Raw genomic sequence first — 72089 nt, forward strand, 5'->3', positions numbered from 1 at the left:
CATAGATGCGAAATCAACGGTTGAGATGAAGTCAACAGGGCTTGGCCGGCAAAGGTCGGTGATGATTGGCCTACAGTGCCGGTGGGGGCCGGCAGGCCGTGGTTCGAGGCCGCAGCGTGCCGCTGGTCGCGTCTTCACTGGAAGGCCGGCAGTCGGGGCAGTGGCCGCAGTGCCGGGGTGAGCAGGCCGGCCGGGCTTGAGGCCCAGCGGTGCCGGGTGAGCAGCCGGCAGTGCCGGTGCCCGGAGGCCGGCAGGCCGGCCCGAGGGCGTCCTTCGGCGGCCACTCTTCTCCTCCTCCTTCCTTGTCCATCTTCGGGTCTGCTGCGACGTCCTTCTCTCGAGGTTCATATCTGATAACACAAAGCATATCGGCCTGAGGTAGCAGTCCATCCAATGGGGTATCAAGATCAAGGGTAGTGAGGAGTGAGTTCACCTTATCATGTAGCGCTTTGACTCGGGCTCGCGTCATCGGTCCACTTGGGGGACTTGTTGGTCTTGGTGTAGCGACGTCGGTGACCGGGGCTACATCAAGGACCCCAGCATCCCAGTATATGGCAAACATTATTTGCCGTATTTGTGCAGCTCAAGGACATTACTCGAAGGATTGTCGTAGGCCAAAGCTGATTTGCTTTGGTTGTCGCCAGGAAGGGCATATGCTGAAAGATTGCCCTAACAGAAACAATGGAGGAGCAAAGTCAGGAGGAGGAGGGAGTCATAGTGGGAATTCCGGAGGAAACTGAAAGAACAAGAAGCCCTTCGGAAAATTGAATTGTACCAGCCTGGAGGAGGTGATAAACTCAGACAAGGTGGTCATAGGTACGCTTCAAATACTCACTCATCCTGGCAAAGTACTTTTTGATACTGCTGCAACCAGATCATTCATTTCTCAGCAATTCATCATCAAACATGGGATAAATTGCACTAAGTTAGAAACACGCTCGCCACCACTGCTAGGTCACCGTCGGGATGCACCCTCAATCCCGTCCCCTCATTCGATTACTGACACACCAAAGATACCGCCGAGGCCAATGCCGAATGTACATGTTGATGCCAATACCGAACATGCATGTCGCTCTGGGCACGGCCACGCCACCCCGCTATGTTGGATGCCACAAACCACCGCGAGGTCTTTCCCTTCGCCACCACACTCCCCTAGCACCCATCTATACACGCCAGAAAGGAGAGACACTAGTTTTCTCTACATTGCTCGCGTTCGTGTCCGACACCGTCAGTCAAAGTGTTGAGGTAGTCGTCGATGTCCTCGACCATTTCTTATCTTCTTTCAATGGTTAAACGCGTCTAGATCATATTAATATAATGCGTCTGGTCTCGCCTCATGCAGTTCTTTGTGGACGTCGATCTCATCTCGGCACCCCGCAGGCCACCTCCTCTGTTCCATCGTTGTAGAGCTCCGTTTAAAAATCTAATCCTACCCGTGTATTGCCCCTTGTATCAACGTCATGGCCCCACTTGTCATTCGATATACCGAAGCCCCACTCGTCCGTGTTTTGGTTAGGGATACGGTGATGCTTACGTTCAAACAAAGATGGATGGTCTAACATGTCTTTGCGGGCTCTACGTGGCCCCACTAGTCAGCAGATAACGGTCAAAGTTCTTGACCCGTCAGGCAACCGGTCGTTCCAGCACTTGTGAGGGTTTCAAACAAGGGCTTGGGCAAAACTGAGGAAAAAATAAGCGGCTGGGGAGAACTGAGCACAACTAAGGACCCGAGGGCACGGAAATAGAAATCCCTAAATATTATGTAGTGGGCTTAGCACCAAACTATTAATGGGTCGCCCATGAACATACTAGACCTTCCAATAACCATAAATGGGCCTACCCTAAGAAACAACTGTACATTAAGATATTTATGGACCGACCCATCTACTAAACGGACCGTCCAATTCAATGTGTTGACCGAATGAGAAGATTAGGTTGGGCCGGCCCATTAACTAAAATGGGCGTCCAAGTTTGTGAGTTGACTAGTCAAACAAAGAAATTTGGCCTGACCCACCACCTAAGTGGGCTGGCCTACTTATCATGTTGACCGGCCAAACAAAGACATTCAGTCTGACCCACGTGCTTAGTGGGTCGGCTCGTCAAGATGATGGGACGGACAAACCAACTCCGATGGGCTGGCCCACGAGCTGAATTGGCTGGCCCATTTAGGGTTTAGGGTTTGACCAGTCAAACTAAGAAATTAGGCCCGTCCCACGTACCTAATGGACCAGCCCATTTATATAGTTGACTGGTCAAACCAAGTCAGATGTCCCGTAAAATCTTAAAGCGCCTTACAGGTCGGCTTGTTCACATAGCAAATCGCAGATGGTATGGCCCAGTAAACCACAATGGGACTCACGGTTCTAGCACGAAACTATAAGGGGCCTTTAGATATTATGTAGTGGCCTTAGCACGAAACTATTAATGGGCTGGCATGTGGAGCCCCGGACTTACCAGTCCAAGACTCCTGTTATGTATACAATTTCACGATCACAAGATCAATCCATCGTGAACACATAAGCGAACTGATACCAGATTACATCATCCATTACAGTACGGAATTAAAAGTATTACGGAAGTCTTACATCTTAGGCCATCAAGGCCGTAGTTCAACAAACAACAGTGGAAACAACTTGACTCCAAAAGCGGTGGAACCCAAGTCAGGCCTTTACCCTACATGTGACTGACTGGGAGAGCGACCTAATTCGCGTCTTCGGCGTCGTACTCCTCTCCGTAGTAGTACTGCTCCTCATAGTCTGACCAAGTAAATAGCCAGGACAACAATGCCAATGAGTAAGTCTGAATGTACTAGCAAACCACCTTAGAGAGAAATAAAAGATATGCAGTATGGCACTAGCAAGGAACAGGCACTAACTAGGGCGACAAGGAGCGAGAGGTAATTCCTCTCGAGAATATGACATATCTATATCTTTGTTGAAAAACTTTTTGTAAACAGTTTTCTTTTCAACACTAATAGGTAAGGGTGACCCATTTTTCCTTTTCGGCCATCAGAATGGCGAAAACAACCTTTCCAACAATTGACCGTACCTCCCAGGTACATTTCCTCCAGTCCCACTGGTATTTTCCCGTACCTCCCAGGTACATTTCCAAAAATCTTTTTGGAGAAACACATTTGAAAAACAAAACTCTTTAGCGTAGGTATCATGCCTTCCCAACCGTCCATGACTGCGGACACGACTATTCGAATAGTTTTCACTCTGCAGAGGTTGTACACTTTCACCACAAGATCCGGTAAATCTGCCGGGATCATCCCTGGTTCACCAAGCGTCACAACGCGAGGCTCGAATAACCGATCACAGTTTTTCATTTGCTCGCCATAGCCTAAGACATGCCGCCTGTTGTACCTCCCAACACCAGAGTACAAGGGTTCGTTTACATAGGAGTAGCAAATTCCCCGACCAGCTCGATCCTCCGGAATGCCGCAACCAACGGCAGGGAATTATTCAATGGGAGCTCGTAGGTTGTGCCCCTTCCATCGGTACGAGATGGAAAGGCGTTCCTAGTTCATCGGGAAGGCCACGGTCGATAGGTGTCCATGCTCGGATTACCCCTTACACTTGCAGGGCCCAAACTAAGGTGATACAAACTACTACGCTACGCCTCGTGCCCACTTTGGAGTAATATGGTTGCACTGTCTAATTGGTTAGGTTAAGTACCTAAGGCACCGAAGTTTTTGAAAACATTTTATCTCCATTTTCTTCCAGCAAATCTCTTTTTTTCAAAACACTTTTTATTTAAAAACCTCCCACTTGGCAGGGTTACCCCATTCCAAGGTTTTCGAAAAACTTCTTTCTCGGAAACATTTTCCCAAAACTTTTCCGAAAGGGCTCCCAACCTATAGTCCATCTTTTCTTGAAACGTGGCGACAAGGATGATAAGGTTGTAAGCACCATATCACTATTAGGATTTTGATCCGTAGGTACCAACGAGGGCTGCACCCTAAGGGTGGAATAATAAAATTTTGGGTGGCAATAACCATCCACATAAATAAATAAACCATGCAATTTTTATAAAACAACTAATAAATGCAAGAGCAAGATAATGTAGGATGATATATGCATCAAGAGGTGTCTTGCCTTGATCAGCTAAGTGTCCCTGGTCTTCCTCTTCAAATCCCCCGAAGTCACCTCCTCCTTCGTTTCCGGCGGCGTTCGAATCTAGCTTCGCAAAAAGAAAAGAAACAAGCAACACACCAAATCAACAAACCATACGAGAATAGTTCACACAAAAAATTGGTAAAATCATAGTGTACAAAGATTCACAATAACAAGCTACTGAAAGTGGATTCACTAATTTAGGGTTTTTAAAACAAATGTTGTGATTTTTATAAAACTAGCAATGACTTAGGGACCATTTAAATGGCATGCAGCATACCTACTGGAAGATATCAACACGTACAACACACTTGCACTGGAATCATCCACAGATAAATTTTTAAAACATACCAATGGATAGTTGTTACTAAACAGTACGAAAATTTTTAAAACATACCAATGGATACATTTTTAGAACACACTTGCACTGAAATTAAAACAGTACAGAAACTAGACCACACCAAATACTAAACACATAAGCATCAGAGTGGAATCAACCAGATCCAAGCATACCAATGGATAGATGTTACTAAATGTGATCTAACAACACTGGTTTGGCATTTTTCTGACTTGTAAAAGAATTTACAAAAATCAGATACTGAAAAGGTACCCTATTTCAGTAGAAAATCCTCAGAACTAAACTACCACTCCTAAAATTATTTCCTTTGGCACAAAAGTACCCTATCCGATATCTACAAATAGCACTTGGTTTTGGTCCACAAACATTTGTAGTACTCAAACTAAAATTCAAAGAAGAGCTCTCTGGACAATATTTGATTTGCAAACCAAACAATATCCAGGAAGCTACTGCATATGGGACCAGTGCCAAAAGATGGGGATTTACATCTACCGCACAGCAAAATTTACCTCATGCAGATAGGATCAACACAACTCTCACACTAAATAAAATAGCTATACTGTAACATTCTAGACTTTGGTTTATCTACACAGATCTACAACAATACATCACATGATAACATTTTTGTGGTTAAGATTTTTTTATGAGCGTCTAGAAATTCAAATCATCAAATTTGGGCGCTCGAGGAATAAATGGAATTTCAAAACCTACAGCAGATTTTACTGGCAGATTTAAACAAGAAAATAGAGGGAAGAGAGACGGGCCAGGATTCTGGGTCTGGCCAGATCCGGCCCAGCGGCACAGCGGTCGCGTGGGAGAGCCCGGGATTTGAATCCCGTGGCGGTCCCAGCGACAGGGAAGGGCGGTCCATGGGCGCATGCGGCAGTTCGATCAAGTGAGGATCGACGGCCGCTGTGCGTCGTCCTCCCCGCGCCATGCATTCTACGCGCGGAAATCCTAGGCACTGGCGGGAGGTGGTGTGCTCACCCTCATGTGCAGAAAACAGCGAGACGTGGCGTGTTGGATGCGGTGGAGTCGGCGCTGTCGAACGGTGGTCGCGGCGGCGAAAACATCATCCCTTTTCTGGCAGACGTTGACGGCGGTGGAAACGTTGTTCGCGATGGCGGCGTCTGCGAGCACACCTGGGAGGCAAAAGCATGCACGTTCGAGATAGGGAACAAGGGGGCTTCCAGAGAACCACGGGAGAGAGGAAATGGTGAAGCCTCCTGACGGTAACCTTCACCGGAAGTATGTGGGTGTCAAGCTCGCGCACGAGCAGTGGGAAGGAGAGGAGCTCCTCTCCTTTCAGGAGATGGGCTTGTGGTGGAGGGGGAGTTGTGTTGTGAAGGGGTTGGAAAGGAGGAGGTTTAAAGGGCACCACCAGTGCACGGTGCACCGGGTCCGTGGCGAGGGAGAAGGGCGGGCGGCAGCATGGGATTGGTCAGCCTGGGTGACGTCGCTGCGTGCCTGAGAGGCGGTGCCACGGCTTGGACGCATGCGCGCGTCGGTCAGAAACGAGAGGAGGGGAGACAAGACGGTGGCGTGGCTGCCAGCAGCCTATTCGACGAAACGAATGGGCAAGCTAGGGCGTCAGTGTGCAACGTTGGAGGCTAGGGCGTGGACCCTGGGCATGTCCACGAGGCGAGGACGTGTCGTTTGTGCCGAGAGGGAAAGGCTAGAGCTACCATAGAGGGAATGTGGGGTGGGTGACATGGTCCTGGCCATGCAGGCATGCACGGTGGCCATTGGGGGTCATCTGGGTGCTGTTAGTGGAAGGGAAGGGGTGAAGTGGCGCCAGGGAGTGAGAGGAAGAGAGAGTGGGCAGTGGAGCTTGTCCAAGACAACCAGACCGTGCCAAAACTGGAGGGAGAGGGAGATATCCACAATCAGACCTTGTGCATGTTCCCGAGGTGGTGTCCAAGAGAGAGGAGGGGAGAGTGGTCGAGTTGGGTTCAGGGCAGTGTGCAAGGGAGCTAGAGGTGGCTTGCCAACAGTTGGCATGCTGGTGTGGAGGGAGGAGTGAGGGAAGGTGGCAAGAAAAAGTGGTGGTGAGATGGCCGGCATGGCCATTCTCCCATTTTCCATTTTTGGAATTTTTGCAACCACTCCATAAGTTGATCCAGGGCAAGGCTAGGGAAAACCTATGATGAGCTAGGGAGATACTTGCTTGGAAAATTTTCAGAAAGTTGGTTTGGAGAAAAATAGGAAAAGAAATGGGGGAGGGAAAATAGGAGTAGACATGATCTTGGAAGATCATGATCACATGCAAGAGATCAATATGCTCTAGGGTTTTGCAAGTCTTACTTAAAGGAAAGCAAAAATAAAACGAGGGTCCAATGCTAATAGGGTTTTAGGTTTGCACCTAGGTGGAGATACAAGAAGCTAACCTACTGTAACGACCCGGAAAAAAAAACCTAATATTAGTTTTTCTCCGCCTTATTTTTCCGTGCCGTTCCAAAGTCATCATCATGTATACATCATAAAAATGAATTTTTACAAAATGAAATTTATTTGCAAATAAAAGTATTTAGTAGTTTCTTCTCATATGGTTCTAGAAAACCCTCCTCTCTCATTTTTCTTATTTTAGTTAAAACCAAAACAAATATTTTGGAACTTTGCAAAGTTATTCTAAAACCAAAATCTAGTTTTTCAAATCTGTCAAAATCCTCCTCTAGTCCTTTTGTTTGGCTGGAAGTTTTCAGCAAGAAGAGAAGAGAGGAAGTAGCAACCAGGGACCCAACTACCTGACCGACTTTTTCTCCAACGAAGCAACCCACCTAAGGCTCAGTACCTTTTCTACACGAGGAAGTTCATGTGGCTTTATTCTCCATCTCACGCGAGGAGCATGAGCCTCCGCTCGCTATCATCCTCCACCACCACAACCACTCCTCCTTTTCCCCATCCCTTTAAATCCATCAGAGGCCCCAAGCAAACCCTAGCCTCTCCCCTCGCGCCGCCATCTTCTTTTTCCTTCTAATTCATCTCTGTGTACACCACCGAGCGCCACCACCACAAGCTCGCCGTCGCGCCACCGTTCTATACAACCCCGCGTCCAACCAACGCCACCAGGAGCTGCGTCTCGTCGCCAAGATCTTCCTCGCCCAAGGAATCATCCGGGGGCGCCTCGTACCGACAGCAAATCGCGGATTCTTCTTCGACTCCGGCGAGGAAATCAACGTTTTTCGTCGCCACTGCTTCGTCCCCGTCTCCATCGAGCGCTCCGCTGTTTTCCTGGTTAGCTGGCGCGCCTTATCCCCCACTTCCCCGAGCTGGTTGATCACTTCATGTCGTCCCTTATTTTTGTCGAAACCTAACGGCTCTCCTTGTGCCCGAGGTCGCCACCATGTCCGTCGTCTCCGTCCGCGGTGACCCTCCAACCCGTGCGTGTTCCTGGCGTCTGCGTCTCCGACTCGTATGACTACAGCAGCAACCTCCCGGTGAGCACTCTCGCCGGTTCCATCTCTCCGTCAGTTTCCTGTGCCAATCCATGTCGTTCGCCTCCGTCCGCTTCTGGTTCGTGTCGCCTGAATCGTTTCCTGTTTAGCGAGTCGTCAGCTCAGGCCGCGCGTTTGCGCCAGCTCGTGCCCTCCTAGGCTTGCTCTATCACGGCGCCCCTTCTCAATACATGAATCAACTATAGTCAGCACGTCTGCTCCCTCGTCCGTTGTATTGTTGATCAGGTGATCAAATCGCCAATGCTACGTTTTGTATGTCTTTTATCTGTGCAATTTCATGTCATGTGCTTGGTTCAGTACACGAGAGTAGCACAGTTTGATCTCACCTCGTTCTCTACTCAGAATACCTCAGTATCAAATACACGTTGCAAATCTGTGTCCTTTTGGTTCGATTCCTGTGTCCAGCTCCATCCCATCTCTCTAATTCTATTTTCTTTTGCAAATCTTATCTATTTAATATCTTTTAAACTGTATCTCCAAATAAACTGTTTTATATATGAAACATGATCCGAAAAATGCAATGAATCTGAATATGCCATTCATATGCATCTTTTGATTTTGCATCATGTCGTGCTCATATAGTTTGCATCACACCTAATAATTAAATGCGGCGTATATCGGAATTACTGGATAAGAATTCTCCGCTCCGTTTAATATTAAATTAGCTCATCCATGCCATGTCTTTCCTATGGTAATCAATATTTAATATTGCCGGTAGAAAAATAACTCGAACCTAATAATTATTTATCGGAATTCCGATTCCGCTTAATTGGATAAGTGCATCGCATCATACCTTGCCATGTCATGCATATCATATCATGATCATGCCGATTCTTCTTTCGTAGTAGTAAATGGTGCATCCGTTGTTTGTTATAGTGCTTTGCTTCTTCACGGGTAGGATCACGAAGTGTTGATGTGAGATACGACGAGTTCTCCGACAAGTTCTTCTGCAGCATTTCACAGACGAGCCCTCTCTCTTCACCTATTATACACTCTCCCTCGCATTGCTATCCTTATGTTGCGCTTCTTTATCGAGTCACGTGTCCTATTCCACTTGTTTACCATAATAATCCTATATGTATCATTCCTTACCCATAGCCGTTGCTTGATGTGTGAGCCTTGCGAGTCGTAGGCGTGTTTAGGCTCTGTTGTTTATCTCGATCTGTTATCGGGATATGTTGGGTTGTTGGGAGGTTATCACATGCTATATCAGTTGTTGGAGATACACATGCTTTACTTAACTGTTAACAACTAAAATTGTAAGCAGAGGCATCTGTGAGCCCCTTTGCGAAAGCATCGGAACTTTGACTTGCTAATGTCCCCTAGGACCCGAGTTTTTGTTATCTGTTCCGAGATTGAGCGCTCTACCCGTACGTGGGGGAATGGGACCCCCATCACCCACTACCTTTTCTCGATTCTGTTTACTGGGAGCTACAACCTTGGTTTTATTTGCTCATATGCACGATGCACGATTTACTTCCTGTTGCCTTCGGGTGTTTATATTCTGTACTGTACTCATATTGCGTGCCGACTTATCCTTGGCCGGTCGTTAGTGCCCGCCTTGGACGCCATCGCAACCTCTGGGTCCGTATCGGAGTACGGCCGAACTTCGTCACGGGAAGCTTAGTTGGGTGGCTCCCATTAAACTTTCTCTTGCATTGGGAACGGTCTTGTTGTGAGACTCCACCTGTAGCAAGTGGGTTCGAGCATGCGTATGGTTACATTTGGGCAACCCCTGCAGGATGTACATCTTATCGATAAGCCGTGTCCGCGGTTATGGACGACTTGGAATTGTATAGCTTGATCATAGAACAACTTACACCTTTATGTTGTTGATAATAATTTGCTAATAACTTGATTAGTAATATAGCATTACTACAACCGATACCTAATAAAACTTGTCCACCGTTGAGTGCCTTTTACATTGCCTCTTCGCAATTGTTGGAGGGGATATGTGTAATCGGCTGGGTTATGTTTGTGTGGTATTTATCTGTTACCTTGTGCGCTCTCTTATCTTATCTGATTAGACGGATGTTGTAGCGTGTCTCTATTGGTTATAGTTTTGCTGCCGCTAAACCTACCATATAGCCCCCGGCGATATATATATTATACTCGCCCGGCGAGCATAGCCATTTCTAGTCTCGCTAAGTACGTGCCGGAGTTCGTTCCTTGGTACTTACTCTCGCCTTTTCCCCTTTCTCTTTTGCTTCCTCCCTCTTGTCGGCAACCGATGGCCCGACTTTGACAGGTACAAGATGACGACGTTAGCAAGGTTACCCTTCCGGTTTGGCCTGGGCAGGGTTATGGACGCCACTGGTTATCTTCAGGACTCTTAGTCCAATTTGTATCTTGTCCGTACTCGGACGTATTCGATCATCTGTATGATTTGGATCTTTGTATTGTATATTTGTATCTTGACTCGTTGGAGTCGTTGTTGTAATATATGTATCTTGTGGGCTCTATTGTAATCCTGTTGTAATGTTACCGCTCGTGTTAATTCCTCTGGCATCACGTGTGTGATTCGTCGCGCACGTCGTGTCGGAGGGCGTCTCAGAATCGATATCGTGCGGATTTCGGCGGGATCACTGGAATCCTCAGGATACCGGTTTCGGGGCGTCACAAGTTGGTATCAGAGCTCAGGTTGACGGTACCCCAATAGTCCAGCCTGTAGGATAACCTTGCCAACGGACGTTGTGTCTAGTGTCAAAACTATTTTTCTGAAAAGTCGTTGGATATATCTGATTAGCTCTGAATTTTTCTCCTTACCTAAATTCTTTCTCCTCTTATCTTTGCGAGTTTTGAGTCTTCTCTCTTATCTGCTTCTCCGAGTCTTAGGTTCCGACGTGGGTTGGACGATCTATTCCTTCACCTATTAGGACCGATCTCTGAATATTTCTGATAGAAGAACATCACCGACGGCTAACCTTCGTCTTCTCCATTGATGTCATCCATGCCTCTTTGATCTCTCTACAATTCTTTGTTCTTTGGCTCCGTCGAATCTTCGCTGACAACGCTTGTCGATATCGTCAATCAGAATTCTGGGAGCTGTTACACGACTCTCCTATTCATGTGCAGAGTAATACTTTGAGTGCGGGATGGGCTGATCACCATACCGACTACTCTTATTATTCGCTCTTGTTACGATGAATTGGTGGATCCGTGCGACTGTTACGCCTTTCTTTGTTTCTCCGGAGTTATCATCATCATCGGAACAACGACTTCTTGTTGGTGGTGTCGACCGTTCTACATGGAGCAAGAACTCTTGTTAGTGGTGTCGAGGAGATCGACACGTCGCCAAAAGATCCGATATTTCACCTCTCTCCCCCGTACCTTGAGGTGGAACCTCGGGGCGAGGTTCCTTGTTAGTGGTGTCGATTGTAACGACCCGGAAAAAAAACCTAATATTAGTTTTTCTCCGCCTTATTTTTCCGTGCCGTTCCAAAGTCATCATCATGCATACATCATAAAAAATGAATTTTTACAAAATGAAATTTATTTGCAAATAAAAGTATTTAGTAGTTTCTTCTCATATGGTTCTAGAAAACCCTCCTCTCTCATATTTCTTATTTTAGTTAAAACCAAAACAAATATTTTGGAACTTTGCAAAGTTATTCTAAAACCAAAATCTAGTTTTTCAAATCTGTCAAAATCCTCCTCTAGTCCTTTTGTTTGGCTGGAAGTTTTCAGCAAGAAAAGAAGAGAAGAAGTAGCAACCAGCGACCCAACTACCTGACCGACTTTTTCTCCAACGAAGCAACCCACCTAAGGCTCAGTACCTTTTCTACACGAGGAAGTTCCTGTGGCTTTATTCTCCATCTCACGCGAGGAGCATGAGCCTCCGCTCGCTATCATCCTCCACCACCACAACCACTCCTCCTTTTCCCTATCCCTTTAAATCCATCAGAGGCCCCAAGCAAACCCTAGCCTCTCCCCTCGCGCCGCCATCTTCTTTTTCCTTCCAATTCATCTCTGTGTACACCACCGAGCGCCACCACCACAAGCTCGCCGTCGCGCCACCGTTCTATACAACCCCGCGTCCAACCAACGCCACCAGGAGCTGCGTCTCGTCGCCAAGATCTTCCTCGCCCAAGGAATCATCCGGGGGCGCCTCGTACCGACAGCAAATCGCGGATTCTTCTTCGACTCCGGCGAGGAAATCAACGTTTTTCGTCGCCACTGCTTCGTCCCCGTCTCCATCGAGCGCTCCGCTGTTTTCCTGGTTAGCTGGCGCGCCTTATCCCCCACTTCCCCGAGCTGGTTGATCACTTCATGTCGTCCCTTATTTTTGTCGAAACCTAACGGCTCTCCTTGTGCCCGAGGTCGCCACCATGTCCGTCGTCTCCGTCCGCGGTGACCCTCCAACCCGTGCGTGTTCCTGGCGTCTGCGTCTCCGACTCGTATGACTACAGCAGCAACCTCCCGGTGAGCACTCTCGCCGGTTCCATCTCTCCGTCAGTTTCCTGTGCCAATCCATGTCGTTCGCCTCCGTCCGCTTCTGGTTCGTGTCGCCTGAATCGTTTCCTGTTTAGCGAGTCGTCAGCTCAGGCCGCGCGTTTGCGCCAGCTCGTGCCCTCCTAGGCTTGCTCTATCACGGCGCCCCTTCTCAATACATGAATCAACTATAGTCAGCACGTCTGCTCCCTCGTCCGTTGTATTGTTGATCAGGTGATCAAATCGCCAATGCTACGTTTTGTATGTCTTTTATCTGTGCAATTTCATGTCATGTGCTTGGTTCAGTACACGAGAGTAGCACAGTTTGATCTCACCTCGTTCTCTACTCAGAATACCTCAGTATCAAATACACGTTGCAAATCTGTGTCCTTTTGGTTCGATTCCTGTGTCCAGCTCCATCCCATCTCTCTAATTCTATTTTCTTTTGCAAATCTTTTCTATTTAATATCTTTTAAACTGTATCTCCAAATAAACTGTTTTATATATGAAACATGATCCGAAAAATGCAATGAATCTGAATATGCCATTCATATGCATCTTTTGATTTTGCATCATGTCGTGCTCATATAGTTTGCATCACACCTAATAATTAAATGCGGCGTATTTCGGAATTACTGGATAAGAATTCTCCGCTCCGTTTAATATTAAATTAGCTCATCCATGCCATGTCTTTCCTATGGTAATCAATATTTAATATTGCCGGTAGAAAAATAACTCGAACCTAATAATTATTTATCGGAATTCCGATTCCGCTTAATTGGATAAGTGCATCGCATCATACCTTGCCATGTCATGCATATCATATCATGATCATGCCGATTCTTCTTTCGTAGTAGTAATGGTGCATCCGTCGTTTGTTACAGTGCTTTGCTTCTTCACGGGTAGGATCACGAAGTGTTGATGTGAGATACGACGAGTTCTCCGACAAGTTCTTCTGCAGCATTTCACAGGCGAGCCCTCTCTCTTCACCTATTATACACTCTCCCTCGCATTGCTATCCTTATGTTGCGCTTCTTTATCGAGTCACGTGTCCTATTCCACTTGTTTACCATAATAATCCTATATGTCTCATTCCTTACCCATAGCCGTTGCTTGATGTGTGAGCCTTGCGAGTCGTAGGCGTGTTTAGGCTCTGTTGTTTATCTCGATCTGTTATCGGGATATGTTGGGTTGTTGGGAGGTTATCACATGCTATATCAGTTGTTGGAGATACACATGCTTTACTTAACTGTTAACAACTAAAATTGTAAGCGGAGGCATCTGTGAGCCCCTTTGCGAAAGCATCGGAACTTTGACTTGCTAATGTCCTGATGTAGCCCCGCTCACCGACGTGCTACACCAAGACCAACTGATGCGGGGTGGCTTTCGGACACCTCCGCCTCAAGACCGTCAAGTGCAACCCCGTCTATCGTCGATGCTACACCATGGCCAAAGAGTCCCCCAAGTGGACCTTCAACCCTAAACCACGCTACACGCGACAAGGTGAACTCCTTCCTCTCGATACTCGACCTCGTCAATACCTTGAATGGAATGCTACCTCATATCGGTGTGCTACATATCATTAGGTACAAGAATCATCGAGGAACCGGAGAGGAGGAACACCCATGGTGCAAGGAAGCGAGGGAAGGGAAGAGGAGCCATTCATCATGGTGCAAGGAAGAAGGAAGAAGGAAGAAGAAGAAGAGAAGAAGGAAGAGGGAGGAGGAGGCCCAGCCGCCCGTAGTCCGGTCCGACCGGGCCCTGCATCGACCTGCCCGGTTGGCGACCGGTCGACTGCTCCACAACCGGACCGCCGGTGCTGTGCCCGGTCCGACCGGCCCTGCACCGGATCCGACGGGAACTACCCACCAAACTGCCTAAGTTACCCACTTATGTACCTTTTTGCCATGTGTTGTCTTGTAGGCCTATATATAGACCCAAGACACCCCCCTTACCTCTTTAGACTTGTTTTGAACTCAAACCTAAATTTGAGCTTAGTCTCCCTTGGGTATCATCCCTCTGTAATCAAGGCACCTTGGTTGTTGATTTGGAACTTGTTGAGTGAGATTCTAGTACAAGATACTCTCTCTCCCTCACCAAGCTCTTCTTCTCCAATCCCAATCTCTCACCGGGAATTCCCGCGTGCCTCTTCCGGTGATTCTATTGGCGTGGTCCATCGAGCCACGGAGGTAAGCATCGGGTGTATCGGGGTGTGTGTGTGCGTGAGTCTCGGAGTTCCTCGTGTTCATCGCCGTGTTCTTCGTGTTCCTCGCGTTTTTCCCATCTTCCCCCTTGGTTTCGAAGTCAATCCGCGAGATCGGGCCACACACGGGTCTCAGACCTCATCATATGGTATCAGCAGCTCTTGGTTACCGCGGATTTGACCTCCCACCCACCCGATTTCGTCCCTAGAAAATTTTCCAAAAAAAAAATCCCCAAAAATAGCCCTAAATTGCCTCTTGACCGATCTGTGATTTGGTTGCGTTTTGAGTGGTTTTGGTCCGTGGATCTGGTGTTGTTGTGCTTGATCTACTATTTCCCCAACTTTTAGCCTCCAATTCCATCGTTTCCCCTCGATTTGGTCGATTTGGTTTGGTTTTCGTGAAGAACAGGAGAGAGAAACCTTCATCCCGCGAAATCCGGTTTCGAGCCCGGTCAATCACAGAGCCAGACCGACGGCCCAGACGTAACCCGGTCGATCGGCGGAAACCGGACAGGCCGGTCCAGGCGCGCCGGTCCAACCGGGCCCTGCATCGGCGCATCCTCGCGCCCTCCTTCGACCTCGACGTCCGGCGATCTCCACCACCACCACCACCACCACCACCATCGCAGGTATAACTTGCAGCTTTCACCTTGTAACCCCTCTTCCTTTTGCGATCTATCCTACGAGCATTGCTTATCGAGTGTTGCGAGACATTGCACGTGGCCCCGATTGTGAGGTGTGTGTGTCGTGTGGAGTAAAGCTTCTAAGCAAAACTCGTGTGGCAAGATAGCAAAAGCGAGCTAACGCTAACATAGTGCGAGAAAAAGCCGCCAAACTACAAAAAGAGCACAAGTGTGCATAGTGCCATCATACATACCAAAGTGTACAAAGCGCCACCATAGATACAAAAGAGTGCAAGTGCCACCAAATACAAAAGAGGGAAAAGCTTTTAAGCAAAAGAGAGAAAAAGAGAAGAGAGGCCGCGTGTAAATCTTGTTGTCTCTTCGTTGCAACCAAAGCTTTGATCTCTTCTTGTGTTAGTGTGACACCGAGCACCCTTGATTAAGGGCTTCATACACTTTTCCGCTCATTCCTTGGTCGCACTAACCCCGTTCATCTCGTGTGTGTGTTCCATATCTTTTCCGTGTTTCTAGTGATCATCGCTTTGACATTTGATTTCGTTGGACTTCACCCACTCTTAACAACAAACTTGATTTCGGATTTCGTCTTTTGGCTTTCCACAACACTCGCCTAACACCATATTTGCTAGCTTTTGCGTGTGGTTTTGCGTGTGTTCCCGATACACTTGATCTTGCTTTCGGTTTGGTGGATTGCCTCAATACTATCTTACCTTGGTAAGAGTGCGAGGTAGTCTCCTTCCACTAACATACACCATATAGATCTTGTCATGCTAACATGTATAGCGACGAAGAAGATACGGAGGAGTACACGGAGCACTTCGAGGAGGATACCTCTTCAAGCACCGCGGATGTGGAGGAACATGTGGAGCTCGACACCGACTATGGCTCCGCGAGCATCGCCAACATGACCGACATCGAGGAGCTCTACACCGACTTTGGCTCCGCGAGCATCAACGACATGACCGACATCGAGGAGCTCTACATCGACAATGGCTCCTCAAGCATGGACGACATGGTGGAGCAACGCCACGACTACGGCATCGACGACTTGGTGGAGCAACGCCACGTCTACAACATCGACACCATGGCGGAACCTCACCTAGTCTCCACAAGGAGCAACGACGATGCTCCCAAGTACCACCACTTGGCCATTGGAGCTACATATGAAGATGGAGGACCGCCACGATGGCACCATCATATGGATCATCAAGAGCGTCCCCACCATGATCTCCATCGACACACTTCTTCGAGCTCCACGAGGCGCCACCATGAGAGTGCTTATGCACAAGATCGTCGACCTCACGTACATCATATGGAGCAACAAGAGCGCCCCCAACATGATCGTCATCGACACTCTTCTCCAAGCTCCACAAGGCGCCGCAAGCAACATGCCAAGTCGCACGAGCCATCATCTAGGCATGGCAAGGACTGTCATCGACATACGTCACCACATGAGCTTCGCCGCCACAAGCCACTTCATGATCGCCATCGACCAACATCTTCCACGAGTCTTCGACGACACCACTCAAGCCATGGTGATGATGCCCGAAGACGAGAGCCTCGACATGAAGGCGACAAACACCATGATAGGGTGTCCACCACTACAAGGACGGCAAGTGCACATCGCGCATACCTTCCTCATGAGGCGACTTCTACCTCTTGCGCCACCACCACAATGGCCCCTACCTCGTCACATGCCTATGGACTCCGATGCTACAAGTGCAAGCAACAAGACCACCCTCCACGGGAATGTCCCAATCTCCTATGTGAGGTGTGCAAGGCCAAGGGTCACGTGGCATGGCAATGCACAACGCCAAGCGCCAAGAAGCTCTACTTCGACGAGCTCAATGCACAAGTCTCCAAGATGCCTATCGCGCCCACACTTCAAGATGAAGATCGCCAAGGTCAACTCAAGGTTGATGTGGATCCGAGCCTAGCTCTCTACTACACCACGACGCCACCGCTTGCGGATGACTTGGGAGGCGATGGAGTTGAGCATGGTGAGCATGGGATTCTCCCTTCACCTACGGAGGCGCATGGAGTTGAGATGGTTGAGCATGGGAATTTCCCTTCAACCAAGGAGGCGCATGGAGATGAGAAAGTCGAGCCTACTCCCCTATGCTTCATTGATGAGTTGGTAGCAATCCCATGTGAGAATGAGAGCCACTTAGCCCACTTGAGTGAGAGTGATAGTGAGTTGAGCGACTTCCACCCCATATGTGAGTTTGAGTGCTTCCGTTTGGAGGACATGAGTGATACACAAAGTGAGTTGAGAGAGGTAGATGATAGGTCCATGGAGGACATCGCATTTGCTAACACATTAACCTCTCCCTCGTTGGTGTCTTCTTATGTTGCCCTACGTTCCACGGAGGACGAGTTCCCGCTCATGGAGACGATGTACATGGTGCATGACGATGATGATATCTCACCATGCTTGCTCCAAGATGGATATATCGACCACATGGATCCTCCTACTTCCACAACACCTACTTCAAATGAGTCGGCCTACAAAGGTAACAACATAGGTGTTGATGATGCCATGATCCCACTAGTGGACATGATGAGTTATGAGTGCATGCATGATATCGATGATCCATTTGCTACTTCACATGCTACTTTCACTTTCCCATGTGATACTTTGCTTGATAACATTGTTGATCATGTGAAATTGAGTGCTTGTGATACCATGACCATGCCATGCTATGAGAGCTTCAATTTTCCTACCATTGCTTGCAATATGTTACCTACTTGCTCTTTCACATGTATTGCTTGCAATGACAATGATGATATTAGCTTCCGCATGCTTTGCCCAAAATGTTTGCACTACTCCATGATCGTTGCATCCAAGATTGTGAACAATTCCCCTTTCTTATGCTTGGTATGCAAACATGCTTATTTCATTGTCCACGAGATGGCCCCCATAGCCTTCTCCATTTTTGATGATCATGAGTACCCACATACCACACATGCACTTTCATGCCATTTGCACTATCGCCATGCATTTCATACTATCTTGCTTGACACTAATGGTGATGTGCACAAGTCTTGGAACACCATGATGGATGATGTGTTCCTCTACCATGCACATACGCTCTTTGTTTTGCTCATTCCATGTGTAGGTACACGACCATCGACTTCCACCGCTACGGAGCATGAGCTCACGAAACGCGCAATTGAGAGTTACCCCAACAAGGAACTAACCCGCGGGAATCACACCAAAGGGTATGTTCCCACAAGCCTTCGCCCTCAGGAGTTTCCGGCTTGCCTTGTCGAGTTTCCGGTTTGGTCCAACTCCTCGTCGCCCCTTTTGCCTCTTATGCAACTTATCTTGAAATATCTTGTTGGCGCAATGATTGTTGTATGCCTTGATGTTATCATCATACACTCCGAGAATCTCAAGGACCATGTCATACATGTGAGAGACACCTTATGCATCTTGTGCCGCATGTCACACAAAAAGTTGCTCTTCTTTGGATTTCTCATTTCATCTTTGGCATTTACAATGGATTCTTTCACACTTGAGGACACCCATACTCGGCTCAAGCCAACCATACTCTCCCAAGTTCGAAGTCTCCATCGCTTTGCCATTGCACATAACAATTTTGCCCCAAATTTTGCCGCCGACACTTGCCTTTTGTTTGTTCCACTTGTTTGGGACAATGCTACACCACACATTTTTGACACCATACAACTCTTACATGCACAAATTTTTGCCTTTCCACATGTTGGATACACCCACACTCTTTTGGTTCCCATTTTTGCCAAATGCCTCTTGGAGCTTTCCCTTCGCAAATGGTTTTTCTCCAAGTTCTTCTTCGACCGCGACTACCCGACTCTACATGGGACAACCGTCATGGACTACCTCTTCGATGAGGAGAAACAAGAGTCGAGGACGACTCTTCCCCAAGGGGGGGGAGATGATGCGGGGTGGCTTTCGGACACCTCCGCCTCAAGACCGTCAAGTGCAACCCCGTCTATCGTCGATGCTACACCATGGCCAAAGAGTCCCCCAAGTGGACCTTCAACCCTAAACCACGCTACACGCGACAAGGTGAACTCCTTCCTCTCGATACTCGACCTCGTCAATACCTTGAATGGAATGCTACCTCATATCGGTGTGCTACATATCATTAGGTACAAGAATCATCGAGGAACCGGAGAGGAGGAACACCCATGGTGCAAGGAAGCGAGGGAAGGGAAGAGGAGCCATTCATCATGGTGCAAGGAAGAAGGAAGAAGGAAGAAGAAGAAGAGAAGAAGGAAGAGGGAGGAGGAGGCCCAGCCGGCCCAGAGTCCGGTCCGACCGGGCCCTGCACCGACCTGCCCGGTTGGCGACCGGTCGACCGGCTCCACAACCGGACCGCCCGGTGCCAGGCCCGGCCCGACCGGCCCTGCATCGGATCCGACGGAACTACCCACCAAACTGCCTAAGTTACCCACTTATGTACCTTTTTGCCATGTGTTGTCTTGTAGGCCTATATATAGACCCAAGACACCCCCCTTACCTCTTTAGACTTGTTTTGAACTCAAACCTAAATTTGAGCTTAGTCTCCCTTGGGTATCATCCCTCTGTAATCAAGGCACCTTGGTTGTTGATTTGGAACTTGTTGAGTGAGATTCTAGTACAAGATACTCTCTCTCCCTCACCAAGCTCTTCTTCTCCAATCCCAATCTCTCACCGGGAATTCTGCCGCGTGCCTCTTCCGGGTGATTCTATTGGCGTGGTCCATCGAGCCACGGAGGTAAGCATCGGGTGTATCGGGGTGTGTGTGTGCGTGAGTCTCGGAGTTCCTCGTGTTCATCGCCGTGTTCTTCGTGTTCCTCGCGTTTTTCCCATCTTCCCCCTTGGTTTCGAAGTCAATCCGCGAGATCGGGCCACACACGGGTCTCAGACCTCATCACCAACAAGTCCCCCAAGTGGACCGATGACACGAGCCCTAGTCAAAGCTCTACATGATGAGGTGAACTCGCTCCTCACCACCCTTGATCTTGGTACCCCTTTGGAAGGATTGCTACCTCATGCCGACATGCTATGTGTCATTAGGTACAAGGCGCACCAAGACCCCGGAGAGGAGGAGACGCCAAGGTCAAGGGAAGGAGAGAAGCAGCTGGACATGGAGAAGATCATGAAGCCAAAGCCGACGTCGCTCGAAGCGCTCCAAGGAAGAGACGGACGCTGGCCGGTCCAGGACCCGGTCAGACCGGACCTACAACCGGACGTCCCGGTCACAGTTGGCCAACCGGCGCAAACCGGCCCAGCCTCCTCGCACGGGACGACGACCGGACCCGGACCGGATTCTTCGCAGATTTCCGGCCTTGCGCCGGTCGACCGGACCCATGACCGGACAGCCCGGTCACAGGCCCGGTCAGACCGGACCCAAACCGGATCTGACGGGAATGCCCCACCAAACTGCCTTAACTTATCCATTCGCGTACCTGTTCGCCCTTGCTGGCCATGTGTGCCTATATAAGTAGCTGGGACCCCTCCTTTACCCTTTAGACTTGTTTTGAACTCAAACCTACCTTTGAGCTTAGTCTCCCTTGGGTATCATCCCTCTGTAATCAAGGCACCTTGGTTGTTGACTTTGATCTTGTTGAGTGAGATTCTAGTACAAGTTACTCTCTCTCCCTCACCAAGCTCTTCCTCTCCAACCCCAATCTCTCTCCGGGAATTCTGCCACGCGCCTCTTCCTCGGAGATTCTATTGGCATGGTCCATCGAGCCACGGAGGTAAGCACCGGGTGTATCGGGTTGGTGTGCGTGCGTGAGTCTCGGAGTTCCTCGTGTTCGTCGTGTTCTTCGTGTTCCTCGCGTTTTCCCATCTCTCCCCTTGGTTTCGAAGTCAATCCGCGAGATCGGGCCACACACGGGGTCTTAGACCTCATCATATGGTATCAGCAGCTCTTGGTTACCGCGGATTTGACCCTCCACCCACCCGATTTCGTTTCTAAAATTTTTTCCAAAAAATCCCCAAAAATAGCCCCAAATTGCCTCTTGACCGATCTGTGATTTGGTTGCGTTTTGAGTGGTTTTGGTCCGTGGATCTGGTGTTGTTGTGCTTGATCTACTATTTCCCCAACTTTGAGCCTCCAATTCCATCGTTTCCCGTCGATTTGCTCTTTTGGATTTGGTTTGGGGAAGAACAGGAGAGAGAAAGCTCCAGCTCGCGAAATCCGGTTTCGAACCCGGTCAACCGGGCCCACGATCGGACGAGCCAGCCCAGAACCCGGTCGACCGGGCGGCAACCGGACAGGCCGGTCCAGGATCCGGTCCAACCGGGCCTGCACCGGCGCATCTTCGCGCCCCCTTCGACCTCGTTTTCCGGCGATCACCACCACCACCACCACCACCATCATCGCAGGTATAACTTGCAGCTTTCACCTTGTAACCCCTCTTCCTTTTGCGATCTATCCCATCGAGCATTGCTTGTCTAGTGTTGCGAGACATTGCACGTGGCCCCGCATTGTGAGGTGTGTGTGTCGCGTTGAGTAAGGCATCCAAGAAAACACTCGTGTGGCAAGATAGCAAAAGCGAGGCTAACGCTAACATAGTACGTGAAAAAGCCCCAAAAACACAAAAAGAGTGCGAGTAGCACCATACATCCATACATCCATACATCCATACGACCATACATACAAAAGTGTCCACGTGCCACCAAAGATACAAACGAGTGCAAGTGCCACCATATACAAAAGAGAACAAGCTTTTAAGCAAAGAGAGATAGGAGAAGAGAGGCCGCGTGTGAATCGTGTTGTCTCTTCCTTTGCAACCGAAGCTTTGGCTCTCCTTGTGTTAGTGTGACACCGAGCACTTATACATACACTTTTCCGCTCACTTTTGGTTGCACTAACCCCGCTTATCTCGTGTGTGTGTTCCACAACTTTTTCCGTGTTTATAGTGATCTTCACATTGACATTTGGATTTTTGGACCTCACCCACTTTTAACAACATACTCGATCTTGGATTTGTCTTTTGGCTTTCCACAACACTCGCCTAACACCATATTTGCTAGCTTTTGCGTGTGGTTTTGCGTGTGTTCCCGATACACTTGATCTTGCTTTCGGCTTGGTGGATTGCCTCAATACTATCTTACCTTGGTAAGAGTGCGAGGTAGTCTCCTTCAACTAACATACACAACATAGTTCTTGTCTTTCCATCATGGATAGGAACGGAGATACCACAAGGGATGAAGAGATCCTCCGCAACACCGAGAGGTTGGCTACTCAACACAACCTATGGATGCAACGACAAGAGTTCAAGGAGCAACTCACCCTCTTCGAGACGCGCATCGATGAGCAATACGATGAGGTGGCTCACAACTTCTCCGCCGTGAACCAAGACTTGGCTCTTCTTCGTGAAGCTACGGACAACTTGAATGGCCAAATGGCGGCCAATGATGCCAACATGGAGCGGCGCATGGATAGCCTCGACCGCGCCATCACCAACTTGGGTCGTCATCGTCGACACCGCTCTACTTCCTCTTCATCAAGCTCGCCACAAGATTACTATTCTCATGGTGGCCTTTCGTCCTCAAGCTCGTCCTCATGGCATGAAGACCATCATCGGCCTCATCGCCCACAAGCTCGTCATGAAGACTCTCGCTCCAACTCTAGGCGCGGAGAAATCCATCGCCATGCTCGCCCACATGAGCGTCCTCCACAAGACCAAGTCCTTCAACAAGATCGTCACCAAGCGGATCGCCATGCCCACCATGGGCGTGACGACCAACCCCAAGACCAAGGTCCTCAAGATCAACCTCGGCGAGATCTCCGCCGCCACCCTCGCCATGACCAACGTGGACGAGGAGAGCCACACCATGATCAAGATGAGAGACCCAACCTTGAGCATCGTCATCAACCACGACAAGATCTTCAACCACATCCTCACCGTGAACCAAGTGAAGCAAGTGTGCACCTCCAACGCCAACCCAATGCTATGGTTGGCCGTAGAAGACCTCCTATTCCTCCTCTAGCCGCAAGAGATGAAGGCGCCCCTCCTCGTAGAAGAAACTTGGAGGATGAAGAAAACATGTTTGGAAGACTCAAGTTCACCATGCCCAAGTTCAAAGGTGAAGAAGATGCCGAGGCATATCTCTCATGGGCACTCAAGGTTGACAAGATATTCCGCATCCACAACTACTCCGGTGCCAAGAAGGTGGATATGGCATCACTTGAGTTTGAGGATTACGCCAACACTTGGTGGGAGCAAGTCCTCACTCTTCGAGAAGAGAAGGGTGAACCTCCAATTGACACTTGGGAAGAAATGAAGAAAGAGATGCATGCTCGCTTTGTCCCCACGCACTACATGACCGACCTCTTCAACAAGCTCCAAAAGTTGAAGCAAGGCACCAAGACCGTTGAGGAGTTCTACAAGGAGATGGAGCTCACTATGATGTGAGCCAACATCCAAGAGTCCGAGGAACAAACCATTGCTCGTTTCTTCAATGGCCTCACGTACCCCATCAAGAGGATCGTCGAGTTCCAACCCTACTCCAACATGGTTGAGTTGGTCCACCAAGCATCGAAGGCCGAGCGCCAAGTGATTGAGGACATCAAGTACTCCAAGGCCAAGACCTATTTCTCCTCCAAGCTCGCTACATCAACTCCTCCTACTACATCAACTCCTCATGCTACAAGTGCCAAGGCCGACGTGTCATCTACACCATCCAAGAAACCGACTATCCAAAGTCGCATGAAGCAAACGGTCTCCTCCACCGCCTCTTCTAAGGCATCCACGGGACCCTCTAGTGTCACTTGCTTCAAGTGTGGCACCCAAGGTCACAAATCGTTCGAGTGCAAGAACACCAAGGTTATGATCACTATGGAGAATGGTGACATCGAGACACTAGATGAAGAAGAATACGAGGCCCTTGTGCAAGCCGCCGTGGAAAGTGAAGAAGCTTATGAGCAAGAATGTGGAGAAGATCCTCTCTTATGTGAGCATGACCCAAGTCCCTCACTTGTGGTCACAAGGGTGCTAACCACACAACCTCATGCTATGGAAGAACAACGGTGTAACATCTTCCAAACCCGTGCCGGAATTGGTGGCAAGTCGATCAAGGTCATCATAGATGGTGGAAGTTGCCATAACCTTGTGAGCACCGAGTTGTGTGAGAAGCTCAACCTCACTCTCCGCAAGCATCCTCACCCTTACCATATCCAATGGTTGAGTGACAAGGGCAACGTCAAGATACAACATACCGTCACCGTCACTTTCAAGATTGGACCTTATGAGGACACTATCGAGTGTGACGTGGTACCCATGACGGTGTGCCACATGTTGCTTGGCCGCCCTTGGCAATATGACAAGAAGGCTATACATGATGGACTCTCCAACACATACACCTTCAAGGTCAACGACAAGAAGTTCGAGTTGCGTCCGATGACTCCTAGCCAAATCATCGCGGATAATGCGAAGGCTTTAGCGAGGGCACAACTCCGCACCCACCATAGTGAGATGAGAGGAGAGGGAGCGACCCACCACAAAGATAGTGAGCGCCACAAGCCATACATGAGTGAGTCCAAGAGTGTCCTTCTAGCCACCAAGAGTGAGTGGAGAGAGCTCCAAGAGAACCCATCCAACATATTGCACTATGTGCTCATATGCAAGGGACCCTCGTCGGCGACTAATGACCTAACCAACATTCCTCCGTCTTTGTTGTCTCTTTTGCAGGAATTTCAAGACGTCTTCCCCGACGAGCTCCCTCATGGACTACCACCACTCCGAGGCATAGAACACCGATCGACCTCATACCCGGCGCTCCGCTCCCAAACCGTGCCGCCTACCGCACCAACCCCGAAGAAACAAAGGAGATACAATGCCAAATACAAGATCTCCTCGCCAAAGGGTACGTCCGCGAAAGCCTTAGCCCTTGTGCGGTTCCCGTGATTCTTGTGTCTAAACCGAATGAGACGCAACGGATGTGTATGGATTGTCGCCCCATCAATGCCATTACCGTCCGTTACCGCCATCCCATTCCACGTTTAGATGACATGCTTGATGAACTTAGTGGTGCCACGATTTTCTCTAAAGTCGATTTGCGTAGTGGTTACCATCAAATCCGCATGGCCATTGGTGATGAATGGAAAACGGCATTCAAGACCAAACTCGGTCTCTATGAATGGCTCGTTATGCCTTTCGGTCTTTCCAATGCTCCATCTACTTTCATGCGCCTCATGAATCACATCTTGCGTCCTCTCATTGGCAAGAGCGTGGTTGTCTACTTCGATGATATTCTCATTTATAGCAAAAACCTCGAGGACCATGTGCAACATGTGAGAGAGGTCTTGTGCATCTTGCGACATGAAAAGCTTTATGCTAACCTCCCTAAATGCACATTTGCTCAAAACAAATTGGTTTTCCTTGGCTTTGTGGTTTCCGCTATTGGGATTGAAGTTGATTCTTCCAAGGTGGAGGCCATCCATAATTGGCCTACCCCTACAAATGTTGGCCAAGTCCGAAGTTTTCATGGACTTGCCGGGTTTTACCGCCGCTTTGTGAAATATTTTAGCACCATTGCTTGCCCTTTGAATGAGCTTACCAAGAAGAATGTTCCGTTTGTTTGGGGCAAGGCCCAACAAAATGCTTTTGATGAGTTGAAGAAACGCCTTACCGAAGCTCCCCTTCTTGTTCTTCCAAATTTTGCAAAAACTTTTGAGATTGAGTGTGATGCAAGTGGGCTTGGTATTGGTGGTGTTCTTATGCAAGAGGGCAAACCCGTGGCATACTATAGTGAGAAGTTAGATGGCGCACGCCTCAACTATCCTATATATGACAAGGAGCTCTACGCTTTGGTTCGTGTTCTTGAAGTTTGGCAACACTATCTTTGGCCAAAAGAGTTTATCATTCATTCCGACCATGAGTCCTTGAAATATTTGAAAAGCCAACACAACTTTAACAAACGACATGCAAAATGGGTTGAGTTCATTGAGTCCTTCCCATATGTGATCAAATACAAGAAGGGCAAGGACAATGTTGTGGCGGATGCTCTTTCCCGCAAAAACACCCTTTTGCTTACTCGTTTGGATGTCCATGTATTGGGACTTGAAGAGATCAAAGAACTCTATCCTTCCGATTCTTTCTTTGCTCCAATTTTTGAGAAGTGCTCCGTTGAACGAGGAGTGGATGATTTCTATTTGCATGATGGCTACTTGTTTAAAGCTAACAAGATTTGCATTCCCAAGTCCTCGCTTCGAAAATTGCTTTTGCAAGAGTCACATGGAGGTGGTCTTATGGGTCACTTTGGACGTGACAAGACATATGCCATGCTCTCAACCCACTACTATTGGCCAAAGATGAAGCGAGATGTGGAACGCCTTTGCCGCCGGTGCACCACTTGCTTACAAGCTAAGTCTACCTCCAACCCTTATGGTCTTTACACCCCATTGCCTATTCCTTATGCACCATGGACCGATATTAGCATGGATTTCGTTCTAGGCTTGCCTCGCACTAAGCATGGTCATGATTCTATATTCGTGGTAGTGGATAGATTCTCTAAGATGGCTCATTTCATACCTTGCCATAAGAGCGACGATGCTTCACACATTGCTTCATTGTTTTTCAGGGAAATTGTTCGCCTACATGGAGTACCGCAAAGCATTGTGTCAGATCGAGACATCAAGTTCATGAGTTATCTTTGGAAGTCGCTCATGGCAAAGTTTGGAGTGAAGCTCTTATTCTCATCATCCTCGCACCCGCAAACGGACGGCCAAACGGAAGTGGTCAATCGAAGCCTCTCCACCCTCCTACGCATCCTCGTGAAGAAGAACTTGAGGTCTAAGACCCCGTGTGTGGCCCGATCTTGCGGTTGACCCGAAATCCAAAGGAGGGAGAGAGGGAGAACGCGAAGAACACGATGAACACGAAGAACACGATGAACTCACGCACGCACACCAACCCGATACAACCGATACTTACCCCGTGGCTCGATGGACCACGCCAATAGAATCAACCCGGAAGAGACACGCGGTAGAATTCCGAGCGGAGAGATTGGTGAGGGAGATGAATCTAGGAGTGGGAGAGAGAGTGGGTAACACTAGAATCTCACACACCAAATCCAATCATCCAACATGGGTTGCCTTGATACAAAGGGGATGAAACCCTAGGGAGACAAAGCTCATCTTCATGTTTAAGCTATCATCTTGTCTAAGGGGTAAAGGAGGGGTCCTAGGTGCTTATATAGAGGTACAAGCCAGCTTGGGCCGAAAAGGTACGCAAGTGGATAACTTAGGCAGCTTGGGGAGTCATTCCCGTCGGATCCGGTTTGGGGCCGGTCAGACCGGGCTCTGGACCGGTGGTCCGGTCCCGGGGCCGGCCGACCGGGCGGCAACCGGACAGTCCGGTCGTGGGGCCGGTCCAACCGGGTTCGGTCGGCCAGCCTTCTTCTCCTCTTTCCTCCTTCTTCTTCTTCTTCTTCTCTTCTTCTTCTTCTCTTCCTTGCACCATGATGAATGGCTCCTCTTCCCTTCCCTCGCTTACGTGCACCATGGGTGTTCCTCCTCTCCGGTCCTCGATGACTCTTGTACCTAATGACATATAACATGTCGACATGAGGTAGCATTCCATTCAAGGTATCTACGAGGTCGAGTATCGAGAGGAAGGAGTTCACCTTGTCGCGTGTAGCGTGGGTGAGGGTTGAAGGTCCACTTGGGGGACTCTTTGGCCATGGTGTAGCGTCGACGATAGGCGGGGTTGCACTTGATGGTCTTGGTGTAGCGACGTCGGTGACCGGCTACATCATCTCCCCCTTGGGGAAGAGTCGTCCTCGACTCTTGTTTCTCCTCGTCGAAGAGGTAGTCCATGACGGATGTCCCATGTAGAGTTGGGTAGTCGCGGTCGAAGAAGAACTTGGAGAAAAACCACTTGCGAAGGAAAGCTCCAAGAGGCATTTGGCAAAAATGGGAACCAAAAGAGTGTGGGTGTATCCAACATGTGGAAGGGCAAAAATTTGTGCATGTAAGAGTTGTATGGTGTCAAAAATGTGTGGTGTAGCATTGTCCCAAACAAGTGGAACAAACAAAAGGCAAGTGTCGGCGGCAAAATTTGGGGCAAAATTGTTATGTGCAATGGCCAAGCGATGGAGACTTCGAACTTGGGAGAGTATGGTTGGCTTGAGCCGAGTATGAGTGTCCTCAAGTGTGAAAGAATCCATTGCAATTGCCAAAGATGAAATGAGAAATCCAAAGAAGAGCAACTTTTTGTGTGACATGTGGCACAAGATGCATAAGGTGTCTCTCACATGTATGACATGGTCCTTGAGATTCTTGGAGTGTATGATGATAACATCAAGACATACAACAACCATTGTGCCAACAAGATGTGTCAAGATATGTTGCATAAGAAGCAAAAGAGGTGACGAGGAGTTGGACCAAACCGGAAACTCGACAAGGCAAGTCGGAAACACATGAGGGCGAAGGCTTGTGGGAACATACCCTTTGGTGTGATTCCCGCGGGTTGGGTCCTTGTTGGGGTAGCTCTCAATTGCGCGTTTCATGAGCTCATGCTCCGTAGCGGTGGAAGTTGTCATTCGGGTACCTATACACACAAAAGAGAAAACAAAAAGCGTGTGTGCATGGTAGAGGAACACATCATCCATCATGATGTTCCATGTCTTGTGCACATCACCATTAGTGTCAATCAAGATATTATGAAATGCATGGCGATAGTGCAAATGGCAAGAAGGTGCATTCATGGCATGTGGTAACTCATGATCATCAAAAAGTGAGAAGGCTATGGGGGCCATCTCGTGGACAATGAAATAAGCATTCTTGCATACCAAGCATAAGAAAGAGCAATTGTTCCTAATCTTGGATGCAAGGATCATGGAAGAGTGTAAACATTTTGGGCACATCATGCGGAAGCTAGTGTCATCATTATCATTGCAAGCAATACATGGCAAAGAGCAAGTTGTCGACATATTGCAAGCAATGGTGGAAAAATTAAAGCTCTCATAGCATGGCATGGTCATGGTATCACAAGCACTCAATTCCACATGGTCAACAATGTTGTCAAGCAAAGTATCACATGGGAACATGAAAGTAGCATATGATGTAGCAAATGTGTCATCAAGATCATGCATGCACTCATAAGTCGTCATGTCCACTAGTGGGATCATGGCATCACCAACACCTATGTTGTTACCTTTGTCGGCCGACTCATTTGAAGTAGGTGTGGTGGAAGTAGGAGGATCCATGTGGTCGACTTGTCCATCTTGGAGCAAGCATGGTGAGATATCTTCATCTTCATGCACCATGTACATCGTCTCCATGATCGGGAACTCATCCTCCTCGGAACCTAATGCAACATAAGAAGACACCAAAGAGGGAGAGGTTAATGTGTTAGCAAAATCGATGTCCTCCATGGACCTATCATCTACCTCTCGCAACTCACTCGGTGTATCACTCATGTCCTCCAATTGGAAGCACTCAAACTCACATGTGGAGTGGTAGTCACTCAACTCACTATCACTCTCGCTCAAGTGGGCTAGGTGGCTCTCATGCTCACATGGGCTTGGTACCAACTCATCAATCAAGCATATGGGAGTAGGCTCGACTTTCTCATCTCCATGCGCCTCCTTGGTTGAAGGGAGATTCCCATGCTCAACCATCTCAACTCCATGCGCCTCCATAGGTGAAGGGAGAATCCCATACTCACCATGCTCAACTCCATGCGCCTCCATAGGTGAAGGGAAGATCCCATGCTCACCATGCTCAACTCCATCTCCTCCCAAGTCATCCTCCATCGGTGGCGCCGTAGTGTCGTGGAGAGCTATGCTCGGATCCACATCATCCTTGTGTTGGCCTTGTCGATCTTCATCTTGAAGTGTGGGCGTCGAAGGCTTCTTGGTGGCTTGAGCTTGGAGCTTGTCGAAGAAGAGTGTCTTGGCGCTTGGCTTTGTGCATTGCCATGCCTCATGACCCTTGTCCTTGCACACCTCACATAGGAGATTGGGACATTCCCGTGGAGGGTGGCCTTGTTGCTTGCACTTGTAGCATCGGAGTCCATAGGCACGTGACGAGGTAGAGGCCATTGTGGTGGTGGCACTAGAGGTGGAAGTCGCCGTATGAGGAAGGTATGCGCGATGTGCACTTGCCATCCTCGGAGTGGTAGACACCGGATGATGGTGTTTGTCGTCTTCATGTCGAGGATCTCGTCTTCGGGCATCATCACCATGGCTTGAGGAGTGTCGTCGATGATCCGTGGAAGATGTGTGTCGATGGCGCTCATGGAGTATCTTGTGTCGGCGGTGATCATGTGGTGACGTATGTCGATGGGCTCCATGAGGTGGTGATGGTCGACGACGATCATGAGATGGTGTATGTCGATGACGATCATGAGATGGTGTATGTCGATGACGATCCTCGACATGCCTAGATGATGTCTCATGTGGCGTGGCATGTCGCTTGTGGCGCCTTGTGGAGCTTGGAGAAGAGTGTCGATGACGATCATGTCGGGGACGCTCTTGATGCTCCATATGATGTACTTGAGGTCGACGATCTTGTGCATAAGCACGCTCATGGTGGCGCCTTGTGGAGCTCGAAGAAGTGTGTCGATGACGCTCATGTTGAGGACGCTCTTGGTGGTCCAAATGATGGTGCCATCGTGGATGTCCTCCATCTTCATATGTAGCTCCCTTGGCCAAGTATGGATGCGAGGGCGCATCGTCTTTGCTCCATGTGGAGACTAGGTGAGGCTCCGCCATGGTGTCGATGTCGGAGTCGTGGCGTTGCTCCACCATGTCGCCCATGAGTGGTGAGCTAGTGTCGATGTAGAGCTCGTCGATGTCGTCCTCGAGGTGGTGCTCCACCATGTCGTCCATGTCGTCCTCGAGGTGGTGCTCCACCATGTCGTCCATGTCGTGCTCGAGGTGGTGCTCCACCATGTCGTCCATGTCGTGCTCGAGGTGGTGCTCCACCATGTCGTCCATGCATGAGGAGCCATGGTCGTTGTCGAGCTCCTCGATGTCGGACATGCTGATGATGCTTGTGGAGCTAGAGTCGGTGTCGAGCTCCACATGTTCCTCCACATCCGCGGTGCTTGAGGAGGTGTCCTCCTCGAAGTACTCCATGTACTCCTCCGTGTCGTCTCCGTCGCTATACATGTTAGCACGATGGTATCTATATGGTGTATGTTAGTGGAAGAAGACTACCTCGCAATCTTACCGTGGTATGATAAGATCGGGGCGATCCAAAAAGCCGAGGTCAAAATCAATTGTATCGGGTACTCACACAAAGACACACGCAAAAGCTAGCAAATATGGTGGTAGGTGAGTGTGGTGGAAAGCCAAAAGACGAAATCCGAAATCAAGTTTGTTGTTAAGAGTGGGTAAAATCCAAAAATCCAAATGTCAATGTGAAGATCACTATAAACACAGAAAAAGATGTGGAACACACACACGAGATAAACGGGGTTAGTGCAACCAAAAGTGAGCGGAAAAGTGTATGTATAAGTGCTCGGTGTCACACTAACACAAGGAGAGCCAAAGCTTTGGTTGCAAAGGAAGAGACAACAAGATTCACACGTGGCCTCTCTTCTCCTATCTCTCTTTGCTTAAAAGCTTTTTCTCTTTTGTATATGGCGGCACTTGCACTCGTTTGTATCTTTGGTGGCACGTGGACACTTTGTATGTATGGGCGTATGGATGTATGGATGTATGGATGTATGGTGCTACTCGCACTCTTTTTGTGTTTTTGGGGCTTTTTGACGCACTATGTTAGCGTTAGCCTCGCTTTTGCTATCTTGCCACACGAGTGTTTGCTTGGGTGCCTTACTCAACGCGACACACACACCTCACAATCGGGGCCACGTGCAATGTCTCGCAACACTAGATAAGCAATGCTCGATAGGATAGATCGCAAAAGAAGAGGGTTACAAGGGGAATGCAAGTTATACCTAGATGATGGTGGTGGTGGTGGTGGTGGTGGAGATCGCCGGATGTCGAGGTCGAAGGAGGGGGCGTTGCTGCGCCCGGTCTGGGGTCCGGTTGGACCGGCTCCTGGACCGGCCTGTCCGGTTGCCGCCCGGTCGACCGGGTTCTGTGCTGGGCCGTCCGGTCTGTGGCCCGGTTGACCGGGCTCGAAACCGGATTTCGCGGGATGAAGGTTTCTCTCTCCTGTTCTTCACGAAAACCAAGCCAAATCGACCAAATCGAAGGGAAACGATGGAATTGGAGGCTAAAAGTTGGGGAAATAGTAGATCAAGCACAACAACACCAGATCCACGGACCAAAACCACTCAAAACGCAACCAAATCACAGATCGGTCAAGAGGCAATTTAGGGCTATTTTTGGGGATTTTTTGAAAAATTTTCTAGGAACGAAATCGGGTGGGTGGGAGGTCAAATCCGCGGTAACCAAGAGCTGCTGATACCATATGATGAGGTCTAAGACCCCGTGTGTGGCCCGATCTTGCGGTTGACCCGAAATCCAAAGGAGGGAGAGAGGGAGAACGCGAAGAACACGATGAACACGAAGAACACGATGAACTCACGCACGCACACCAACCCGATACAACCGATACTTACCCCGTGGCTCGATGGACCACGCCAATAGAATCAACCCGGAAGAGACACGCGGTAGAATTCCGAGCGGAGAGATTGGTGAGGGAGATGAATCTAGGAGTGGGAGAGAGAGTGGGTAACACTAGAATCTCACACACCAAATCCAATCATCCAACATGGGTTGCCTTGATACAAAGGGGATGAAACCCTAGGGAGACAAAGCTCATCTTCATGTTTAAGCTATCATCTTGTCTAAGGGGTAAAGGAGGGGTCCTAGGTGCTTATATAGAGGTACAAGCCAGCTTGGGCCGAAAAGGTACGCAAGTGGATAACTTAGGCAGCTTGGGGAGTCATTCCCGTCGGATCCGGTTTGGGGCCGGTCAGACCGGGCCTGGGACCGGGTGGTCCGGTCCTGGGGCCGGTCGACCGGGCGGCAACCGGACAGTCCGGTCGTGGGGCCGGTCCAACCGGGTTCTGGGCCGGCCAGCCTTCTTCTCCTCTTTCCTCCTTCTTCTTCTTCTTCTTCTCTTCTTCTTCTCTCTTCCTTGCACCATGATGAATGGCTCCTCTTCCCTTCCCTCGCTTACGTGCACCATGGGTGTTCCTCCTCTCCGGTCCTCGATGACTCTTGTACCTAATGACATATAACATGTCGACATGAGGTAGCATTCCATTCAAGGTATCTACGGGGTCGAGTATCGAGAGGAAGGAGTTCACCTTGTCGCGTGTAGCGTGGGTGAGGGTTGAAGGTCCACTTGGGGGACTCTTTGGCCATGGTGTAGCGTCGACGATAGGCGGGGTTGCACTTGATGGTCTTGGTGTAGCGACGTCGGTGACCGGGGCTACATCATCGCTCATGGCAAAGTTTGGAGTGAAGCTCTTATTCTCATCATCCTCGCACCCGCAAACGGACGGCCAAACGGAAGTGGTCAATCGAAGCCTCTCCACCCTCCTACGCATCCTCGTGAAGAAGAACTTGAAGTCATGGGAGGAGTGCCTTCCCCACGCGGAGTTCACCTACAACCGCGCCAAGCACAAGACTACATCAAGGAGCCCCTTCATGGTCGTCTATGGCTTCGAACCTTACACGGCACTAGACATACTTCTGCTACCCCTCCACGAGCGCATCAACATGGACTTCGACAAGCGCACCGCCGCCGTCAAGAAACTACATGAAGAAACAAGAGCGACCATACAAGAACATGTGCTTCGTCAAGCAAACCGCATCAACGCCAAGAAGAAGGAAAGGATATTTCAAGAAGGAGACCTCGTTTGGATCCACCTCCGGAAGGAAAGGTTCCCTCATGAGCGCAACTCCAAGCTCAAGCCAAGAGGAGATGGCCCCTTCAAAGTCCTCAAACGCATCAACAACAACTCTTACGTCATCGACATACCGACGTCAAAGTACTTGGTGAGCAACACGTTCAACGTCTCGGACTTGTCGCCCTATCATGGAAATGAAGAGGTGCAAGAGTCGAGGACGACTCTTTCCCAAGGGGGGGAGATGATGTAGCCCCGCTCACCGACGTCGCTACACCAAGACCAACAAGTCCCCCAAGTGGACCGATGACACGAGCCCGAGTCAAAGCTCTACATGATGAGGTGAACTCGCTCCTCACCACCCTTGATCTTGGTACCCCTTTGGATGGATTGCTACCTCATGCCGACGTGCTATGTGTCATTAGGTACAAGGCGCACCAAGACCCCGGAGAGGAGGAGACGCCAAGGTCAAGGGAAGGAGAGAAGCAGCTGGACATGAAGAAGATCATGAAGCCGAAGCCGACGTCGCTCGAAGCGCTCCAAGGAAGAGACGGACGCTGGACGGTCCAGGACCCGGTCAGACCGGACCTACAACCGGACGTCCCGGTCACAGGCCCGGTCAACTGGGCGCAAACCGGCCCAGCTCCCTCGTACCGGACGACGACCGGACCCGGGACCGGATTCTTCGCAGATTTCCGGTTTGCGCCCGGTCGACCGGACCCATGACCGGACAGCCCGGTCACAGGCCCGGTCAGACCGGACCCATGACCGGACAGCCCGGTCACAGGCCCGGTCAGACCGGACCCAAACCGGATCTGACGGGAATGCCCCACCAAACTGCCTTAACTTATCCATTCGCGTACCTGTTCGCCTTTGCTGGCCATGTGTGCCTATATAAGTAGCTGGGACCCCTCCTTTACCCTTTAGACTTGTTTTGAACTCAAACCTACCTTTGAGCTTAGTCTCCCTTGGGTATCATCCCTCTATAATCAAGGCACCTTGGTTGTTGACTTTGATCTTGTTGAGTGAGATTCTAGTACAAGTTACTCTCTCTCCCTCACCAAGCTCTTCCTCTCCAACCCCAATCTCTCTCCGGGAATTCTGCCACGCGCCTCTTCCTCGGAGATTCTATTGGTGTGGTCCATCGAGCCATGGAGGTAAGCATCGGGTGTATCGGGTTTGTGTGCGTGCGTGAGTCTCGGAGTTCCTCGTGTTCGTCGTGTTCTTCGTGTTCCTCGCGTTCTCCCATCTCTCCCCTTGGTTTCGAAGTCAATCCGCGAGATCGGGCCACACACTGGGTCTTAGACCTCATCATGTCCCCTAGGACCCGAGTTTTTGTTATCTGTTCCGAGATTGAGCGCTCTACCCGTACATGGGGGAATGGGACCCCCATCACCCACTACCTTTCCTCGAGTCTGTTTACTGGGAGCTACAACCTTGGTTTTATTTGCTCATATGCACGATGCACGATTTACTTCCTGTTGCCTTCGGGTGTTTATATTCTGTACTGTACTCATATTGCGTGCCGACTTATCCTTGGCCGGTCGTTAGTGCCCGCCTTGGACGCCATCGCAACCTCTGGGTCCGTATCGGAGTACGGCCGAACTTCGTCACGGGTAGCTTAGTTGGGTGGCTCCCATTAAACTTTCTCTTGCATTGGGAACGGTCTTGTTGTGAGACTCCACCTGTAGCAAGTGGGTTCGAGCATGCGTATGGTTACATTTGGGCAACCCCTGCAGGGTGTACATCTTATCGATAAGCCGTGTCCGCGGTTATGGACGACTTGGAATTGTATAGCTTGATCATAGAACAACTTACACCTTTATGTTGTTGATAATAATTTGCTAATAACTTGATTAGTAATATAGCATTACTACAACCGATACCTAGTAAAACTTGTCCACCGTTGAGTGCCTTTTACATTGCCTCTTCGCAATTGTTGGAGGGGATATGTGTAATCGGCTGCGTTATGTTTGTGTAGTATTTATCTGTTACCTTGTGCGCTCTCTTATCTTATCTGATTAGACGGATGGTGTAGCGTGTCTCTATTGGTTATAGTTTTGCTGCCGCTAAACCTACCATATAGCCCCCGGCGATATATATATTATACTCGCCCGGCGAGCATAGCCATTTCTAGTCTCGCTAAGTACGTGCCGGAGTTCGTTCCTTGGTACTTACTCTCGCCTTTTCCCCTTTCTCTTTTGCTTCCTCCCTCTTGTCGGCAACCGATGGCCCCACTTTGACAGGTACAAGATGACGACGTTAGCAAGGTTACCCTTCCGGTTTGGCCTGGGCAGGGTTATGGACGCCACTGGTTATCTTCAGGACTCTTAGTCCAATTTGTATCTTGTCCGTACTCGGACGTATTCGATCATCTGTATGATTTGGATCTTTGTATTGTATATTTGTATCTTGACTCGTTGGAGTCGTTGTTGTAATATATGTATCTTGTGGGCTCTATTGTAATCTTGTTGTAATGTTACCGCTCGTGTTAATTCCTCTGGCATCACGTGTGTGATTCGTCGCGCACGTCGTGTCGGAGGGCGTCTCAGAATCGATATCGTGCGGATTTCGGCGGGATCACTGGAATCCTCAGGATACCGGTTTCGGGGCGTCACACCTACACACCCTGAACAATCAAGAGCAATATCAAACATGCATGCAAGAATTAAAGACATAAAAAGTTTTTGTTGGCCCTAAATTTCGCATTCCAAAAATTTAAACCTAAGTTCAAAAGTTGGGTTGCTACACGGCCCATGAACATACTACACCTTCCAATAACCATAAATGGGCCAGCCCGATGAAACAACTGTACATTAAGATAGTTATGGGCCTACCCATCTACCAAACGGACCGTCCCATTCAACGTGTTGATGGAACAAGAATATTAGGGAACCATTAACTAAAATGGGCGTCCAAGTTTGTCAGTTGACTAGTCAAACAAAGAAATTTGGCCCAACCCACCACCTAAGTGGGCTGGCCTACTTATCATGTTGACCGGTGAAACAAAGACGTTCAGCCCGACCCACATGCTTAGTGGGTTGGCTCGTCTAGACGATTGAACGGTCAAACCAACTCCGATTGGCCGACCCACAAGTTGGATGGGCTGGCCCATTTAGGGTTTAGGGTTTGACCAGACAAACTAAAAAATTAGGCCCATCCCACGTACCTAATGGACAAGCCCATTTATATAGTTGACCGGTCAAACCAAGTCAGCTGGCTCGGCCCGCAAACTAAATGGGCCCGCCCATTATTGCTTATTGGGCCGGCCTGCTTAAGGGGTGTGTAGCGGCCCAAGAAAATACCCTATTAGATTTGTTTGTTTCTTTTTTTTGTATGCATAGTCATGGCATCATGCATATTTTCGCATCCTAAAATTATTTTATCAAACCCTATTTTGTTGTTAAATTAATCCCTCTTTTTTACCTCAAATGAAAATATATTTTTTGCTGGTTATTTTCCTATATAAAACACATTTAAAATGGTTTAAAAAGAAACAGCAAAATCAAGAAAAGAGAACAGTTTTTAAAGTAAATAAAAAAAGAGAGGAGCTCTCCAACCGGCCAGGCCTAGGAAGGCCCAGCCGGCCGACCAAACCCAACCAACCTTCAAAACCCTAACCACCCCACCGACACCTCCTGGTCTTTTTGCACTCCACCTCCCCGTTGCCGGCCCCTTTTGCGAAAACCCCTCCTACTTTCCTTTTCCCCATCCCGGTCCTCCCACCTCTCTCAGTCATCCCCTCCTGCACGCGACCCGCGCCCCGCTCGACCTGAGCCGCTCGCTCCTATCCCTGAGCACCCCGCTCCACCCGCTCGCCGCCGGCAGTCGCCATGGCCGCCGTTCCCGCGCCGCCGCCGGCCTGCTCTGTCCTCGCCCCTCGAGCTCTGGCTGCCGCATCGCCCCCTACAGCAGCGCGCTGCCAGGAGCCCCGCGCCGCGCGCCTCCCTCGGTCCAGCCTCGCTGCAAGCCCGCGCGCTTTTCCTCGTCGTGCACCGCCGCCGTCCTTGACACCGAGCTCGCGGACGACCCCGTCGACCTCCTCTGCTTCCTCCAGCAACCTCTCCTTGCACCCGCATGTCCACCTCATCTACGGCAGTGTGTGGATGTCGCGTCTGTCCGCGATGCTCCCGTCCTTGTGGCCATCGTTGGGAACCCGGACGTCTGCTGCCTGCGTTTTTTTCCATCTACACCACCACCACAGGGACTTTCGATCCGTGCGTGTGCGCCGCCCTACATCCTATGTTTTCACGCAGGTTGCTCTTACACTACGGTGTTTGTTTGGCTTCACTCCGTTGTTTTGACTCCGTGTCTCACATCTATGTTTTGCATACACCGACGAGAACCGTGCCAACACCAAGTCCGCCACCAACCAATGAAGCCAAACCCGAAGACCACCGCCATCGAATCAAGTTCTCCTTCCCGAATCCGAAGATCGAGACCCCGGCTTCATCCTCTTCCTCTTCAATCCGGCGACCCTCTTTGTTTTGTGAGAACCAAACCCTAACCTATACCTATTTTATAAATGAGCCATCTACAACTTGTTGCATTCATCATATCAACATGTGTCGCATTGCATTGCATATCTTGTGGGTTCGGATAAATAGTGGATCACCTAAATAAATGTGGAATTGTGCGGGATTACTTATCTCTTATCCCGGTTCAATTTAAATTTGCGTAGCTCACCCATGCCATGTCTTTGCCATGCTAATCCACATTTAATATGCGGGGCAGATAAACAACTCGAACCTAATAATTGTTTGTCGGAATTCTGATTCCGTTTAAATTGGATATAAGTTGCATCGCTGAATCATGTTTGCCATGTCATGCATGCATACCATATCATGAGCATGCCGATTCTTCTTTCGTAGTTGTAAGACTTGCATCCAATGTTTGTTGTAGAGTTTGCTTCTTTCCGGATAGGATCACGAAGTGGCGTGGTGAGATACGACAAGTTCTCCGGATGTTCCTCGGCAAGCTTTAACAGGCAAGCATTTCCCCTATACTCCTACCCTGCAGAAGTCGCTCACATATTTTATTTTGCCTTCTCCCTTATGCTATCCTTGGGTTGCGTTCTTGTCACGTGCTCCTTCCACTTGTTACCTCAAGCAGCCTATATTTCCTCCACCAACCACCTACAGCTATTGTTTGGTTATCGGGTCTGCCTTGCGAGTCGTAGTGCATGCTAGTGCTTTTATATCTCGTTACCGTTACTGCTATCTTATCGGGTTATCTGTTGGGGAACATGACACATGGTTTATGGTTATATCTGTTGAGGACATCATGGTTACTTGTTAATATTTGTTAGTGGAGGCATCGGTGGGTCAGCTGATCGTTTTGTGACGGCTCACTTGTGTTTCTTTAAAACCTAGGACCCCGAGTTCTTGTTATTTGTTCCGAGACTGAGCGCTCTAACCACACGTGGGTATGTTTTTGGGTCTCCCCTCGACCACTGCCGGAATCTACAGCTTTGTCCAGTGGCCACAACTAGTTTGCAATGTTTTACCATTTGTCGTTTGCGTGCATGCCAGCATGTTACTTATTTACTTTGGGAAGCCCCTGGGTGCCTTGTATCTCTTGTTTTCTGGTATGCACGTATAGGTCGCGGAGCCTATGTGAAGTGGTTTATCACCCCAGTGTGTGTTTAAACCACCTAGCACGCTGGCGCACATAGCTAAGTCCGCTTCGGAGATACGGCCGGACTTCGATACGGGTTTAACTTAGTTAGGTGGCTTCCTGGACATTGTTGTCGTGAAGGAGAGTGCGAGCCGTGATATCCACCTATCGTAAGTGGGTCGAGCGGTGCGTGTGGGCACATTTGGGCAACCCCTGCAGGGTGTACATCTTATCGATAAGCCGTGTCCGCGGTTATGGATGACTTGGAGCTGTATGACTCGACCATAGACAATTTACACCTGCTGTTTCAATCATAATAACTCGTGTAGTAAGTTAGTACAACTTCAATAATAAATGGTTAAACCAATATAACCGTGTGAGTGCCTTTGTAAGTACTTCTTGGCGAAGGGGGAACACATTTGTTGTGTTATGTTTGTAGAGTATAGAACTGTTAGTTTATGCGCTCTCTCACCTTCTATGTTTAGACGAATGTTGTAGAGTGTCTCTATAGGTTTTTAGTGCTTGCGCGCTGCCGCTTAACCCCACCATATTGCCTATGACGTTCCTCTTGCGTCCTCTAAGTCCCCTGCGTGCCTCAAGTACAAAGGACGACTGGTTGACGAATGCTTATACGTCTTGAAGTCTTGTTAAGTACGAACCCGTATTTATTGCTGCTTCTACGGGACATAACCGGGCAGGTATGAAGATATGTTCGATGAAGAAGCAAGGTTACCCTTCCGGCTTGGCCTGGGCAGGGTTATGGACGCCATCGATTATCTTCAGAACTCTTAGTCCAATTTGTATCTTGTCCGTATTTGGATGTATTTGATCTTCTGTATGATTTGGATCTCTGTATGTATCTATTTGTATCTTGACTCGTTCGAGTCATTGTTGTAACATATATGTTTCTTGTGGGTTCTATTGTAATCATGTTGTAATGTTACCGCTCGTGATTGATTCCACCCGCATCGCGTGCATGCTTCGGCGTGTACGAGGCGCTTGGTGGTGCGTCTCCTAGAATCGATATCGTGCGGATTTCGGCAGGTTCGCTGGGATCCTCATGGTACCGGATTTGGGGCATCACAAGTTGGTATAAGAGCATCAAGTTGACGGTACCCCACTAGTCCAGCCTGTAGGATAACCTTGCCAACGGTCGTTGAGTTTAGAGTGTCCAAACTATTTTCTAAAATTTGTTGGATAGTTCTGATTAGCTCTGATTTTTCTCCTTACCTATATGCTTTCTCCTCTTATCTATGCGAGTTTTGAGTCTTCTCTCTTATCCGAGTTTCTCTGAGTCTTAGGTCTCTATGCGGGTTGGACGATCTTGTCCTTATCCTATTAGGTCCGATCTTCGGAGGTTCCGACGAAAGCGCATCATCAACATCGGAACAAGATTTCTTATTAGTGGTGTTGCCGATCTACGTGGAGCAAGAACTCTTGTTAGTGGTGTCGAGAAGATCAACACTTCGCCAGAAGAAGATTCCACCTCGAGGTCGGGTATTTGTCAACATGGTATAAGAAGATCCGATAGTTTAACCAACTCCCCCTTAGGTTGACGTGGAACCTCGGGGCGAGGTTCCTTGTTAGTGATGTCGATTGTAGCGGCCCAAGAAAATACCCTATTATATTTGTTTGTTTCTTTTTCTTGTATGCATAGTCATGGCATCATGCATATTTTCGCATCCTAAAATTATTTTATCAAACCCTATTTTGTTGTTAAATTAATCCTTCTTTTTACCTCAAATGAAAATATATTTTTCGCTGGTTATTTTCCTATATAAAACATATTTATAATGGTTTAAACAGAAACAGCAAAATAAAGAAAAGAAAACAATTTTTAAAGTAAATAGAAAAAAGAGGAGCTCTCCAACCGGCCAAGCCTAGGAAGGCCCAGCCGGCCGACCAAACCCAGCCTACCTTCAAAACCCTAACCACCCCACCGACACCTCCTGGTCTTTTTGCACTCCACCTCCCTACCACCGGCCCCTTTTGCGAAAACCCCCTCCTAGTTTCCTTTTCCCCATCCCGGTCCTCCCACCTCTCTCAGTCATCCCTCCCGCACGCGACCCACGCCCTGCTCGACCTAAGCCGCTCGCTCCTGTCCTTGAGCGCCCCGCGCGTCCCGCTCCACCCGCTCGCCGTCGGCAGTCGCCATGGCCGCCGTTCCTGCGGTGCCGCCGGCCTGCTCTGTCCTCGCCCCTCGACCTCTGGCTGCCGCATCGCCCCTGCAGCAGCGCGCTGCCAGGAGCCCCGCGTCGCGCGCCTCCCTCGGTCGAGCCTCGCTGCAAGCCCGCACGCTTTTCCTCGTCGTGCACCACCGCCGTCCTCGACACCGAGCTCGCGGACGACCCCGTCGACCTCCTCTGCTTCAAGTCCAGGAACCTCGCCCTGCACCCGCATGTCCACCTCGTCTACGGCAGTGTGTGGACGTCGCGTCTATCCGCGCTGCTCCCGTCCTTGTGGCCATCGTCGGGAGCCCGGACGTCTGCTACCTGCGTTTTTTTCCATCTACACCGCCACCACAGGGACTTTCGATCCGTGCGCGTGCGCCGCCCTACATCCTCTGTTTTCACGCAGGTTGCTCTTACACTACGGTGTTTGTTTGGCTTCACTTCGTTGTTTTGACTCCGTGTCTCACATCTATGTTTTGCATACACCGACGAGAACCGTGCCAACACCAAGTCCGCCACCAACCAACGAAGCCGAAACCGAAGACAACCGCCATCGAATCAAGTTCTCCTTCCCGGATCCGAAGATCGAGACCCCGGCTTCATCCTCTTCCTCTTCAATCCGGCGACCCTCTTTGTTTCATGAGAACCAAACCCTAACCTATACCTATTTTATAAATGAGCCATCTACAACTTGTTGCATTCATCATATCAACATGTGTCGCATTGCATTGCATATCTTGTGGGTTCGGATAAATAGTGAATCACCTAAATAAATGTGGAATTGTGCGGGATTACTTATCTCTTATCCCGGTTCCATTTAAACTTGCGTAGCTCACCCATGTCATGTCTTTGCCATGCTAATCCACATTTAATATGCGGGGTAGATAAACAACTCGAACCTAATAATTGTTTGTCGGAATTCCGATTCCGTTTAAATTGGATATAAGTTGCATCGCCGCATCATGTTTTCCATGTCATGCATGCATACCATATCATGAGCATGCCGATTCTTCTTTCGTAGTTGTAAGATTTGCATCCGATGTTTGTTGTAGCATTTGCTTCTTTCCGGATAGGATCACGAAGTGGTGTGGTGAGATACGATAATTTCTCCGGATGTTCCTCGGCAAGCTTTAACAGGCAAGCATTTCCCCCATACTCCTGCCCCTGCAGAAGTCGCTCACCTATTTTATTTTGCCTTCTCCCTTATGCTATACTTGAGTTGCGTTCTTGTCACGTGTTCCTTCCGCTTGTTACCTCAAGCAGCCTATATTGCCTCCACCAACCACCTACAACTATTTTTTGGTTATCGGGTCTGCCTTGCGAGTCGTAGTGCATGCTAGTGCTGTTATATCTCGTTACCGTTACTGCTATCTTATCGGGTTATCTGTTGGGGAACATGACACATGGTTTATGGTTATATCTGTTGAGGATATCATGGTTACTTATTAATAGTTGTTAGCAGAGGCATCAGTGGGCCAGCTGATCGTTTTGTGACGGCTCACTTGTGTTTCTTTAAAACCTAGGACCCCGAGTTCTTGTTATCTGTTCCGAGACTGAGCGCTCTAACCACACGTGGGTATGTTTCTGGGTCTCCCCTCGACCACTGCCGGAATCTACAGCATTGTCCAGTGGCCACAACTAGTTTGCAATGTTTTACCATTATTTGTCGTTTGCGTGCATGCCAGCCTGTTACTTATTTACTTTGGGAAGCCCCTGGGTGCCTTGTATCCCTTGTTTTCTGGTATGCACGTATAAGTCGCGGAGCCTTTGTGAAGTGGTTTATGGCCCCAGTGTGTGTTTAAACCACCTAGCACGCTGGCGCACATAGCTAAGTCCGCTTCGGAGATACGGCCGGACTTCGATACGGGTTTAACTTAGTTAGGTGGCTTCCTGGACATTGTTGTCGTGAAGGAGAGTGCGAGCCATGATATCCACCTGTCGTAAGTGGGTCGAGCGGTGCGTGTGGGTACATTTGGGCAACCCCTGCAGGGTGTACATCTTATCGATAAGCCGTGTCCGCGGTTATGGACGACTTGGAGCTGTATGACTCGACCATAGACAACTTACACCTGCTGTTTCAATCATAATAACTTGTGTAGTAAGTTAGTACAACTTCAAGAATAAATGCTTAAAACTTGACAACCGTGTGAGTGCCTTTGTAAGTACTTCTTGGCGAAGGGGGAACACATTGGTTGTGTTATGTTTGCAGAGTATAGAACTGTTAGTTTATGCGCTCTCTCACCTTCTCTGTTTAGACGAATGTTGTAGAGTGTCTCTATAGGTTTTTAGTGCTTGCGCGCTGCCGCTTAACCCCACCATATTGCCTATGACATTCCTCTTGCGTCCTCTAAGTCCCCTGCGTGCCTCAAGTAAAAAGGACGACAGGTTGACGAATGCTTATACGTCTTGAAGTCTTGTTAAGTACGAACTCGTACTTATTGCTGCTTCTACGGGACATAACCGGGCAGGTATGAAGATATGTTCGATGAAGACGACGTTAGCAAGGTTACCCTTCCGGCTTGGCCTGGGCAGGGTTATGGACGCCATCGATTATCTTCAGGACTCATAGTCCAATTTGTATCTTGTCCGTACTTGGATGTATTTGATCTTCTGTATGATTTGGATCTTTGTATGTATCTATTTGTATCTTGACTCGTTCGAGTCGTTGTTGTAATATATATGTTTCTTGTGGGCTCTATTGTAATCATGTTGTAATGTTACCCCTCGTGATTGATTCCACCCGCATCGCGTGCATGCTTCGGCGTGTACGAGGCGCTTGGTGGTTCGTCTCCTAGAATCGATATCGTGCGGATTTCGGCGGGTTCGCTGGGATCCTTATGGTACCGGTTTTGGGGCGTCATAGTGTGGCAGGTCTTATGTGGGCCTACCATGTACCACGGGGTTTTAGCCAGTTAACGGCATTACCGGATAGTTAACGGCGTCTAGCAAGTCCCAGTTAGCATGACATCAGTAGTCAACGGCCTCCCGAAAAATATTTTGCAACGGTCCGATTTTCCTGGCTAAAGGGCACCCAAACGCGATGCACCGAAAAATCCGTGGTGCATCCTAAGATGAAACGATTATGCACCATAGAATCTGTAGGGATTCGTAGCATAGAAAACAAAAAAAAAATCCTACCGCGAGAACGCAATCCAAGCCAAGATGCAATCTAGAAGATGGGAGCAACGAGGGGATGAACGAGACTAACCCTTGAAGATTTCCAAAGCCTACGAGAGGAGGCTCTCGTTGCTGCGGTAGACGATCACTTGCCGCTTTCAAAAGCGCGTAGAAGATCTTGACGGTGCCACAATCGGGCAGCACCTCTGATGCAGCCCAACCTTCGGTCTCGACCGCATCATGTACATCAACGTCAAGAACCACACTCAAGGCCGCGGTCACGGAAGCATGGAAGAGAAGAAGAAAGAAGAGCGTCTGAGGTCGCCTAGGAGAGAAGGCGACTGCCACAAGTCAATTCAGGCCAAGGCCCATGTATCCCCTTGTATGCCTAAACTACCACTCCTTAGTGGCTCCCTATATATAGGCTCCCACCTCCCCCTTCATTAGGTTAGAGTTGAACTTGAGGGAACCTAGGCCCCACCATCCCTTTGGGATTAGGGAAACCCCCTCCTTAGATTATCAAATCTATTGTATCAAGGCACTCCTTATATGATTAGTCTCTCACACTTGTGTTTCTACCACCGGTCTCTCACTCGTGTGATTCCACCGATCGTATACCGATCTTCCTCTCGGGGATTCTATCGCGTGTAAACCCCTTGAGAGATTCTATCGGGATAGTGGTTCGGGCTATCAGGAGTAAACCGGAATTGTATCGGGTTGTGTTGCGTGCGTTCGCGTGTGTTCATCATGTTCTTCGTCGTGTTCTTCGTGTTCTTCCTCTCGCCCGCCTTTCCCTCGGTCAATTCGTGAGATTGGGCAACCCACGTGGCCTTAGGCCGCATCATATGGTATCATAGAAAAAGTTGCCACGAATTTGACCCCCAAATCCACCGATTTTCGTCCGAAAAATTTCTCAAAAAATTGCCCTAAAAAAAATAGCTCGAAATTTGATCTGCGAATTGGTTGAGTTTTTTATGGTTTTGATCCACGGATCTGGTGTTACTAGTGCTGATCGATCATTCCCCCATCTTTTCCCCATCGAATTCGTTCAATTTTGTGCAAATCGGAGGATTTTTGAGCCACTTTTCTTGTTCGTGTTCATAGTTGTGAAGAACAGCTCGAGCACCATCCCCAGTCGATCAACGCGCTCCCGCCGCCGGGCCCCACCTCCTTGCAGCGCGCCGCCGCCCAGCACGACCGTGCACACCTCGCCTTCCGCATTTCGCCAAGCCGCGTCGCCGCCTGCCCTTGGCTCGCCTCACCTGCAGCATCCCGCGCGCGCACGCCACCAGCGCTACCAGCCCGCGTTAGCAACCAGGCCCACGCCCAGGCCACCTCCGCTTAGCTCCGACGCGCGCCAAACACCAGCACCACCACCGCGCGCCCGCCTCCATCGCTCGCCGGCCTGCTCCGCCCTTGCTCCTCTCGACCACCAGCGCCTAGGCCGCCTCCGGCATCGTGCGCCAACACCACCCTGCGCCGCCCAGCAACCGCCTCCGCCCAAGCCCAACTCGCTAGTCCTCTTCCCAAAGCACAGCAACTCCACCCGCCTCCACTTGATCCGGCCGGCCGCCCCAATCGTTGCTCCTCCCTCACAGCAATTCCCAATTCTCAGTCCGCGCAAGCAAGAAAAAGAAAAAAAAAAGAAAAAAAACTGGCCGGAGCCTCCGCCCGTGCTACCGGCCTTGGTCCCGCCTGGGTTCCAACTTCCCTGGATACAAAACGTTTTTAACCGATACCACCGCCGGTACCTCGGCCGGTACTACCGCCCAACACAGTTTCGTCTCATTTTGGCTTAATTTTTTTTGCCCCAAATCTTGACAACTTTTCGGAGCCCGTTTGACTCCAAATTTCAACAACAATCTCCAAATTCTCCACATAGTCCAACTCAAATTTTTGACAATTTTTGGAACCCAACTTTTGACCGCTCGTTTTGATCCAACTTTTTGGGCATTGACTTAGTTTGTCCGGTTTCTGTTTTGGAGTGCCTTTAGTCCGTGAGAAACGCTTCCGCGCCCACATCAACACCGCGACAACGGCATCGGCACCCCGGATTCCGGCACATCTTCGACACCATCGTCATCACCATCATCGCAAGTTCGTGTGCTTGACACCGCCTAACGTCAATAGGTATAACTTACCTCCCCTACCCCTTGTAGCCCCTTTCTTCCTTTGCGTACCTATCCCATTGAGAGTGGCTTTCCGAGTGTTGCGAAGCATTGCACAAGTGTCACGACCGTGAGAGGGTTTGTGTGTGTGCGTTGTGTTGAGCGAAGCTCCGAAGCAAGCTCGGTGTGAAAGATACACAAAAGAAGAAAAAGTGTGACATATACATACATAGAGAAAAATAAATCTTCTAAGCATAGAAAAAAGTGAAAATAAAGAGAAAAACAAAAATAAATAGAAAAAGAGTGTGTGTCCACCGATACAAAGGAGTGCAAAGCTTATAAGCACTAAGAGAGTTAAGAGAAGAGTGACATTTGTGCAAATCTTGTTGCTTCTCTCATATGCAACCGAGCTACGGTCTTTCTTGTGTTGGTGCGACACCGAGCTAATAGTCTTCGTTAGGACCATCCTTGTTACTTGCTCACTTCCTTGGTCGCGCTAACCCCATTGTTCTCCTTTGTGTGTGTTTCCGTGTTTCCTTGACATAGATCACCACTTTTGACATTTGACTTTGGATCTTACCCACATTTGACAATACACTTATCCGTTGATCTTTTTCGTTTGCTATCCACCCCTTACCCACCACATATAGAGTTCTTAGCCTTTTGTGTGTGCTTTCAGTGTGTGTGTGATTAACCCGATACATTTCGACTTTGCTCTTGACTTGAACCATTTTTCCGATACATTCTTGAAAGGTGGGATACTTGTGTAGTTTTCCTTCCACCATACATATACATGATGACCCCACAAGAGCAAGCCGAGATGAGAGCATACTTCGCCGAGCTAGATGCTCGAGAAGCCCAAATGACACACAAAGATAAAGTCGAGTGCAACGCATACTTCAAACACCTTGAGAGCAAGAGTGATACACCCCATGAGTCGAGTGAGGATGTTTCAATTTCTAACAACTTAACCTCTACTCCTCTTGTGTTGTCTTCCTCTTTGCTAGGTTGTTCGGACATCGACGACGCCATTGCCATGGAGATGAAGGACTCCACTATATGTGAGATGAGCGACTCCACTATATGTGAGATGAGTGACTCCACTATATGTGAGCTTGATGAGTGCCTCCACTTCGAGAGCATGAGTGATACACCGAGTGAGATGAGAGTGGTAGTTGATAGGTCATGTGAGGCCATTCAAATTCTAACAACTTACCCTCTACCTCTAGTGTGTTTCCTTGTGTCTCATTAGGTCCCATGGATGACGAGACGCCGATCATGGAGAAGATGTACATGGTGCATGAAGATGATGATATCACACCATGCTTGATTGAAGATGAACATGGAGGCCATGTCGAGCCTACCTCTTCCACAACACCTACCTCATATGAGCGGGAATACAAAGGTACCTATATGGGTGTTGATGATGCCATGATCCCACTAGTGGACATGATGATTTGTGAGTGCATGCATGATCTTGATGATACAAATGCTATGTCATATGCTTCTTTCATTTTCCCATGCGATGCATTGCTAGATAACATTGTTTATCATGTGGACTTGATTGCTTGTGATAAGATGACCATGCCATGCTATGATTGTTTCAATATATCTCCCATTGCTTGCAACTTGTCGAATAATTTCTCTTTCTCATGTATTGATTGCAATGAGGACATTGATGCTTGTGTTGTGACAACCTTGCCGAACAATTGCTCTTTCCCTAGGTTTGTCGACAACAATGATCAAATGTTGAACATGTTTTGTGCTACATGCTTGCAATATTCTCCCATTAGTGCAACCAAAATGTTGAAAACTTTCTCTTTCCAATGCTTGGTTTGCAATGATGTTAATATGCTTGTGAACGAGATTGCCCCCATAGCTCTCTCAAATTTTGGAGACTTTGCATATATCCATGTTGAGCATGTTCTCATGTTTACTCCGCATATTCACCACATCTACTATGATAAATTGCTTAATGCTAATGGTGATGTGCAAAAGAAATGGACCATCATAATGGATGATGTGTTCATATACCATGCACACACGTTCTTTGCTTTGCCTATTGTGTGTGTAGGTACACGGAAGACAAGGTCAACCTCGATTGAGCACGAGTTGACCAAACAAGCTCTTGAGAGCATGATACAAGTGAGCTCCAATGATTGGTTTGCCCGCACACTTCCACTACACAAGACCTCTCAATGAGAGCACACCGACACTATGATAAGGTGACCTCCTTCTACTTGCGCCCTCTTCCTAAATCCATTGAACTTTGGCTATGCTTTGATTGCTCCTTTGCTTTTCTTGTGCTATTCATAGGGCTCTTGAAAAGTGAAGGGACATTCAAGCGTTGGTGTCATCTACCTCCTCTACACGTTCTCGAAGACTCATCGTCGAGGACGACGCTTTTTCAAGTGGGGGGAGATGATGCAGCCCAACCTTCGGTCTCGACCGCATCATGTACATCAACGTCAAGAACCACACTCAAGGCCGATGTCACGGAGGCATGGAAGAGAAGAAGAAAGAAGAGCGTCTGAGGTCGCCTAGGAGAGAAGGCGACTGCCACAAGTCAATTCAGGCCAAGGCCCATGTATCCCCTTGTATGCCTAAACTACCCCTCCTTAGTGGCTCCCTATATATAGGCTCCCACCTCCCCCTTCATTAGGTTAGAGTTGAACTTGAGGGAACCTAGGCTTATGCCTCCACCATCCCTTTGGGATTAGGGAAACCCCCTCCTTAGATTATCAAATCTATTGTATCAAGGCACTCCTTATATGATTAGTCTCTCACACTTGTGATTCTACCACCGGTCTCTCACTCGTGTGATTCCACCGATCGTATACCGATCTTCCTCTCGGGGATTCTATCGCGTGTCTCCCCCTTGAGAGATTCTATCGGGATAGTGGTTCGGGCTATCGGGAGTAAACCGGAATTGTATCGGGTTGTGTTGCGTGCGTTCGCGTGTGTTCATCGTGTTCTTCGCCGTGTTCTTCGTGTTCTTCCTCTCCCCCGCCTTTCCCTCGGTCAATTCGTGAGATCGGGCAACCCACGTGCCCTTAGGCCGCATCAACCTCCGTACTCGATCACACGTTCGGTGTTGATGAAGACGACGTCCTTCTCCCCGTTCCAGCGGGCAGCGGAAGTAGTAGCTCCAACTTGAATCCCGGCAGCACGACGGCGTGGTGGCGGTGTTGATGGAGATCTCCGGTGGAGCTTCGCTAAGCGTTTGCGGGAGAGGTGGAGGAGGAGGGGGCGGCTAGGGTTTGGGGAGAGGGGGTGGCCGGCCACTAAGGGGTGCGGCCAAGGTGGCTTTGGTGTGGCCGGCCCCCTCCCCTTGCTCCTCATTATATAGGTGCAACCCCCAAGTGTTGGACTACAAGTCTTCGAATAAGACCCCAACCCAAAACCTTCCATGTGTAGGGAAACCTACCCAAGGTGGGATTCCCACTTGAGGTGGGACTCCCACCCTTCCATGAGGGGGGGGGGGGGGGGGGGCCGGCCACCCTTGGTGGAGTCCACCTGGGACTCCACCCCCTAGGGTTGGACGGCCATGCTAGGTGGAGTCCCTCCGGGACTCCGCCTTCCACAGTGATTTCTTCCGGACTTTTCTAGAACCTTCTAGAACTTTCCATAAATGCACCGGATCATTTTCAAACTTATAAAATGACTTCCTATATATGAATCTTATTCTCTGGACCATTCCGGGACTCCTCGTGATGTCATGGATCCCATCCGAGACTCCGAACAAAACTTCGAACTCCATTCCATATATTCAATATCTATTAATACGACATCAAATCTTAAGTGTGTCACCCTACGGTTCGCGAACTATGTAGACATGGTTGAGACCTCTCTCCGATCAATAACCAATAGAGGGATCTGGAGATCCATAATGGCTCACACATATTCAACGATGACTTAGTGATCGAATGAACCATTCACATACGATACCGATTCCCTTTGTCACGCGATATTTTTACTTGTCCGAGGTTTGATCATCGGTATCTCTATACCTTGTTCAACCTCGTCTCCTGACAAGTACTCTTTACTCGTACCGCGGTAAGTGGTCTCTTATGAACCATTCATATGCTTGCAAGCTATTAGAGAACATTCCACCGAGAGGGCCTAGAGTATATCTATCCGTCATCGGGATGGACAAATCCCACTGTTGATCCATATGCCTCAACTCATACTTTCCGGATACTTAATCCCACCTTTATAACCACCCATTTACGCAGTGGCATTTGATGTAATCAAAGTACCTTTCCGGTATAAGTGATTTACATGATCTCATGGTCGAAAGGACTAGGTAACTATGTATCGAAAGCTTATAGCAAATAACTTAATGACGTGATCTTATGCTACGCTTAATTGGGTGTGTCCATTACATCATTCATATAACTAGCACAGTGGCCCTTGCAAATGCGAGGGCATGATCTTTAGACATGTTGTAGCTGGTTGAAAAAAAATCATTTTATAGATATTCATAACAGGCAACTGGAAATAATAGGGTCCTGTAGACATCCTAAACGTTATGCTTTTGAAATCTATTTTCCTTTTTGAAATGGTATGTGGTGATATGTTGATCTAAAGGTTCTTGTGTGTTTAGGTACACTTATAAATCTAGAAATTTTGAAATTATTGGATATTTTTTATCCATTAGATTGACACATGGTGTTTTTCATTTTCATGAAAATAGCTAGCTCATCACTTCCTCTTTACCACACATATTGTGGTTTTGCTATCTATTTTACTTTGCTTGATTATAATTCTTGCGGTAAAAATTTGTAGAGGAAGACAATACACTTCGAGAGTTTAGATCCATTAAATCCTAAGGACATACATGCGGATTTTGATTAACTCCGACCATAAATACATGTTACCTTAGACATTGAAGGGTCTCTACGGATGCATTTACTATTACTTTAGATGTGTGTGTCCATATATATAGAACTTTTAAATTTGGGTATTGAGATATTCTCCATGATATAAAAATTATTCTATTTCAGTTTACCAATTTGTGTATTGAAAATATTATGATGGTAAGAGTTTCACAACTTTCACTTTTACGATTTTTATGATACACAAATTTGCACCAATTTGGTAAAAATGTTTCTCAACAAATGAAATATTATAAAGAGAGTGTTCTTATGGTTTCAAGGAGTCCCGGAGTTTCACTAACAATATTGATTTGAGTAAGGGAGATAAGTGCATTGTAATGCTTTCAAATGAGAGAATGTATATTCATTCGTTAGTTTTGAGTATGTTAGTACACTAAGTATGACATATCTTTTGAGTGAGAAACTCAATTCGGCTCCCGGGTGCGTATGATCCCTCTATCATAAAAACATATTTCCAAGTGTTAAATTTTTTTGACAAAAACATTTACATGTACACCTCCATAATATATGTCTATTGGTCAAGTTTCACGAAAAAATGATATTTTTTGTAGTCTAAGCGAAAAAGAGAAAATTTATCTTGTGACAAGTCTTTGTTTCAGCACCGAATTTTGTCTTTTTTACACACGCCACATGACATGTCGATTTTTCATGAAACGACTTTGTAAGCGCGTAGCACATGAAGATGTACGTGCGAAATTTTTGTTTCAATTTTTTTAACACTTTAAAATGTGTATAACATATATTTCAAAATAAAGGGAGCATATGCTCCCATGTGCCAAAACATCACTCCCCTTTTGAGTCTGTTTTTCACACTAAATATGACATATGCATACTTTTAAATACGTTGAACTCACAAAATAATGTAATCTATTGTAGATGTGAGATTTAAACCATGAAAAAGCCCACAAAGGAATGTTAATGGCAATATTCATGTATATTTAACATGATCAGATAGTGTAATGACTCTTAATTATCAAGAAAAGTCTAGAACATCCTAGCTTTTGTTGTGGACAATCTGACAAATAATCGTTATAAGAAACATGAATGTAGGAAGTGAACATCACTTGGTTGGGGTTCAGGTGTATAATTTCACCCTTTCTTTATGGACACAAATTTAGGCATAGTAATATTTAGTGTAAGTACTTAGTCTACAATTTCAGTTTTAAAAGATGAAGCACGTATGTGTGCATGTTAATCTGACATACTTCAGTGCTGCTAAGTCTGGTTGGTTCAAGAAATAATGTTACATCATTGCTGCTATTTACTAACGATCAAACTTAGCACGCATAGTGTGTGAAGAAAGCCTGACCTAGTTGATGCCAAGACCAGCCATAGTGACATGTGGCCAATGCCATTGAACGGCTGTATCGCCACGCTGCCATGCTGCTCCCATACACACAAATGAATGCAGCTGATCATGACGACTGCATGTCCATATACGTCAACTCCCATCTTGCTTCTTCAGAAGCCGGAAGTTAGCTATGAATTAGCTACTAGGTACAGAAATTCTAAGTTCTTTCTCTAACATATAAATATCTGTGTGCCCTTTCTTTCCACGAAAGTAAAAATATTAGATCACACGGATATCCCTGGTACTTACTTACCTCAAACAGAAATAGGGGCTTACAAAAACATATACCGACCTACAGCTGGAGCATCTTCATTTGTCTTCTAGCAATATACTGGAAGTATACGGGCAAAGAACATATGCCAACTTGCAAATTATGATAATCGTCATCATCTTCAAGAAATATTTAGCATCTGGCACACCATTAATCATGATGCCAATGTCAGACCTATTTTACTCTCGATGCTGCACCTGCTCTTTCGATGGAAAAGGATGCAACAGGAGCACACCTGGTGAATTACCAAGAGGAGCTTGAAAAGTAGATAGCTACTCGCCACCAAGTCTAACACTACATCCTAACAGGTTTGTTCCATCTGCGTATGGCTACATGAACCTCTCTCTCAAGTCGAACGACTGAGGCAGGCAGCCGCCGGACTGCTTACTCGTGCACATAATGTATGTCTCTTCTCTTATCCTCCTTGCAAGACCTGGCGATGTACATTACACCAAGAACTGGCAGTCGCTCTTCATCCGCATGGTCACCGTTACATGAATATGAGCGTTGCTTTTATTTTTCATCTCAGCATAAGTTTTGGAGGATTGAATCGCTAGTGGACCCATCGCTACTGGCTCGCTGGTGAGTCTGGTGGCTGATCTTCATGAGTAAGTGCACCAGTGTGTGCCCCGAAGATCCGACCGAGCCGCCATAAACCTCCGCGACCTAGGCGCGTGATCTAACCTTTTAAAAAAGAAATCACCAAACTTGAGCCTGAATAAATATTGGATCAATCGATTTACTCTATTGAAACCACGTCCAAATAGAAGCACCGCCTGAACTGGTATACACATTAAAAGAAAAATAATCCCCCTAGGTACCAACAGATCTAACATCACTAATGAAGGGACTGGAGGCAGGGAGCTTACGTTATCGTATATTCGTATTTGCCGCCTACAGCGCTCCCATCTGTTCCATGCGAGTATAGCTCTGCAGACTGCAGTATGGATGATATTCTCCATAGCAATGGCCATTGTTAGCCTGAGCAAGGAGACCATGTGAGTGCGCGGAACGTGAAAACGATATGATCCAGAAATCGTACAGATTTGAAACATGCATGTACACATACCTTTGCACGCGTTCATTAGCGGTAACACAGTTCGGCAAATTTTTCTTGGCGAGTCTGAGCTTCGAGATCCGACTTGGCCGCCGTCAGCCTCCATGACCTGAACACGTGAGTTGATCGATCTACGTATCCTAAAATTTTCCGTCTCCGGTTGCCCTGAATTCTACGGAGAAGATCAAAGACCAGGTGTGAAGCCTAGCATGAGGACACCATGTGGACGCAGGAGCGGATTAGATTGTCCTAGAGCACCGACTGACTGGCATTGTGGCGGCGCAGGGCCATGCTATCATCGGCTCATCTCAATAGATTTGTACCAAAATTAGAAGTAGACCTAATTTAATGGCACGGGGAAGAGATGAAACGTTATTGCATAATAATGGCAGTGGTGGGTAATTTTTATTGTAATCTAATCTAATGGCTGTAAATTCCTAGTCTACAAAATAAACCGTCGGATGTTTCTGATTATTGTGGGATTTTCTAAGTATTTCTCTTTTTTCCGGTGAGCCCTTAATTTACTTTTAATATATAATAGATGACATAACCTTGTTATTAATAACATCCAATGTTAATGATCATGAAACTATGATCATCTATTAATCAACAAGCTAGTTACGAGGCTTACTAGGGACTCATTGTTGTTTACATAACACACATGTATCACAATGTTTTGGTTAATACAATTATAACATGGTATATAAACATTTATCATAAACACAAAGATATATAATAACCACTTTTATTATTGCCTCTTGGGCATATCTCCAACAGTCTCCCACTTGCACTAGAGTCAATAATCTAGATTACATTATAAGGTACCTAACACCCATGGCATTCTGGTGTTGGTCATGCTTTGCCCTAGGGAGAGCTTTAGTCAACGGATCTGCTACATTCAGATCAGTGTGTACTTTGCAAATCTTTACTTCTCCATCTTCGATGTACTCGCGAATCGAATGATAACGCAGCTTGATATGCTTCAGCCTCTTGTCTGACCTTGGTTCTTGTGCATTGGCGATGGCACCCATGTTGTCACAATAGATGACTAGTGGGTCCAATGCACTAGGAACCACACCGAGCTCTACAATGAGCCTCTTCATCCATACCGCTTTTGATGAAGCCTCTGAAGCCGCTATGTACTCCAATTCTGTTGAAGACTTCGCCACCGTGCACTGCTTTGAGCTTTCCCAGCTTACTGCAGCACCATTCAATATAAACACGTACCCAGACTAAGACTTAGAGTCATCGGGATCAGTGTTCCAACTTTCATCGGTGTAACTGGTTACAACGAGCTCTTGGTCACCTCCATAACAAAGAAACATATCCTTATTCTTTTCAAGTACTTCAGGATATTCTTGACCGCAGTCCAGTGTTCCATTCCTGGATCACTTTGATATCTGCTAGTCAAACTAACAGCATGTGCTATATCCGGTCTAGTACATAGCATGGCATACATGATAGAGCATACTGCCGAGGCATAGGGGATCTGATTCATCCTTTCTCTTTCTTGTGCCGTAGCCGGACCTTGAGTCTTACTCAAGACCTTACCTGGTAACATAGGTAAGAACCCTTTCTTACTTTCGTCCATTCTAAACTTCTTTAGAATCTTGTCCAGGTATGTACTTTGTGAAAGCCCTATTAGGCGTCTTGATCTATCTCTATAAATCTTGATGCCTAATATGTACGATGCTTCACCAAGGTCTTTCATTGAAAAACTATTATTCAAATAACCTTTTACACTGCTTAATAGTTCTATATCATTCCCAATAAGTAATATGTCATCTACATATAATATCAGGAACGCTACAGAGCTCCCACTCACTTTCTTGTAAATACAGGACTCTCCATGACACTGTATAAACCCGAAGTCTTTGATCACCTTATCAAAGCGTCGGTTCCAACTTCTGGATGCTTGCTTCAGTCCATAAATTGAACGCTGAAGTTTGCATACTTTGTCAGCATTTTTAGGATCAACAAAACCTTTGGGTTGTACCATATACAACTCTTCCTCAATGTCTCCATTAAGGAACGCCGTTTTGACATCCATCTGCCAAATCTCATAATCAAAAAATGCAGTTGTTGCTAACAAAATCCTCACATATTTTAGCTTCGCTACAGGTGGGAAAGTCTCATCGTAGTCAACACCTTGAATTTGTCGGAAACCCTTTGCGACAAGTCGAGTTTTATAGAAAGTAATATTACCATCAGCATCTGTTTTTCTTTTGAAGATCCATTTATTCTCGATAGCCTTGCGGCTATCAGGTAAGTCTACCAAAGTCCACACTTTGTTATCATACATGGATCCCATTTCGGATTTCATGGCTTCTTGCCATTTGTTGGAATCTGGGCTCATCATCGCTTCTTCGTACGTCGCAGGGTCTTCATCATTGTTGTCCACAATCATGACATTTAAACAAGGATCATACCAATTAGGAGTGGCACGTTCCCTTGTCGATCTGCAAGGTTCAGTAGCTATCTCATTCGAAGTTTCATGATCATTATCATTAGCTTCCTCTATTACCGGTGCAGGCGGCACAGGAACAATTTCCGGTACTGCGCTACTTTGATCAACGAGAGAAGATTCAGTAATCTCGTCGAGTTCTACATTTCTTCCAGTCACTTCTTTAGTGAGAAATTCTTTCTCAAGAAAGGTTCCGTTCTTAGCAACAAAGATTTTGCCTTCGGATCTGTGATAGAAAGTGTACCCTATAGTTTCCTTAGGGTATCCTATGAAGACGCATTTCTCCGCTTTGGGTTCTAGCTTGTCCGGTTGTAACTTTTTTACATAGGCTTCGCAACCCCAAACTTTAAGGAACGACAGCTTAGGTTTCTTACTAAACCATAATTCATATGGTGTCGTTTCAACGGATTTAGATGGTGCCCTATTTAAAGTGAATGCAGCTATCTCTAATTGATGAGGACATTCCAACCTCCGATTTGAAGGCATATCTTGGTGAAAAAGATGAGACTACGTCGAGGACGACTTCAATTCAAGTAGGGGGGGATGATGAGGACATCTCTATGATAGATACAACCAATACTCCTACAACCACATCTCAGGTACATTCGTTACTAGGAATCCTTCCTGATATATATGAGAATATGATGCTGCCTAAATCAAATGTATTTATATTATTTAGGAATGGATCTAGCATGGATGCCAAGCATTGGATTAGGAACGTGCATGGAGATGGCAGCAGACCTGCAAGGATACAGGATGGCGTTGCAAGCGAGGATTTCAGAACATTGAAGCCACCATAATGGAGCAACGATGCTTGGACGAATTCTACAAGTTTTCCCATCATAAAATTCGTCGAAGAGTTATGATTGGTGCTGCGTCACCTTATTTAATGAGCCAGGCCCATGTATTTTCGGATTAGGTATTTTAGGGGATTTTAAGAGGCTATATAAGTGGAGGAAGGCCCATTTAGGGGTGTTTTTGGCCAACCCTAGCTGGTTGGACGAAAATCCCTTCACTTCCCCCATATATATCCCTCTGTAGCCATCATTAGAACTTGGATTTTGATTAGATTAAAAGTTAGCCAATTGCTGCAACTTCGTGTACTTCTTTTGAGGCCAACGTCCAGAATAAGACCGACTATTCGGAATCCCACCATTATCAATCAAGCTTTCATCTCTATTCGCAATATTCTGATTGCATCTTTAGTTCTTACTTGTTCTCGATTTTAGGTAGGAATTAAGACCCTTGCTGGTCAGGCTGATCGTGCTCCCGCAAGATCAGTAACTCCCGGAGATTGTCCTAGCGATTGCATTGGCGCACGAGCTTTGCACGTGTAGTCGGATCGTCAAGCATGAACTCCACCAACAAATCGATTTATCCCCATCTCATCGAAAGATCGGACACCTTTGCCCTATCAAGTGGTATCAGATTTCAGGTTGCTCGGTGAGATTTACAGTTTTCTTAGTGTAGATTTGTTTTTACCTATAACCCAGAAAAAGCCCCACAAAAATATATTAGGTTTAGATCATCCGTCCCATAGCCCCTGCCAAGCCATTGCATGATCTTTTCAGTTTTTGCTTTTTGAGTCTTTGTCTGCAATCGTTGTGTTGCGTGCTGGTCTTAGCGTCTAGAGTCGTTAGAGTTTCGAGTTCTGGTCATAGTAGTCGCGTCGCCGCCGCACCATCTCCGCTTGCAGTCCTCGCCATATCACCGCCACCATATACTTCCGCCACATCTGCCATCAACTCTTTGTTGCGCCCCTTTGGTTCCCATCATCGTAGGGTCTTTCTTGATCTTTGTTTCTGAGTTTTTCCGGGTTTTAGATCCGTTTTCTTGGTCAATTTCGCGTTTTCCGTCGGAATCTGATAGCAATCTAGCTAAAACAAATCCGAAAATTTCTGGGCGCCCTACCATAGAGACCTCTATGGTCATGCGCCAAGTCTGATCCTAAAAAAAAATATGGGCGCCCTACCATAGAGACCTCTATGGTCATGTGCCAAGGTTGATCCTAAAAAAAAATGGGGCGCCCTACCATAGAGACCTCTAGGGTCTAGCGCCAAGTTGAGTCAAACAAAAAAAAACTTGCCGCCTTACCGTAGGTGCCTCTATCCTCCAGCACCAGTTTCGCTGCCTCTTGCATCTTGTGCCGCATTGTGACCTCGTTGGTGATTTAGGCTCGCGTCTCTAATACGATCTAGCCTAGGACCAGCACAGTACCTTCGTTGAGCATTTACTCAATTTGCATCGCTGATTTGATTATTGTGCCACCATATCACTATACTTTGCCTTCCCAGAGCTCCACAGATTTCTCCACGTGCTTTGTGTCGACACCTGGTAATCGCTTTGTGCAATCTCGGGGATAAGCTGATCCTTGTTGGTTGCCATATCACCTTCCTCCTGTTTGGTAAGAACTTGTAAGAGCTTTGTATTTTGCTTGACGAATTGCGCGTGAACCACCATATTCCGTAGTTTGTAGGCATATGCATTTGTGCTTTTTGGGTACTAACCATGACAGCAATTGAGGAAAAAGCCATCGAGCCGAGTACCATGACGACTACGGAGATGCATGTGCAACCATTTACAGGAGATCATGATCAGGTTATATCCTTACCAGTTTATGAGGGTAGATATCATACAGATGCTTATTTTGATTGGGAGTTTGAGGTTGACAATATTTTTGGATGCCATGATTTCAATGAACATGAGAAAGTAAGAATTGCCGCCCTAACTTTTATTGATTTTGCTTCCGTTTGGTGGGACTGGAATTATAAAGAAAATATTGATAATACACCTACTACTTGGGTAGATTTAAAATCTGTTTTGAGACGTAAATTTGTGCCTCTTTCTCATCAACGTGAACTGCTCCGCAAACTTGAACGATTAGAACAAGGTAGTAATACTATGCATGTTTACTATCAGGAATTTAAATTTTACATGTACCGTTGTGATATAAAGGAATTTGAGGAAAGTACTAGAAACATGTTTTTCAATGGCTTGAACCCTGATATTAAGGTTTTGTTTACGTATATTCCTCATTCTACTATTGGTATATATGTTCGAGCTTGTTCTTTTGAGAAACACATACAGGAGAAAACGTTGGACCATTCCAACTCCTTCAAGTCATGCACACTAGCACCGGTTGTTTCATTCAACGTTCTACACATGAATATTGTTGTGCGAGTTGCCCAGCCAAAGACTTGTGACACGTCGCTGCGAACATCTTCTACGTTGGAGTCACAAGGTAAAAATGAAGGTAATGATTTTGTCCTTCCACATGTGACTGATGAACACCATGCTGATCTACATATGTCATGTGATGATTTGTCTATTGAGTTGATTGAGGATAGAGTTGTCGCTTTGAAACAATCTCATGATCAACCATTGTAGATGCTTCCTAGTTTTGTTAATCCACTTGAAATTGGTAACTACCATGTTCATATGAATATACCATGTGTGGAGTTCACTGATGATTTGGCCACACCACCTATATTAGAGGATCATAATACTGATTTGGAAGTACCATGTGATCAAACCACTGAAATTATCACTGATATGACTAGCAATCTTTTGGTTGAACCTAGTTATGATAGACCTATAGATTTGTGTGTACCATGTGCTGTTTTTCGTTCCTCTATTGATACGAGTGTACCAACGGAGAATTTTGTTTCCAAGGATGACCATGTGTTAGGAAATTGTGGAACTTATATACCAACTATGTTGAGTACACCTACTGTACAAGTTAATTCTTCCATATATATGAGTGTACAAACTGAAATTCTGGATCCTGATAATGCACCTTGTGACTTGAACATTGACTCTAGTATGGATCATATAAAACTGGTTATCAACCATGAAGTGTTGGCTAAGATTTCTTATGCTAATTCTTTATTTTTTGTTGTGATGGATCCACCTATATCCTTGTCACATGCTAGAAACAAGATTACTGAATTAAAATGTTTAAACAGTGTTTATGCCCCTGATTTTATTTTTAATTTGGTTGGGTGTTATGACATAGCGGATATTTTTATGGTGCATAGGATTTGCATCATGTGTGATGATTCTGCTAGTTCCTATAAAAGTGAATTTGTGAATATGCTTTCTCATTTTGATATGACCTCCAATGTTGGTATTCATTCTATGCCAAATAACTTGCCACAAAATTGTTTAGTTCAACATGGTGTGGTTAGTAAATTTGAGACCTTGCATTTTGGTTTACCAACTTTGGGATGGTTTAATGATGAGCATTATAATTTGAAAGTAGTTAATATGTGCTTCACTTATATCTGTAAACTGAGTTGTGATAAATGTTTAATGGGGACTATTGAGCTTCTACGTTACTACAATACTGGTATATGTACAAAATTAAATGGGAAACATGAAAGAGCTGTTAAAACGGATGACATATACATATACCATGCATATACCTTGTCTCTTTTGTTAGCATGTTTACAGAATAAACATCGCCGAGGACGGCTTTTCTTTCAAGAAAGGGAGGATGATGAGGACATTCCAACCTCCGATTTGAAGGCATATCTTGGTGAAAAAGATGAGACTACGTCGAGGACGACTACAATTCAAGTAGGGGAGGATGATGAGGACATCTCTATGATAGATACAACCAATACTCCTACAACCACATCTCAGGTAGATTCGTTACTAGGAATCCTTCCTGATATATATGAGAATATGATGTTGCCTAAATCAAATATATTTATATTATTTAGGAATGGATATAGCATGGACGCCAAGCATTGGATTAGGAACGTGCATGGAGATGGCAGCAGACCTGCAAGGATTCAGGATGGCGTTGCAAGCAAGGATTTTAGAACATTGAAGCCACCATAATGGAGCAACGATGCTTGGACGAATTCTACAAGTTTACCCATCATAAAATTCGTCCAAGAGTTATGATTGGTACTGCGTCACCTTATTTAATGGGCCAGGCCCATGTATTTTCGGATTAGGTATTTTAGGGGATTTTAAGAGGCCATATAAGTGGAGGAAGGCCCATTTAGGGGTGTTTTTGGCCAACCCTAGCTGGTTGGACGAAAATCCCTTCACTTCCCCCATATATATCCCTCTGTAGCCGTCATTAGAACTTGGATTTTGATTAGATTAAAAGGTAGCCAATTGCTGCAACTTCGTGTACTTCTTTTGAGGCCAACGTCCAGAACAAGACCGACTATTCGGAATCCCACCATTATCAATCAAGCTTTCATCTCTATTCGCAATATTCTGATTGCATCTTTAGTTCTTACTTGTTCTCGATTTCAGGTAGGAATTAAGACCCTTGCTGGTCAGGCTGATCGTGCTCCCGCAAGACCAGTAACTCCCGAAGATTGTCCTAGCGATTGCATTGGCGCACGAGCTTTGCACGTGTAGTCGGATCGTCAAGCACGAACTCCACCAACAAATCGATTTATCCCCATCTCATCGAAAGATCGGACACCTTTGCCCTATCACTAATGCATAACTCCAAAATGATAACGGCAAATTAGTAAGAGACATCCTAGAACGAACCATATCTAAGAGAGTTCGATTACGACGTTCGGACACACCGTTTCGTTGCGGTGTTCCCGGCGGTGTCAATTGTGAAAGTATTCCGCATTTATTTAAATGCATGCTAAACTCATAACTCAGATATTCACCTCCGCGATCAGATCGTAGAAATTTAATCTTCTTGTTACGTTTATTTTCTACTTCACTTTGGAATTCCTTAAATTTCTCGAAAGTTTCGGATTTATGTTTCATGAAATAGATATACCCATATCTACTCAAATCATCCGTGAAGGTTAGAACGTAACGATAACCACCGCGCGAGGCTACACTCATTGGTCCGTACACATCGGTATGTATGATTTCCAATAAGTCTGTAGCTCGCTCCATAATACCAGAGAATGGAGTCTTAGTCATTTTTCCAATTAGACATGCTTCACATCTATCAAGTGACTCAAAGTCAAGTGATTCTAGTAATCCATCGGTATGGAGTTTCTTCATGTGTTTCACTCCAATATGACCAAGACGACAGTGCCACATATAAGTAGAATTATCATTCAATTTAATTCGTTTAGCATCAACGTTATGAACATGTGTATCACTACTATCGAGATCTAATAGAAATAAACCATTCTTTTCACGTGCTCGACCATAAAAGATATTATTCATAAAAATAGAACAACCATTATTCTCAGACTTGAATGAATAACCGTCTTGCATTAAACAAGATCCAGATATAATGTTCATGCTCAACGCGGGTACAAAATAACAATTATTGAGGTTTAAAACTAATCCCGAAGGTAGATGTAGAGGGAGTGTGCCGACTGCGATCACATTGACCTTGGATCCATTTCCAACGCGCATCGTCACTTCATCCTTCAATAGTCTTCGTTTATTCTTTAGTTCCTGTTTCAAGTTACAAATATGAGCAACCGAACCAGTATCAAATACCCAGGTACTAGTACGAGAACCAGTAAGATAAACATCTATAACATGTATATCAGATATACCTTCTTTCTTCTTCTTGACAAGGCCGCTCTTCAGATCAGCCAAATACTTGGAGCAATTACGCTTCCAGTGTCCCTTCTCCTTGCAGTAATAGCACTCAGCATCAGGCTTAGGGCCATTCTTATGTTTCACAGGAGGCGTGGCAGCTTTCTTGCCACCCTTCTTGAGTTTTCCTTTAGACTTGCCCTGTTTCTTGAAACTGGTGGTCTTGTTGACCATCAACACTTGGTGCTCTTTCTTGATCTCAATCTCAGCAGATTTCAGCATGGCGAAGAGTTCAGGTAACTCTTTGTTCATGTTCTTCATATTGTAGTTCATCACAAAGTTCTTGTAACTAGGTGGCAGTGATTGAAGGACACGATTAATCCTCAGTCTGTTAGGAATCACTATTCCCAAGTCACTGAGTTTCTTCGCATGCCCAATCATGGCGAGCATGTGCTCACTAACGGATCTGCCTTCTTCCATCATGCAGCTGAAGAAGTGTTTCGATGCTTCATAGCATTACACGGCCGCATGAGTTTCCAAGATAGCTTTCAGCTCATTGACCAACTCATGAGGATCGTGGTGCTCAAAACGTTTTTGAAGATCGGCTTCCACACTTCATAGGATGGCACACTGAACTTGAGAGTATCGAGTTTTCCGAGTCGCGTAAACATTCTTTACTTCATCGGTTTCAGTTTCTGCAGGAGGGTCACCTAGCGGTGCATCAAGCACATATTGCAGGTTTCCACCAGCGAGGAAAATCCTCACATGACGGAACAGTCGGTGAAGTTGCTACCGTTGCTCTTAAGCTTTTCTTTCTCTAGGAACTGGTTAAAATTGATTGGGGACGCCATAATCTACAACATATATTTGCAATAGTTTAGACTAAGTTTATGACAAATTGAGTTCAAATTTTATTTCAACAAAATTAAAAACTAGGTGAACTCCCACTCAAAACAATATCCCTCGAATTGTCTTAGTGATCACACGAACCAAATCCACCACACCAAGTCCGATCATCACGAGACAAGATGTAACTTTAATGGCGAACACTCAAAGTGTTCATCATATCAATCATATGATTCATGCTCTACCTTTCGGTATCACGTGTTCCGAGACCATGTCTGTACATGCTAGGCTCGTCAAGGCAACCTTAGTATCCGCGTGTGCAAAACTGGCTTGCACCCGTTGTATACACTTGTTGAATCTATCATACCCAATCATCACGAGATGTTTCGAAACGACAAGTATTAGTAACGGTGCTACTAAGGATGAACACTTTATTATCTTGATATTTTAGTGAGAGGGATCTTATAATGCTGCCGTCGCGATCTAAGCAAAATAAGATGCATAAAAAGGATTAACATCACATGCAGTTCATATGTGATATGATATGGCCCCTTTGTCTTTGCGCCTTTGATCTTCATCTCCAAAGCACGGACATGATCTCCATCATCAACGGGCATGATCTCCATCATCATCGGCGTAGCGTCAAGGTCAATGGCGCTGTCTTCATGATTGTTCTCCCATGTAGCAACTATTACAACTTCTTTGAAATACTACTCAACATGAAATTTAAAGACAACCATAAGGCTCCTACCGGTTGCCACAATACAATAATGATCATCTCATACATATTCATCATCACATTATGGCCATATCACATCACCAAACCCTGCAAAAACAAGTTAGACATCTCTAATTTGGTTTGCATATTTTACGTGGTTTAGGGTTTTCGAGTGAGATCTAATCTACCTACGAACATGAACCACAACGGTGATACTAGTGTTATCAATAGAAGAGTAAATTGAATCTTCACTATAGTAGGAGAGACAGACACCCGCAAAGCCACTTATGCAATACAAGTTGCATGTCGAGCGTGGAGCAAATCTCATGAACGCGGTCATGTAAAGTTAGCCCGAGCCGCTTCATCCCACTATGCCACAAAGATGCAAAGTACTCAAACTAAAGACAACATAAGCATCAACGCCCACAAAAAATTGTGTTCTACTCGTGCAACCATCTATGCATAGACACGGCTCTGATACCACCGTAGGGATTCGTAGCATAGAAAACAAAAAAATTCCTACCGCGAGAACGCAATCCAAGCCAAGATGCAATCTAGAAGATGGGAGCAACGAGGGGATGAACGAGACTAACCCTTGAAGATTTCCAAAGCCTACGAGAGGAGGATCTCATTGCTGCGGTAGACGATCACTTGCCGCTTTCAAAAGCGCGTAGAAGATCTTGACGGTGCCACAATCGGGCAGCACCTCCGTACTCGGTCACACGTTCGGTGTTGATGAAGATGACGTCCTTCTCCCCGTTCCAGCAGGCAGCGGAAGTAGTAGCTCCTCCTTGATTCCCGGCAGCACGACGGCGTGGTGGCGGTGTTGATGGAGATCTCCGGCGGAGCTTCGCTAAGCGTTTGCGGGAGAGGTGGAGGAGGAGGGGGCGGCTAGGGTTTGGGGAGAGGGGGTGGCCGGCCACTAAGGGGTGCGGCCAAGGTGGCTTTGGTGTGGCCGCCCCCCTCCCATTGCTCCTCATTATATAGGTGGAACCCCCAAGTGTTGGACTACAAGTCTTCGAATAAGATCCCAACCCAAAACCTTCCATGTGTAGGGAAACCTACCCAAGGTGGGATTCCCACTTGAGGTGGGACTCCCACCCTTCCATGAGGGGGGGTGGCCGGCCACCCTTGGTGGAGTACACCTGGGACTCCACCTCCTAGGGTTGGCCGGCCATGCTAGGTGGAGTCCCTCCGGGACTCCGCCTTCCATAGTGATTTCTTCCGGACTTTTCTAGAACCTTCTAGAACTTTCCATAAATGCACTGGATCATTTTCAAACTTATAAAATGACTTCCTATATATGAATCTTATTCTCCGGACCATTCCGGGACTCCTCGTGATGTCCTGGATCCCATCCGAGACTCCGAACAAAACTTCGAACTCCATTCCATATATTCAATATCTACTAATACGACATCAAACCTTAAGTGTGTCACCCTACGGTTCGCGAACTATGTAGACATGGTTGAGACCTCTCTCCGACCAATAACCAATAGCAGGATCTGGAGATCCATAATGGCTCCCACATATTCAACGATGACTTAGTGATCGAATAAACCATTCACATACGATACCGATTCCCTTTGTCACGCGATATTTTTACTTGTCCGAGGTTTGATCATCGGTATCTCTATACCTTATTCAACCTCGTCTCCTGACAAGTACTCTTTACTCGTACCACGGTAAGTGGTCTCTTATGAACCATTCATATGCTTGCAAGCTATTAGACAACATTCCACCGAGAGGGCCCAGAGTATATCTATCCGTCATCGGGATGGACAAATCCCACTGTTGATCCATATGCCTCAACTCATACTTTCCGGATACTTAATCCCACCTTTATAACCACCCATTTACGCAGTGGCGTTTGATGTAATCAAAGTACCTTTCCGGTATATGTGATTTACATGATCTCATGGTCGAAAGGACTAGGTAACTATGTATCGAAAGCTTATAGCAAATAACTTAATGACGTGATCTTATGCTACGCTTAATTGGGTGTGTCCATTACATCATTCATATAATGACATAACCTTGTTATTAATAACATCCAATGTTTATGATCATGAAACTATGATCATCTATTAATCAACAAGCTAGTTAAGAGGCTTACTAGGGACTCATTGTTGTTTACATAACACACATGTATCACAATGTTTCGGTTAATACAATTATAGCATGGTATATAAAAATTTATCATAAACATAAAGATATATAATAACCACTTTTATTATTTCCTCTTGGGCATATCTCCAACAGAATCCATATCGTCGACTTAGGCTCATAGGCGACGAAAAATACCCCTTATCCAACAAAATTTTGACGTTGTTGATAAGAACTTTTCTTGTAGTGTTAGTTCATATTTCATTTTGAATATTCCTATGTGATCAAGTATTACCCAAAGATAAGCAAACCCTAATTTGTTAAATTAATATTATCACCATTAATCATAATTGATTCGTATCACACCAGTTTAATCAACTAAGGTAGAAACCATGGGTACTTATTTATTATATGTGCCCGTTCTTAACTAAACCATGCAAGCCCAAGATGTTTATGAACTCAATTTTGTTAAGATTTATCTAACTCAAATAGAAACCATGGTATAACCCAGAAGTCAAAAACTCTTGTTTGAAGTACTTCTTACTTAATAAGAAACATGTTCTTCAAAAGTTATTCTTTTGAAGTAAATAACAAGTAATCATTAACCATGTCTTATAGGACTCAAAGCTGACAACTGCTCCTTACATATTAGGATTATGCCAACTACTATTCCTTTTGTGCTAATATATTTATGTACTCTATTACATCACTTGTATATTATATCAATATACCCAAACCCTAATAGACCTTGTTTGTGAAACCACTCTAAAAGTGCAACACAACATGGAGAACTCATTACAACTCACTTATAGGAACCCCAATAGGAGAACTTTTGTGTAATGAGTTCTCCATAGATTACACACCGTTGGGGAACCCCAATAGGAAGGTATGATTAGCACAGTAGCAAGTTTTCCTCGGTAAGAAACCAAGGTTTAATCGACCAGTAGGAGAAAGACGTGGCTTATGAAGGTGTTACTAGCTGACTTGTGGCAGGGTGCATTACCAGCGTCAGCAACAACGTGGAGCCTGCACACAACACAACCAAAATACTTTGCCCCAACTTACAGTGAGGTTGTTAATCTCACCGGTTCTGCTGAAAACAAAGGAATTAACCGTATAGTGTGGAAAGAGATATTTGTTTGCAGTGGAATTAAAGAGAACAATGCTTGCAGCAAGTAAACATAACAAGATGACTTTATCAGTGTAAAGGAAAGGACCGGGGTCCACAGTTCACTAGAGGTGTCTCTCCATAAAGATAAATAACATGTTGGATGAACAAATTATAGCTGGGCAATTGACATAATAAAGACCATACATGACAAGATGATTACTATGAGATTTGTTTGGGCATTACAACATAATACATAGACCGTAATCCAACTGTGTCTATGACTAATAATCCACCTTCCGGTTATCGTCCGAACCCGTTCCACTATTAAGTTGCAAACAACAGATTATCGCATTAAGCAATGTGTGTACAGTAAACAGTAGAATTACCCTTAGATAAAGCATTGTTGTTTTCTCCCTAGTAGCAACAACACATCTATAATATTAGAAGTTATTGTCACTCTTCTAGAAAACTAGAGGCGTGAACCCACTATCGAGCATAAATACTCCCTCTTGGAGTTACAAGCATTTACTTGGCCAAAGCATCTACTAGCAACGAAGAGCATGCAAGATCATAAATAACATATGCCAAGTATATAATCGACCTCAACATAGTATTCAAATTCATCGGATCCTAGCAAACACAAGATGTAGCATTACATAAAGATGATCTTGATCATGATAGGCAGCTCACAAGATCTAAACATGAAGCATAAATTGGAGAAGACAACCATCTGGGTACTGCTATGGACCCGTAGTCCAGATATGAACTACTCACGCATCACTTCGGATGCAGGCATGGCGATGTAGATGCCTCTGGTGATGATCTCCCTTTCCGGCAGGGTGCCGGGAAGAGCTTTAGAACCATCCCAAGCTAGGGTCGGCGATGGCGGCCGCGACGAAAGTTTTCGTGGATGGAGGCTCGGGTATTTAGGTTTTTCCCGAGGTCGTGAATAAATTGGCGGAAGGGTGAGGTCGACAGCTGCCTGAGGGGCCCACACCACCCCATGGCGCAGCCAGGGGCTGGGCCACACCAAGGGCTGGTGTGCCTGCCCTGTAGCACCTCTTCATATCTCCTCTGGACTCCGTCTTCGTTACGGTAAAGTAAGAACTTCAGCTTTTGCTTCGTCCAATTCCAAAAATATTTCCTATGCAACTTTTCTGAAATACAAAACAACAAAAAATAGGGAACTGGCACTATGGCATCTTGTCAATAGGTTAGTGCCAAAAAAATGTATAAAAGTGCAACGAAGTGTAAGTAAAACATATATAAATTGGTGTAAAACAAGCATGGAGCATCAAAAATTATAGATACTTTTGCAACGTATCACTTACCAATCCTAAATCATCGGGGTTAGGTTAAGCTTAGAGCGATTGCATTTCATATTATGCATTATAGCATCCTTGCAAATTCTTAATACGTTGTCCTTACCGGACGATGATGATATTTCAGAATTTGGAGTTACTCTGTATCAAAGCTTTTGCCTGCATAATCTTGCAGTCAAGAAAGGCAAGTTTACTCTGGCTCATGCCATTTGATTATTTTTATCAAATTACTTGCAAGGTACTATACTTATCACTCCTGCATTGAAAAGAAAAGGCTTACTTTCACAATTATGAATATGACAAGGTGGTGGGTAATAGAACCATGGTTTTAGCTGATGGTGGAGGTTCCATTCCAACTGGGAAAGAATTCACCTAGGATTAACAACAAATATCGTCTAGTGATTCTATTGTCATATATTATGTGTTAATAATAAGATCTATAATGGCTCTGGAGAAGCCAGCTGTGCCTTTTTCCTTTCGCATATCAACAGACACTAGGCCTTGTTGCGAGTCTAGAGAGGCCCAGCAGTTGGGAAATCCTTTAAAGCCCCATCTGGCAGGATGACTGGTCATTAGTGTCTACAATGGATTATACGATATGGCTCGTGATTTGATAATAGAATCAGTCGGAGCCAGTGGTTGACAAAAGGGTGGGCATGCGGGCTCGCGAGAAAGGATAGTGATTGGTCTGGATCTTATACTGGGCCTTACACCAAGGAAGTGTGGACGAGAAAGATCACCCGGTTGGCAACAAGGATAAGGTCTCTTATGGGTAAAGTAACACACCTCTGTAGAGTGTATTGAATTGTGGTTTGTCACTCCCTATTTAAGGAAGGAACTACGAACACGGCAGGAAAGGAACTCCACGAAGTTCTGGTCAACCTGTGAAGACTGACAGACATAGTTTTTCAGAATAAAATCAACCTTTTGAAGAAATCATTATGAAAACTTGCATTTTCCAACGACTTTTTGGTCTATGGATGTAGCTAGAGAATGATACACCTATTTCTATTACTCCATGCGATCCATATTACTTGATGCTAAAATGGATGTATCTACAACTAAAATGTGTCTAGATACACCTATATTAGCATCAATTATTATGGATCGGAGGGATTATTGAACTTCATGAGTATGCTCGTACTCACCCGTTCCCTCTTGAACCCCTGCTTAGAATGGGAGGCATCAAAGGATCAGCTACAGTGATACTCGAAGACGGATGAGTCAACTACTACAAGGGAGCTGAACTCAGTCAATAAAGTCGATGAAGTCAACTCCTACATGTACCATGGTGGAAACCTAGACTAGGAGTAGAAGGGAACTAGATCCCTAATCCTAGCAGCTAAGTATCTAGAGTTCTATCATATTTCTTTAGCAAACCAAGTACCTCTAGAGCTAGAGTTAGCGATAAGTTAGTCTACAAGTTGTTCTTTTGGAGCATTATTTGCAGTTTTACCTCAATGTAATGTAGGAGGCCGTGTTGATCTTCTATAAATAGTTCGTGTGTACTTATATAGACATTCCTTGGACTCGCATATGGTTATGTTGTACCACTCCGAGGGATGTACTCTAGTGGAACGGTGTTTGATTGATGTTATGTCAACGAATTGCGTACTACAACATGCAGTGTTGGATCAGCGCAACCTCCTTTTACCTAGGTCTCTCGCTAAAATCTTTGAATATTGGCTACTCTTTGAGTATGGGTTCGCTTATCTTGTCATATTGGTAGGGTTCATTACAAGCATATGCGTTGAAGAGTTGCTTTCATCAACCTCCAACACACGTTAATGGAGAGTTATCGTTGATGCCAACTCTTTTTCAAGTGGGGGAGATGATGAAGCCCGAGCTTCGGTCTTCGGCGCATCATGTGCGTCAATGCCAACACGTCACGCAAAGGTGAATCTTCTCCTTTATGCGTGTCTACAATTGCGCCTTTGGAATGTTATACTACTTCATACTCCATCCTATGTCTATGATAGGGATGCATCAACAAATACGGAGGGAAGGGAGGATGCCATGGAGATCTGAGGACTGAAGCCCGAGGCAACAGATGCATGGAAGATAAGAACGAGAGAATCTACACCAGAGTCTTCGGCCTACAAGCACTAGAGTCTCTAGCCCCATCGACTCTACACCAGAGTCTACGGCCTAAGCAGATCTATCCTAGCGACCCCAAATGAATTATCCTCCGTACGGCGGTCCACAGTCTTCGCGTGCCTACCGGAGTCTTACACCAGAGTCTTCGGCCCATAAATATCAACACCGGAGTCTCCGGCCTACTTACAACAGAGTCTCTGGCCTAAGTGGGGCGTCTGCCACAAGCCAACTCAGACAAGGCCCGTTAACCCTTTTGTATGCCTAAACTAGCCTAGGTCATGGATCACTATATATAGGCCCCCTCTTCACCTAGAAACCCTAGGCATGATGATATGAAGAACTTGGCTTATGCCTCTACGATCCCTATGTGAACTAGACAAACCACCTC

At 46.6% G+C, this 72089-nt stretch overlaps 2 long non-coding RNA genes across 3 annotated transcripts; both read left to right on the top strand.

Annotated features, from left to right (window-relative positions):
* The first annotated feature begins 7121 nt into the window (after positions 1–7121).
* On the top strand, positions 7122–10396 carry LOC127300966 (uncharacterized). 2 transcript variants are annotated; one of them, XR_011748961.1, is made up of 3 exons: positions 7122–7707; positions 7808–7910; positions 8805–10396. It is a non-coding gene; the product is annotated as an uncharacterized lncRNA (long non-coding RNA). The 2 variants fall into 2 exon arrangements; XR_007851718.2 differs by having other exon boundaries at positions 7122–7910.
* Positions 10397–11427: 1031 nt separating this feature from the next.
* On the top strand, positions 11428–34844 carry LOC139830080 (uncharacterized). Its single transcript, XR_011749558.1, has 3 exons — positions 11428–12350; positions 13244–13330; positions 34213–34844. It is a non-coding gene; the product is annotated as an uncharacterized lncRNA (long non-coding RNA).
* Positions 34845–72089: the final 37245 nt, after the last annotated feature.

The sequence above is a fragment of the Lolium perenne genome, chromosome 7 (genome assembly GCF_019359855.2).
Source record: "Lolium perenne isolate Kyuss_39 chromosome 7, Kyuss_2.0, whole genome shotgun sequence".
Lineage (NCBI taxonomy): Eukaryota > Viridiplantae > Streptophyta > Magnoliopsida > Poales > Poaceae > Lolium > Lolium perenne.